Below are 72089 nucleotides of genomic sequence, written 5' to 3' on the forward strand. Positions count from 1 at the left end.
TTGATTTTATCGTATCCACTCACTCGCACGGATCTTGGAGGGAAGTCTGGGCTCAATTACCAGCCTGCACGCCTCGGTCCGACTCAGTGATTACAACCGTTGAGCGGAGGGCGGACAGGCAGACCCAGTTACTTCCGCATCACGAGTGGTTAGCGCTCTAGCTTTCCCAGCTGCGAGGGCTACATAACCCTCTCGTCACTCCGAGCGAGCAGCGGTCGCGCGCAGGGGTGCGCCTAAGACCGCGCCTAACACAAGCCCAAGAGAAGCCCGTCTGCGCCCGTCCACGACTGGACGAGGCTAGGGGCTAGAGGTTATGGCTCCTACATCCGCCCATCCAGTTGATCACGTTACACTTCGGGTAAGCTACTCATCACTGGACCTATTAGGTTTATGGACGCTTCCCCAGTTGGGTTGTTCAGGAGGAGGGGGAGTACCCCCAGTGGGCCCTTTCTCTTGTCGAAAATGTCGTTTCCAGGCTTTATATGGCAAACTACCAGATAACTTGCACGAAGCCCCCGCCTCGAGGGCAGTTCCACAGTCGCCATTGGGAGGTCGGAATCTCTTGTGCAATATTAGATCCTTACCTAAACACTATAGTGAAGTATGGGATCTGATCTCTTCCTTGCAACCACATCTCTGTTTTCTAACCGAAACATGGTTAAAGCCCCATTCGGTCCCAGCCATTACCTTAGGGATCCCAGAGGGCTATAAAATGGTTAGGTTAGATCGTCCAGTCAAAACTGGGGGAGGTATAGCGATCGTATATAGACACGATCTGTCGATCTATATTTTAGAGGAAAATAGCACTCCTGACCTAGAAATTCTGGTTTTTAAAGTCTGTATCTCCATTAAGATCAGCTATAAAGGGGCATTAGTCTATCGCCCCCCTGGCCCCTCTGCTAATTTCTCTATCTCATTGCTGGAGATATTGGCCAGACGCATTAATTCTGAGAATGAATTTATTCTCCTGGGAGATTTTAATGTACATAGTGAATTTAAGGAATGTGGGGAGGCACAGTCCTTACTGACTGATCTTTCTCTACTTGGGGTAACTCAGATGAACACTGGTCCCACACATCAGGTAGGGCATACCTTGGACCTTATTTTTTCAAATAAACCCAATATCATTAAATGTCTCCCCCCCACACAAGTAAATTGGATAGGCCATTTTGTCATGGAATTCCACACATCACATTTAGGTAAAGTCCCCGTTCAGACACAAGTGTTGCCCAGCAGAAGGAGGCAATGGCACAAGGTAACCCCGGAAGCCTTTCAGGAGAGGTTTGTTGAGCCCTCTATTAGCCCTTCAGAGGGAGTGAAAACGGCTTTAGCCAATTTTAATCAAGCTATTCTCAATGCTGTAGATACTATTGCCCCTACAAAAGTGTTCAAACCACGTCCAGCACATAAACAGGAAGTATGGTTTTTGGAACATCTAAGATCTCTCTCTTCCGGCCAGAAAGCTGGAAAAGGTGTGGAGAACTACCCACAATGAAGCTGACAAGAACCAGTACTGGGCGGCCCTTACAACCTATCACAAAGACATCCGACGTGCTTGAAAAATTCATATTGAGTCCCTACTCTCGTCTGCGGGTAACACCCCCAGGGTTCTATATCAAATCCTGCAGTCCTTTGTGAAACCAGTAGTGTGCGAACCCCCCGAACTATCATCGCAGCAACTGTGTGATGAAGTCGCTCAGTTCTTTACTAATAAGACGGACAGGATACATGATCACATCACCAATGCGAATCTATCTTCCGTAGGAAGGACATTTTCGCCCCTGGATGATGAATATGAACCAGGCTCTATGAATTTGAATATATTCCCCCCATCTCTCTGGTAGAGGTTGAATGCTCTGTAGGCCAGATTAAGAGTGGTAGCCCTTCAGATTCTATCCCAGCCAGAATTATGCCGGTGGTAGGTAACACACTGAGCCAGGGATCCAGTGCCTTGTGAATCTCTCATTGATGGAAGGACAGGTTCCTGGGTAATGGAAAAAAGCATTGGTCAGACCTATCAGGAAAAATTCCACCATTCCTTGGACTGACATGTCTAATCTTAGACCCATATCCCTGCTTCCTTTTATGGGTAAGCTTATAGAGACACATGTAAATAGGCACTTATCAAATTATATTGAACCGGCTGGCAGGCTAGATTGCTTCCAATTTGGTTTTAGACCAAAACATAGCACCGAGTCTGCTTTATTGTCGGTGACAGATGACCTTCATATGTACCAGGACAGAGGTTATTCTGTTATCCTGGTACTATTAGACCTGTCGGCAGCGTTCAACACGATATCTCATAATATCTTGATCGAACAACTGACCAAGATCGGCTTTGAGAGCACAACACTGGCCTGGTTAAGGAGTTTTTTTTCTAACCGTACCCAAGCTGTTAGCATGGGCTCATTTCGATCAGCAGAGACTAAGATCACGAAGGGGGTGCCACAGGGCTCTTGTTTGAGCCCTACTCTTTTCAACATCTACGTGGCCCCCCTGGCTAGAATTTTGAGAGAGTTTGGGTTCATCCCGGTTTCTTACGCGGATGATACTCAGCTCCTGTTTCCTTTCAAGGGTCTCTCCGACGAAGTGAGGACGTCCTTTTCCGAGGGCATGAAAGCTGTGGCTAAGTGGATGTCATCTAACTATCTCCATCCTGCTGTCAGTCAACGAGGGTTTACTAGCAAAACTCCAGTTGATGCAAAACACTGCAGCAAGGTCGGTATTAAACGCCCCGCCCAGATCACCATCTAAACCCCTCCAGGACAAACTACATTGGCTTTCAGTTCGAAACAGGGTTAACTTCAAAATTTGTTGCTTAATTCATAAATGCCTAAATGGACTAGGGCCATCCTACTGGACAAATACATTTATCCCATGCAACCCTATCCGGTCTCTGAGGTCAAGTAGCTAGCTTCTACTGAGAGTGCCAGCTGTGAGGAAGGCCAGACAAGGCGGCAAGGCTTTGTCCGTCGTCGGGCCTACTCTGTGGAATAAGCTCCCTCTCACGCTCAGGCAATCTAAGTTTTAGAAAAAACTTAAAACGTTTCTGTTCCAGATCTAATTCATTTATTATTTTACTCATCCATTGATTATGACAAACTGCCTGCTTGCAATGTTGCCTCTGGTTTGTTTTGTCTGTTTTTCTGTGCGCAGAGATACTCCGTACGGAGTCCTCAGTAAGGAATATACAATCGAGAGGCTCCTTGACTGAGTAACAGGATATGGCAACAAAGTGGCTGGGTTCAGTGTCGCCCATCTCTTCAAAGTAATATGAGGTGCTAACAGTGTCAATTCATATCCTGTCAAGCGGGCACTAGTGTTGTGTCTTAGTCTAATTCTAAAGAGCATATACTGCATGGGGTACTGGCACCAACAGTTTGCATGGAGTACTGGCACCAACAGTTTGTGTGACAAAACTATCCCTTCTCTCTGATGTATGGACACAGCTGTCACTGCAACTGAACGGAAGCACCCAGGCAACCGAGGAGCAACAGGATCAAGAACTGCAGAAAAATATGCACAGGGCCGCTGCCTGTCACAGTGTGTCTGTACTAAAACTGACAATGCACACCCATCTTTCTCATGTACATAGAGTGTAAAAGCCTTCATTTAATCTGATGTGCCTAACACTGGTGCAGAGCAAAGAGCTTGTCTTAACTGACGAAAAGCATTGTGGCATTCATCTTTCCATGAAAGGGGGATCGGAGTGTTTTTAGTCAAAAGCGCTAGCAGGGGTTTAACAATGTGTGAAAAACTCAATATCCATTGCCTACAAAACAAAGTCAAACTAATGACTGCATGGACATCTTTCTGTGTGGAAGAAGCTGGGGTGTCTAAAATTGCTTGAATGCGATATGGTGTCAGTGCACGGCCCTCCTTAGACAGAAGGTGACCTAAGTAGGTTATTTTCGGTCTACAATATTGCAATTTCTTTCGTGACACTTTATGATGGTATGTAGCAAGAAAAGAAAGCAAAGACGAAGTACACTCTTCACATAGTTCAGGCGTATCGGCTGCCAACAAGATGTCATTGACATATTGTACGAGAACCACACCTTCAGGCAAAGTAAAGGAATCAAGCTGTCTCTTCAATGCTTGACTGTAAATACTAGGACTCTCAGTATAGCCTTGAGGAACTCTACAAAATCTATACGATCGGTTATTCATAGTGAAACCGAACAAATATCGGCTTTCAGGATTAAAAAAGGGATCGCAAAGAAAGCGTTCTTCAAGTTTATAACAGAGAATGTAGTGGCTGTCAGAGGAACCAAAGTAAGTAGTGTTGTTATGTCAGAAACCACAGGGTACTGTGGTACTACAATCTTGTTTACTTCACTCAAGTCAATGGTAAATCTTAGTGTCAGTATCTTTTTTCAAAATGGGAAGAATCGGACTATTGCAGACATTGTAAGGAACTTCTTCCACGACCCCTACTTTGATCAAATCATGTACAATGCGTAAGAGTGCTTCTTCTTCTTCTCGAGAAATCTTATACTGAGGCAGTCTTGGCAATGAAGCACCCTCCTTGGCACTAATATGCACTGGTGGAATAACCATTTGTCCTACATCAGTGTCTGAAGTAGCCCACACAGTACTAGGGAGTGAAGCTAATGCAATGTCCTCTTTAATAATACAGGATCTCTCAATCACAGGGTAGTTGACATTTAAAATAACCCGTACTCCTTCCGGAGAACATCGTATTGTAGCCCTGAAATATTTGAGCATATCAAGACCCACAATATTATCTGGTGTGTTTGGAGAGAGCAAAAACGAACATGGAGCAGTAAACTTATCAACATGGAATGCAAGTGTTTGTGACAGTGGGCTAAGGGAAGGTGTTCCAACGAAAATATCGATGTAATAGTTAAGCCAGACAGGGGAGCCCTAGGAACCATGTGATTAGACAAGGCGCTACGAGTAGCTCCTGTATCAACCAGAAACTGATCAGTAGAACCCAAAACATGTGCTGTAAGATAGGGACCCCTCTGATCTACTGGAACTTCAACTGATTCCTTACCCCGTCCTAGGCAATCCTATGCATAGGCAGAATCTTGAAAATCAGACTGCACATATTCGGACATTTGATATTGATTCCTCTATTAAAAGTGTTAAACTCATCCTGTCCACGTGTATTTGCATCAAATCTAGCGCAAACATTCTTGCTTCCTCTAGGCCCTGAATATCCTGAGCGATTACTCATTTGTCCCCGACCACGAGGACACTGCTGAGCACGCAGTACTGGACAATCAGAAAGCCAATGTCCAAATTTCTTGCAGTACGCATACTGATCAACAGACAAATTCAAACGAGTATAGGAAGGAAAGGATGAACCATAAGATCCACGTCCACCTCTATCATTACCTCTAGAAGGCGGCCCAGAAGCTTCAGCCAACATAACCTTTGTTTTCAACTCTTTAGAATTTTTATCCTCATTACTTTTAGTTTCAAATTCTTGTCGCTCATTATACTGAGCCATAGTTAGGAGAGAAACCGGAGAAGAGGTAGTCCATAAACTTTCACTCGCCTTTAGGCGACTAGCTATTCCTGGCAAAAGGTTTGCGACATATTTATCGACAAACAGATGCCTACCCGTGTCATCTGTCAATGACTGGCCATTAAAATCGTGGAATGCTTCTTCAAAGCATGTGAAGAATTCAGAAACTGATTCATCTACCTTTTGCTTGCAAGACGCTAATACTGTCCAATATATCTTTTTAGGGGGAATGATCGTCTTTAACTTAACTAATATAGCTGCCGGAAGATTTAAATTTAACTGACACGGTTTCTGTGCAGGTTCTCTATCTTCATCTAACTGCTCTAAATCTTTTCACAATGCTCCAAATGTCGCATGATCATCAACTTTACCTACAGTTCTGCACATATCAGGTGGTAATATTAGTAAAAAAAACAAATCAATATCAGGCAAAGTCATAGTAGAAGAGTTAATGACACCCTCAACTTCCTCATAAAAGGCTGATGGATTCTTTCGCAGATCAGGCAATGCATTTTTAAGGGCCATAATATCTTCTCTATTCCAAGGAGTGTAAACCCAATTATAAATAAAATACCATTTTGCATCTGTAGAAGCCTTATCATCACTTGTACCCGTTCCCTTAGGAGGAACATATAAAGGTGCTGCTTCCCGCATGGATTTCACATTAATTACAACATTCTTAACTGTTTCAGGAGTAAAAGTTTGTGCCATGTTGATTCGGGATGTTGGTGCAGCTGCGTCTGCTGCCTTTTTCTCCTCTCGGAAACGGGCTGCGTCAACACACAGTTTAACCAAGCGTCTGATCGTGTCTGCCACTTGGGAGAAGACAAAAAGCTGCTACATCATCGAGCTCCATTTATACCGAATATTTTCTAAACCGTTCAATAACCTCTGCGGCAAATGTATCTGTAAAATATATTTGCTCCCTTTCCTGCCAATCTTTTATACTATCTAAAAGTTCAGAAGCATTGGTAGTACTACGAACGGCTTTACGCGCAGCAGATCTAATCTGAGACGCATGTTCAGCAGATAACATTGAGCGAGTTTCTGTCCTGATCGGTTGAAGAGTTCTCATCTGACTCATAAGGGGCAGAAGGAAGAGGATACGGAGGTGGACAATGATCTAATAAGAGAGAATCATCTTGGGGTTTATTAAGAATAGGATAAAGAGGTCTACGAACAGCGTATTGGCCATTTACCTGTAAATGACGCTCCCTATCTTCCTTCTCTTTAATTTCTTTCATTTCTCTATATTTTATTTCCAATGCTTTTGCAAGAATGCTCTTACATTGTACGTTTTCAATCAACGCGTGCTCATGCTTCATTCGCTCACGCACTTCTTTCTCCCACACTCGCACACAGTCAAACATATCTTGCCTAGCCTTTCGCTTAAACATTTGTTACTCCACATACTGAATCTTTCACAAATCAAATGACCCATGCATAGGCCAACGCAACTCAGGATCTTTACGAGTGTATTTGTTCCATAACGTGCTGTATATTAAGGAAGAAATACCATACTTAATATACATGTCCCTATTAGGCGACCCCCCCCGGGAGGGCCGGTTGTGCTTTGTCGAGTCTCAAATTGGTACCACTACAAAAGCAACACATCCTACGAAGTATGTTGAAAGCAGGCATGCCAAAAATAGTGCAAAGTATGTAGTATTATAATCAAAGTAGCGCTTAAGGTACTCTTCGCACGTTGCGCCGTTCAAACAAAGTTAAATAGAGAAAAATCTCCTCATTACCTGCCTATATGAATTGCAATACATATATAATTGTCAAACAGATTTCAATATTGGCCAATCGTACAAACAAAGCTGTAGTAAGGGTTACTAAACTACCTTTCCAATCAACTGCATCAAACCAACAGCAAGTGCCGCAGAATGGCTCTTACCAATCAAATGGTGTCCAGGTTCCAACTGCCAATTTCTCAAATCGAGCAAATGGTCACTGCACGGCGAATCAACAGAAGAGATCTCAGTCGAGGACATACCGAAAAGCGTCTGTCTAGAGCTGTTGACGGCTGAATAAAGATCTACTACGCCAGCCCAGTGGAGTGCTTGACTTCTTTTGAAAACGAAGGGAAGTTGCTGCAGACATATATATATATATATATATATATATATATATATATATATATATATATATATATATATATATATATATATATATATATATATATATATATATATATATATATTATATATAATATGTGTATATATGTAATATGTGACATCATCAGCAGTGCATTGCAGGGGTGCGAGTTATAGTTACCTGAACTAACTATAACGGGTGAATTTCTATGGTTTTGAAATGTCCAACTAACTATAACGTCCCTGAAACCTATGTTTTTTTCAGTGAATTATTAAGCTTTTTTAAATTCTAATTTCTAACTACAACGTGCCTGAAACCTATGTTTTTTTCAGGGTATATATATATGTATATATTATATATATTATATATATATATATCCAAGAAAGAATATATATATATTCCCTGAAAAAAACATAGGTTTCAGGCACGTTGTAGTTAGAAATTAGAATTTAAAAAAGCTTAATAATTCACTGAAAAAAACATAGGTTTCAGGGACGTTATAGTTAGTTGGACATTTCACACGTACAAAACCATAGAAATTCACCCGTTATAGTTAGTTCAGGTAACTATAACTCGCACCCCTGCAATGCACTGCTGATGACGTCACATATTACATAATTCATGACATGGTCAGTGACCCCCTACAGGATATCAGTTTTCAATTCATGTTCCAAAAAGTACCTTTATGAGTCATAAAATGTACCATAAAAGAGTTGATTGAGTGTCTAAAATCAGTAATAAAAAATAGTCATTTCACAGTGTTCATGTTAGGGAAGGCAGTGTCCCATATGTTCAACCTTCACTTATTTCCTAGTTATCAAGTTGTTTAGCAGCAAATGGATCAATATCTCATGAGGTATATCAAAGCTGATCTTCTTATGCTGTGTCCCATGTCTGTGTTTTTTTTAATGATTTCTCTTGCAGGGCCCAGCCATCAAGTTTAGGCATTCTTAACTGGTAGTGATGGAGATAAAACCTTTTTCTTCTTTGTCCTTTTTCTTTTTCTTTTTTCTTTTTTACTTTCTTTCCCTCTCTATTCTCCATTTTTCAACCCTCTGTTTCTACCATTACAGATGGATGTGCAATTCTGCTTCTAGATTATGGTCAAAAAGTTTTTCGGTGCCAATTGCTAGGATTAATCTTGATTCTGTCTCCGCGTAGATTGAGGGTTCCATCTCCACCTCTTTCATTTTGTTTAACAATCTTAATCCCAGAGTACTTTAGATGCTGACAATCACTTGAGTGGAAGTCATGAAAGTGCTTAGCCATAGGGTAAGCAAAGTTTTTATTTTTGATGGCTCGTAAATGTTGTAGGACTATCAATTTTAATTTGTTGATGGTACTTCCTACATATCATTTTCTGCATGGACTCTCTTACAGATACCCCACAAATTTCAATTCACATGTCATATGATACTTAATTTTTACAGTTTGGTCATTCTGAAGTCGATATGATGTCACATTTTGACCATGTTCGTACGCTCTGCACTTAGAGCATTTCCAGAACCCTGGAGTATTCAGCGAAGATGATATAGTTGGTCTTTTCAGTTGTTGGTGACTCTGTATTAGAATGTACCCCAGAGATGCAGTTTTCCTATATGTGATCTTAGGTTGGTGAGACAGTATCCTTTGAAGTGTGCCATCTGGCATTAATGTGTCCCAGTTCTTACGGATGATGTTTTTTAGTTCTCTACTTTGATTATTAAAATCAATGATTAGTCGAGTAGTATCGTCTTTTCTACATATTTCTGGATTTTCTCTGTTGGATCGTAAAAGATCAGCTCTCATGGTGACCCTGGATTTTGCAGTTTCAATTACACCAAGGGGATATCCTCGTTCTAAGAAATGGTCACTCATTTCATTAATTTGGGAATTCAGGTCTGATGTTTCGGAGCAGTTTCTCTTTGTTCAGTGAAGTAGTGTGGCTCACTGGTTAGAGGCGGCAGACCCGAGAGCAGAGGACGGCCCGGGACCAGGGTTCGATTCCCGGCACGGCAGGTTTCTGGACCAGGGTCAGCGGACTCGATAATTCTCTCGCCTCGGTGCCCACTCTGATCAGCGATCACACTCGGCAACTCTGGGCATTAGCTTGCCTCATCTTCACTAACGGCCCCACCAGACCGCCGGGGATGCCTGGTCTCACCCTGGAGATACCCATTAAGGGACCATCTCTCAGGGAAGCCAGGAAGGGTTTCGCAGCGGTCGAAGCGCCTTGGGACCCTCCGGGTAAGTAGTGTGCTATATAAATGCCTATACATACATACATACATACGTTCACAACATTTCCCCGTAGGGTATTCTCCAGTCTAAATTTTCGGGGTGTCCACTATTGGCATGCAAGATACTGTTGCATGCAGTGGGTTTCCTATCATCTTTGTTTGCCCAGTTGTCTATTGGCTTCAGTTATGTAGCTCTCATGATTTTGGATAACAATATTTCCACCTTTGTCTGAGGCTTTAATTATTCAATCTTGATTGTCTCTCATTTCTTCTAAAGCTTTATATTCCCCAGATGTTAAATTCCACGATTTCTTTCTATTTCCATTCTTCTTTTTGTTGTAATTACTAGAATTATTTTGTGTTATTTTATTAATTTCCTCGACCATGGTCGCATGAAAAAGGTCAATCTTGTTGCCTGGTGGGAGTTGTGGACAGAAGGTTGATTGTATTTTCAAACCACTGCTGCCCCCCTTGTTTGTATCAACCCCCATTCTTTGACAGAATTCTTTATCAGTTTCTGAGGAATGATGCTATTTCCCTGTTGTCATTTCTACCCAATCTCCTAGGGACGCTAGTGCTCTTAAGGTGGGTATATCATTCTGACTCAGAGGTGAAGTCTCCTGACTTGTAGTCGTTAAATGTCTAGATGTAAATGTTGTTTCTTCAAAATATTTTTTAAGTTACATTTTTCGACAGATTTTGTAAAGGTCTATGTGGCGGTTGTGTGTATTAATATCATTATTGGCACAGAATGTAAGTCGCTTGTTGAGCAGTGATATTTTTGCCTCGCTCAAGATATATATATATATTACCTACTGGCGATCGCCAGTAGGTAGTTATAGTTAGGATTTTTTTCAATGCAAAATCTCAAAATTCTATTGTGAATAACTTTGGCGCCGGTTTGATGAATCTGCCATGTAATTTTCCTCAAATTTGCCTCGCGGCGCTCCAGTCCTTCCCTGAAAGTTTGGGGGGGATTCAGCAAGCGGGGGCCAAGATAAAAGGGGGGTCCAAAAACGTGTTTTCCCCATGTTAATTTCCATAGGGCGGTCGACCTCAGTTTTAGCCCGAACGGCTGAATGGATTTCCACCAAACTTGGCAAAATTGTAGGGACTGGTAGCCCGATGTGCCTTTGCTATGTCTCAAGATGTGTGCTCCAGTGGTTTTTGAGTAATTTAGGTTAAAAAAAAAATATATATATATATATGGCCGCGCCCAGGTACGTGCACCGGGGAGCGCACCGGGCGCGCTACGCGACTTGCGCGCGGAAAGCTGATTGGCTCTTGGGTGTCTGTAAACATTCTAAACAGTCCGGAGCAGCCGCCATCTTGTGTCTCGGTAAGATCAACACACAAGAGGTGGCAAAAACAAAGGGGGAAATGACCATAAGGGGGCAGAGTAGACCCCCCCTGACATCCCTAGGTTTGATGTGGGGGTCATAAAAGGGCCCCGCGGGGAAAAAAAAAATATATATTTTTATTTTCGCAGTGGAAGCGCCCGGTACGCTCACCGGGGAGCATTCCATGGGGAAAAAAGAATGATAGAGTTTTCAAAAAATGTAGCATTTTTTATACATTGGAGGTAGTTCTAAAAAGAACTGGTTTTTTTCTTCTTTTTGTTGTTTTATATTTTTTTTTTTTTTGGAACATTTTGTACTTTCTTTTGGCTTTTATGAACAAGTTTGCATTTTTTTTGTTATTTTTATGGGGAGAAACAAAAAACAGGAAATTGAAAATGGCTCAACTGGAGTGAAAAAAAAGAGGAAAAAATTAAGGTTTTTTGGGGCAATTGTGGTTGTCACCAGCAAGGAGGATGAGCTTTAGGCTCTGCTCACCATAGGAGATGGTCTTACCACAAAAAATACATGTGACCCTAAATTCTCCAAACCGTGGTTGTATGCAAGGGATTGTCTCCCTTGTCTCTGGTCCCGATGGAGTGGGTTGTTTTTGTTTGGAGGTGCTGGGTGTAGATTGGGGAGGGTTGCTGGCCAGTTCTCTCATCTCTGCGGCAGACCCCTCATTCCCATTTCAACTGTCTGCATCCCCTCTGTCCCTTGCACCACTTTTCAGCTTTCAGTCTCTCTGCTTTATTTGCCTTTTCCGTCTTTTCCTCCTTTGCTCTTTTACTAATTTCTCTTTACTCACTCATCTCTTTTTTCGTACTCTGTCACATTCTTTTTGTATCTTACTTACCTTCACTTCATTTCCTCTCATCTCTTCCTCTTTGTCACTGAATTTATCTGCCTTACTCTTAGTAATTTACTTTTCTTCTATTTCTTTTTCACTCTTTTTGTCCTTCTGCATTACTTTATTTCACTTTCTGTATCCTTCACTCTTGCTTTATTTATTTATACACTTTCATGATTTTTAACCTCTTGACCTCTCTTTTATTTTAAAATAAATATTCTACTAATTATTATTTATTTTTTGTTCTCTCTTTCACAGATACAAAGTGTAGAAAAAAATATAATTAAGTTTATATTAATTATATGGTAAGTGTGACTAAAAAAATTTACATAGCTATAGAAATTTGCTATTAAAAAACCTTTGAAATTCACTGAAAAAACCATAGGTTTCACACCAGTTATAGTTAGGAATTAGCATTTAAAAAACCTATGAAATTCACTGAAAAAAACATAGGTTTCAGACCAGTTACAGTTAGGAATTAGCATTTAAAAAACCTATTAAATTCACTGAAAAAAACAGAGGTTTCACACCAGTTATAGTTAGCTGGAAATTTTACTGGCATAAAACCATTGAAATTCCCACGTTATAGTTAGTTGGACTCACTATAACTTGCGCGCCTGCAATGCACTGCTGATGACGTCACATATTACATTACACATGACATGGTCAGTGACATCACTCATGACATCACTGATGACACCATCCTTGTGACAGAGTGACAGACCTCCTTTCAGTGTAATGTAACCCTTGAAACACATATTCAAAAATAGAAACTAACATTTTCAAAAAAATGGAGATATCCATACCTGTTACAACAACCAATTCAGTAATTCCACCATCTATATACACATCCAACCATTCACCAACAGTTCTATATAGTCACTCATACATATACCCACTCATCATATGCAGTGATACACCTATACTTCCTGTTACACACCGACAGTCATCCAAAGGTTACTCACACACACACTCACACATGCAAATAAACTATTGAACATCCATTTATTTGCATATATAGCTATACACACACAACCACCTTATTTCTAAGGAAACTTACACATACTTACTCTCTTAAACAATCACTTATAAAAACACATACTTATTCAAACAGGAAGTCTTACAATCTCTCACTCTCCCATATACTCACTTATATACATCAATACTCACATATACTAGATTAAAACATATGTAGTTACTGATAAAGACACTAGTGAGACAGTCATTCACTCCCTAACACACACTTATACACACTCATCCACCCGTACAGTCCTGCACATATGCTGTCTTCAAAACACATACAAACAGTGAGTCAGCCATTGATGCATCTATGTGCTAAGTAATACCCCCACCAAACCATACAGACACTCAGACTGATACTAAAAAACATCTAATAACCCATATACACACACATGTAACTACTCACCAATCCATGCAGCCACTTATACACAAAGTGAACACTGATACAAACATTTAAATATTTAAACAATACTCGCTAATATATGTATTCACTAAGATACACTTAATAAGCCAGTTAACCAATCCATTTTTTTAAAAAAAACATCCATTAAGACACTTATTTAAACATTTATTCTTGCATCGACCTTTACATATACATATATAAAACATATTTATTTTTCAGAAAGACACACATTCACTGGATGGTGTCATCAGTGATGTCATGAGTGATGTCACTGACCATGTCATGAGTGATGTAATATGTGACATCATCAGCAGTGCATTGCAGGCGCGCAAGTTATAGTGAGTCCAACTAACTATAACGTGGGAATTTCAATGGTTTTATGTCAGTAAAATTTCCAGCTAACTATAACTGGTGTCAAACCCATGGTTTTTTCAGTGAATTTAATAGGTTTTTTAAATGCTAATTCCTAACTATAACTGGTGTTAAACCTACGGTTTTTTCAGTGAATTTCATAGGTTTTTTAAATGCTAATTCCTAACTATAACTGGTGTGAAACCTATGTTTTTTTCAGTGAATATATACATATATATATATATATATATATATATATATATATATATATATATATATATATATATATATATATATATATTACTGCTTCCTGGTGCCGCCAAGTCGCGTCGCGCACTTGAACACGGGTGCCTGTATGCGGGGGGCGCCACCCTGCTACTATCAGAGCTTTCCTCTCCCTCACCTTCGAAGAAGACACGGCACTCGCGGGAGGAGGGTTTAGTTTCTTTATTTTACTCTCAGAGAACTAGACGCGTTTCGGCTACTGCCTTTGTATGCAATTAGATAGCAATGCCCATACAGGGCTCGATAGATACATTGTCATAAAAACCATTACAAGATGCCAACTATGTAACAGTCCTTTGTTTACCTCTAAGACAATCACGTGATGGGTATTTAAAAAACAAAAAAATGGCGTGCCAATGTACCATCGACAAAGGCAGTAGCCGAAAGTGGGGTCCCAAAACGTGTTTTCCATAGGGACCTTTAGCCGGGGCTACAGCCCGAACGGCTGAATGGAATTACACCAAATTTGGCAGAGAGGTAGAGTTTGGTTCGCAGATTGTGCTTTTTGTTAAATAGTGTATATCCGTTCAGTAGTTTCTGAGAAAATTACTAGCAAAATCATAGCTATATCTAGAGACAGAGTTCTACACGCGGACGGAGATCCGTTCAATTACGAGCGCGAGCTGCTTGCTGATTGGCAGTCAACTGTCTGTCAACACTTGAAACCAGGAAGTGTTGGCGGCCATCTTGTGCCTCGGTAGAAAACAGTAAAACAAAGTTGAGAAATAAGGAAAGGGGGCATGGTAGAAACATTCCACCCTATCGGCTTGCTCAGAGGGTCGTACCTGGATTTTAGGGGCATTTTATTTTTTTTAAAATAAAAAATCACGGAGTACGCGTATGGTACTCGTACGCGGTGGAAAAGGGAAAAAAACTAGAAGTTCGTTTTATTCATTAGTTCTTGGGGGGGCAAATTCCGGGGGCAATTTTTAGAGCTATATTTCTATGACAGGATGTAAAACTTTCCGTTTTTTTTTCCTGCATCAGTTGTACTCTCAACACATGCGCAGCATTGTTTGCAAGTGCACTTTTTTTTCTTTTTCTTCAAGTTCGTCAAGAAAACCTCTCCTGATTTTAGGTATTAAATTTGCCTCTTTCTTTTCCCGGGCGTGTGTGTGTCATCCGGTGCTATACTTTTGTAATATGTTAATAAACATATTGTATGTATATTTATTTGAAATGTACTGTTGAGGCACCAAACGTTGATTACATACTCCGTTCAACCGCCATTTAGGTAGTTTTCCTCCATTAATTTTATCAGACCTGTTACTTTCATTTTACCCTGCGCATATTTTCTCTGTGATCAAAGAGATTTCCTGCCACAGACACTAAAGTATTTGTCCTTGGCCTCCGATCTGTTCAGACTTGGTCACACGTATACCTAGAAACTAATCTGAAGGATGTAAGCCACAGCCATTAGAATGCGGGTTTGTCAAGAAAAAAATATTATTAAGATTATGCGATTATTATGCATGGTAAGTGCATACTAGTTGTAAAAGCATGTGTGGTAAAGCGATATATACGTGCTAATGGTTTTGTGGTGACGATCATGCGTGCTTATGCACCGGGTCTGGGCATGGTGAAGTCTAGGGCAGCAGGCGGAGGGCCACGCAGCTCCACTCATACAATTTAGAAGTAATGTAGGATTTTTAAAAGTTTAAAAATATTGATTTCATAATTATCCTAGATTAAGTCTTTTGTTAGTATGCTCATTAAATATATGAATATATGTTTTTAAACAATTAAAAGCATTTGGTAATTAAATGTAATTAATTGGTAAATCATTTTAATTAATTGATTAATTGATAAATATGTTCTGTAGCAGGTTGTGGGTTTATAGGGGAATAGGGTGGGAAGTAATTTAATTATGTGAATTAATTATTAATTAGTAGGAATAATAAATTAATTTTAAATAATTGGTAATTAATTTTAATTAAATCATTAATTGATAAATGTGTTCTGTTGCGGGTTGTGGGTTTATATGGGAATATGGTGGGAAGTAATTTAAATGTAATTAAGTAATAATGTTTTTAAATTAATTGATTTGTTAATTATATAATTGTTAATCAATTATTAATTGGTAATTAATTATTATAAAATGGTATTTTTTAATAACTTTTTTTGGGTAAAGTATATTTCGATAATCATCTTGTCAATAATTATGTATAGGTATTGTAAATGGTTTATATTTATTTAATAGTTCATATTTTTATTATTAAAAAAAAGGTATTTATTTATAAGAAAATCATTTTAACCCCTACGCTATCCAAAACTTTCCCTACTGTTGCACTCTCTGGAGTCGGAATAGTAATTGTTACCCCTACGCTATCCAGCACTTTCCCTACTGTTGCATTCTCTGGAGTTGGAATAGTAATTGTTACCCCTACACTATCCAACACTTTCCCTACTGTTGCACTCTCTGGAGTTGGAATAGTAATTTTTACCCCTAGGCTATCCAACACTTTCCCTACTGTTGCACTCTCTGGAGTTGGAATAGTAAGTGTTACCCCTACACTATCCAACACTTTCTCTACTGTTGCACTCTCTGGAGTTGGAATAGTAATTTTTACCCCTACGCTATCCAACACTTTCCCTACTGTTGCGCTCTCTGGAGTTGGAATAGTAATTGTTACCCCTACGCTATCCAACACTTTCCCTACTGTTGCGCTCTCTGGAGTTGGAATAGTAATTGTTACCCCTACGCTATCCAACACTTTCCCTACTGTTGCACTCTCTAGAGTTGGAATAGTAATTGTTACCACTACGCTATCCAACACTTTCCCAACTGTTGCACTCTCGAGTTGGAATAGTAATTTTTACCCCTACGCTATCCAACACTTTCCCTACTGTTGCACTCTCTGGAGTTGGAATAGTAATTGTTACCCCTACGCTATCCAACACTTTCCCTACTGTTGCACTCCTTGGAGTTGGAATAGTAATTTTTACCCCTACGCTATCCAACACTTTCCCTACTGTTGCACTCTCTGGAGTTGGAATAGTAATTGTTACCCCTACGCTATCCAACACTTTCCCTACTGTTGCACTCTCTGGAGTGGGAATAGTAATTTTTACCCCTACGCTATCCAACACTTTCCCTACTGTTGCACTCTCTTGAGTGGGAACAGTAATTGTTACCACTACACTATCCAACACTTTCCCTACTGTTGCACTCTCTGGAGTGGGAATAGTAATTTTTACCCCTACGCTATCCAACACTTTCCCTACTGTTGCACTCTCTGGAGTGGGAATAGTAATTGTTACCCCTACGCTATCCAACACTTTCCCTACTGTTGCACTCTCCGGAGTGGGAATAGTAATTTTTACCTCTACGCTATCCAACACTTTCCCTACTGTTGCACTCCTTGGAGTTGGAATAGTAATTGTTGCCCCTACGCTATCCAACACTTTCCCTACTGTTGCACTCTCTGGAGTGGGAATAGTAATTTTTACTCATACGCTATCTAAAATGTATTTATTTATTTTTATTAGTTTTATGTTGTTATTAATTTTTATTTATATTATTATTTTATGTATATAAATTTATTTGTAATTTATTATATTTTTATTTATCTATAAGTTATTAAAATAATTAATTATTGGTAATGAAAAATATAATATGTATTATCTCTTTATTATTATTAATTTGTAATACATTATGTATTAATTTTAAATATTATAATATATTTGTAAATATTTTGATACATTTATTACATTTATAAGTATTATTTTGTTAATATTACATTTTTATTTTATTAAAAGAAAACGATATTTTACAAAAAACGATATAGGATCCCGATATTTTTGCCATCGATATTTTTGTTGCGATAATTTTGTATGTCGATATTTGTGTATTCGAGATTTTGTCATAGATTCTAGCAGCAGATCACTCCTTAATTTGTAGACACATACAATTGCATGGCTCTTGTAAACAAGATGCGCCTAATTTGGACTGAGTTTGGAAAGGTAGTCGGACACCTGCTATCATAATAACATTCAGTTTACTGGAAACAGGAGTTATTTACTTTGAAATAATGGAGAGTGTTGTGCAATGTTAGCAGGCATCGCTTAGATGATTATGGTAACTGAGCGTGTGGTTTGATTAAAAAAAAGTTGTGTTAACTCCTCTGCATGGGAAGCTGGATGTTTCCGTATGGCGGTTGATTTCGCCTTCGAAAGCAGAGTCAACCAAATGAGTCGTATAAAAGCGCTATTGTCGCTGTTATACCTGATACAGAAACATTTGTCTTTCATGTAGCAAACACCCGGACAGAAGTGCATGATTTATTAAATACAGACGTGCTCTTGAATTTTGGGGAGTTAATTTAGAGTATCTTTAATGTGTCCTTGACTATGGGATTACCTTACTTTTTTAAAGTTAGAAGCAGTGGCCTTGTGACTCCTGTAGAAAGTATATTTGGTGTCTTGTCGGTATTTTTTCGTTCGATTTTTTCCAGCATCTTTGGTGGATCTCCTTAATGCTCACATTAGTTGCCATCGATAGTGTGCTTGTATTAATTTTTTTACTTAAAAATGGATGCACATCTTGCAGCAGTTGAGAATATGTCCCTGTTGTTGCTGGTCCGCAACCGAATGCTTAGTTATTACGGAGCGCTGCCTTTGGCTACATTGAGTGCAGTTTATGGATTATCGTTTCGATTTCCCTTTTTCACATGCGTTCATCGTGTCTTCTATTACCTGAGCTGCTATTTCGACTGGGCCCTGAATATGTGTCTCTGCAGTTCGGTGACTCCCAATGCGGATTATGATCAGCTGATGAGCCCCTTAGTTGCTCATGAATAGCTCTGTTCTGGCGGCGGGATTATGGCCTTAGCAGCGATACATGGAATAATGAGACGTTGGAATGTTTTTGTAGTGGCGCATGACTTCTTGGCATGCAGTTACATTGAAGATGACCCGAGGTTTCCTCTGATGGTGATAGAGGTTCATTCCCACTATTGAATTGGATGGCTGAAATGTTTTCAGATGAGAACAATGACTTCCTTTGGAGGCTGTTGCTACATACTGTGCTTACACGCTGTTGGATTAAGACTCTTTGATTTTTCTACGTATTCTTTATTATTGTTGCTACTGCTTTCTATCAAAGAGCCAATAGCTTTTTTTGGGAAATGTGAACTTGACTCTGCTTTTTAGGCTTGGACTCTGTGTTTCCAATTTGCCCACGTTTATATCACGTGCTTCGATCAAGGAAGGGTGCCGTGGGGCTGAGCCTTCACTCACACCCTATCAAGTTATGAGTTTATTAGAAGCTTACACGCTATTTTTGCTTTCCTGCTCTTCTTTGAACACAACACGTACTTGTGATATTGTTTAGAGAACGCTGAGTATTTTGGTTTATATGAGAATAATTTGGTATTCTAGATTTGTAAACTGCCTCGCTAGTTTTGTGTATATAGTGAGAGCATGGAACATCAAGGTTATCTTGAATACTGTGTCTTTTATTCAGAATGATCCTCGCAAGTTCGAGCCATAACACATATGCAGCTGTGGCCACCTCTGATACGTGCGCGTTTCATAATGCATTGTGGAGGCAAAGTTACACAGAGTTGGAGAACATTCGTATCTTGACAGTTTGTGGAGCACTGAATGGAAAGGGGCGACCATTCGGTCCCCCCGAACGTATGGCGGAGTACCACGATCCCCCCGGGAAGCCATCTTGGGCGGGAGGCGAGTCTCGGCTGGTATGCCCGAAGCGGCGTAGCCGGGGCGCGCCTTTTTCCCGCCCTGGAGTGGGCTGGCCTAGATACTGACGCGGCCGGCCACGCCCTTGGGGCAGGCAGGGGCGGGTTTACGCCCGCCCTGAAGACGGATAAAAGGAGCAACAAGCCAAGAAAGCATCCTCTTGTTCCTGTGCTCTGAAGCTGCACCTCCTCGCTGCACGTGAGCTCGAGACGGAACGAAGAGCCAATTTTGGGCGTTGTAATCTTTCTTGTTTGTTTTACAGATACTCTGTTGGAGAATGCCCAAGAAAGCGGGAAAGCGAATGACTACCGACCAGATGCTGCGTGTTCTTATGAAAGAGGTGACCGAGCTAAAGAGGCGAATGGCGGATAAAGACGAGGAAGGGGGACCGAAACGTCCTTTGGCAGGAGCAGCTCCGGGAGGGAAAGGCAAGAGGCCCAGAAGTGGAGCAGCTGGGGGAGACATCCCGGTTCCCTGTACCCCACTCGAAGAACCAACTCCGGTGCCGGAAGAGGGGAATCCGATTCCTGTGGTGGTCACTCCCGTGTCCGGGGAGGATATGCCGCCCGAGCTGGCAGCACAATTAGCAGCGTGGTTGGGTACAGGTAGCAAGGGCGCCACGGCTCTCGACGCGCGGGTGTTGATGAAGCAACTGCGTGAAACAAGGGAAGCGGCGAAGGCACCATCGCCGGCTGCGGCAGTAGAGAAGCCACCTGGGACAGGTCCAGTCGCAGATACAGCTTCCGGTTCAGGTAAGCGGCCATTGCCGATTGCGAGGGATGAGTCTGCACCCTCACGAAGGGAAAAGTTGGGTCAACATGTCCCTCTGGCTATTAAAGAGAAGATATGGGCAGAGGAGTATATAAACATCTTCTCGTTGCTTACCGATCATTATGAGATGGAGCATGTTAAGAGCCAGAAGGAGCTCATGCATCCGAGTGTTTGGCGCGCAAAGATGGCCGCCTTTAAGGTAAATGAAAACATTGGCACTTGGGGCAGAGCGTGGGGGATTTTTACATCCATCATGGGTGAACGTAGGCCCGAATTGCTGTCCGAATTGCCGATTTATCAGTCACGGATCATGGGGTATTCTGTATCACACGAGGGCAATCAATGGTTCTGTTACGATAATATTTTCAGAAAAGCGAAAGAACATGATAAAAACTTAACTTGGGATTGTTATGATTCTGTGTCTTGGTCCAAAATGGAAGATACTGGTATGTTGAAGTTGCCATTAGTAGGGAGTAGCGTGGGTGAATCCTCCCGCCAATATGCTGGGACGCCCTTTCGATCAAGTACGAGTAACGACAACCACTCGAGGCCGATCGGCAACGCAGGTAAAAGGGGGATTTGTTGGAACTTTAACAGGGGTAAATGTACGAGGCCCCAGGGGTCATGCAAATTTAGGCACGAATGTGGTGGGTGTGGGCAATCATCCCATCCTGAGTCCATGTGCAGAGCCAAAACGGGTGATAACGGGGGTAGAGGAGGCGCCAAACAGGTCTGATATAGTCCGAGGGGCGCCTTTACCTACTCCGATTGATACCATGGCAATGATTCCCTGGCTCAGCGAATACCCGGATCACGCTTCCGCTGGGGTGTTGCGGAACGGGTTTTCATATGGTTTCCGCATCCCAGTGGGGGAGTTTCAGGGTATAGCGAAATGTAAAAACCAAATATCGGTCTTGCAACATACGACCGTGGTACAGGAAAAGATCGTGAAAGAGGTTACTCGAGGTCGAGTCGCCGGTCCATTTAATGTGCCACCAGTTGCTAACTTTGTTTGTTCCCCTTTAGGGGTGGTCCCCAAGAAGGACCCGGGTGAGTTTCGGCTGATACATAATTTATCAGCCCCACGTGGTCTTTCCGTAAACGATGCGATAGACCCGGAAGTGTGTTCGGTGCGGTACGCATCCTTCGATGAGGCCGTAGCCATATTGAATCGCCTGGGGCCCGGTGCGCTGATGGCAAAATCTGATATCGAGTCAGCGTTCCGGTTGCTCCCGGTACATCCAGACGACCAGCGTCTCCTTGGTTTCATGTTTCAGGGTCACTATTACATGGATAGGTGTATGCCAATGGGGCGCTCTATATCTTGTGCCTATTTTGAAAAGTTCAGTTGTTTCCTGCAATGGGTCTTCACAAAGAAGACGGGGTTTCAACATGTTATGCATTATCTCGATGACTTTTTGTTTCTGGGGGCAGCCGGGGATCCGGAATGTGGACAAGCTTTGACTGAATTTTGTGTCTTGATGAATCAGTTAGGCGTGCCATTGGCACCAGGTAAGACTGTGGGTCCCTCGACTTGCCTCGAGTTTCTGGGGATCGAGCTTGACTCTGAAGAAGGTTGTTTTCGTTTACCAGGAGACAAAGTGTTAAGATTCAGGGCATGCCTGCAAACGTGTATAAGTGAGTCTAAGGTTAAGCTGCATCAATTACAACAATTGGTGGGACAGTTGAATTTTGCCCTAAGAGTAATACCGATGGCCCGCCCCTTTTCCCACTCTATCGCTCAAGCCATGGTCGGCCTGAAGGAGGGTCATCATCGCACGAGGCTCTCGGCAGAGGTTCGCCAGGACATGCGCATTTGGTTGGCATTTCTGGCGGATTTCAATGGTCGAATAGTCTGGAACAAACCGGCGGTGTCCTCTGAGGAGCTGGGGCTGTGGACAGATTCGGCAGGGAGCATTGGTTTTGGTGCCATATTCGGCACTCAGTGGTCGGCACAAAAATGGCCGTCATGGTGGCATGATAGTGGACTGACAAGTAACATTGCTTTCCTGGAACTTTTCCCCATTCTGGTGGCCCTGAGAACTTGGCCCGAAGGGTTCAGAGATCACTCTGTGGTATTCTGGTCTGATAACATGACCGTGGTTGAGTGTATCAATAGCCAGGCAGCACGATGCAAATGGATTCTGAGATTGCTCAAGGAAATTGTATTACTGTGTATGCAATTGAATGTGCTATTTAGGGCAAGACATGTGCCAGGGGTGAAGAACCAGGCGGCTGATGCGCTTTCTCGTTTTCGTATGCAGGCCTTCTGGGGTTTTCGGCCCACAGCGGACCCGGTGGCGGCACCCTTTCCCGAAGCTCTCTGGTCTCTCGGTGCCCCGAACTTCGTAACCTCGTGGGAGAGAGTTTAGCACCCAGGACGAGGAAGGCATATGAAGGGGCGTTCCGTTCCTATTGGGCCTTTTTGGGGGCTGCTAGAGGGGAGCTTTGGAGCCAGGAGGAGTTGGTAGTGAAATTCCTGCTGTCTTTACATCAGGCAGGCAAATCAGTGGCTACGGCCCAGAGGCATCGGGCCGCCATTTCCTTTGTGGCTAGGGCTCATGGGATCCAGGACCCGACAGCGTCTTTCGTTGTGCAAAAAGCGCTACGTGGGTGGCAACGCCTTGAGGGTCGCAGAGTAGATGAAAGGCGCCCGATAGGTTTGGATAGGTTGGCCCTGTTATTATCCATACTCCCTGCAACGTGTTCATCCCAGTATGAAACAGTGTTATTCCGAGCCGCTTTTACGCTGGCATTCCATGGGGCTATGCGGGTAAGCGAACTAGTGGCAAGGAACAAGCAGGATGTGATGGGGGGACTGTGCCGAGAGCACGTTCAGGTTAGAGGGGGGACAATGACTGTCTCGTTTGTCAGGTCCAAGACCGATCAGGGTGCGATGGGTGACTGCATAATCATACAAAGGATTCCCGGGTCCTCCATGTGCCCGGTGAGTTGTGTAGAGGAATATTTAGCACAAAGGGTGGCATCATGGAGGGGGACCTTGTTGAGACACGCTGACGCCACCCCACTGACGAGGTTTCAGTTTCAGCGGGTGCTTGCGATGTCGATTGCCGCTGCGGGCTTGAACCCGGGCGAGTTTGGGACCCATTCCTTTCGGATAGGGGCTGCTACAGAGGCTACAGCCAGGGGTCTGAATGTCGAACAAGTTAAACGTGTGGGGCGTTGGTCCTCCAACTGTTATAAAAGGTATGTGCGGTTGCACATGTTGTGAAGCTGTAATGATGTACTCACGCTTCTTGTTTTTGTTTGGTTTCAGTTGCGCAAGCCTACGAGGCGGGGCGGACTATGCAGTCGACCCAACACCGGGCCAGCGGTCAGACATCACCGGCTGTGAAAAAGGAGGTGTGGGTCGTGGGCCACTCATACGTGAGGCGTGCCGCGGACGTATTCAAAGCAGGTGACATGATTCACGTGGCTGGGGAATACGGGTACAGTGTGTCCTTCTACGGAAGGGGCGGACTCTGTATTGACCAGTTTCAATCATTTTTCGAGGGTTTGCTAGGGCGGACGAGGTCACCGCCGTCTATAGTCATAGTACATCTTGGGGGCAATGATTTGGTCACCACTGGTAGACGACTTCTTCTTGAGGCGATGCTTTCCACTGTAAGTTGGTTAGCGAGGAGAGTTCCAGGGTGCACAATTGCATGGTCCCATATGATCCCACGAAAAGTATGGCGGGGGGCTATTTCTGTTTCTGCTCTGAATCATTCAGTAAGAAAAATTATTAACAAAGTGAGTAGATTGTTCCGTTCCAATACACTGCATTCTATTTCGCATGGTTGTATTACTGGTGACAGTATGTATTTGGGGGATGGTGTTCATTTGTCCCGGGTGGGGAACGAGTTACTCATAGGAGACTTGATAGCTTGGCTAAAGACTTTAAGGCATGACCTTTAGGTAGGAGTGTTGTGGGGGGTCCGGATAGCCGGTCAACTATCCGGCCTGTGGCGGTAAGGTCATGATCGGTGAGCACTAATTGGAAGATCCCTATGAGTGGGCGTCACCCATTACGGATGGGAGCGCTCGAGGGAGGTGGCCATTGGCCCCTCAACGGGGAGGCGGTCCCTTCTAAGGATGGGCCGCCGAAAGGAAAGGAAAGGCGGTCAAGGCCCCTTCCTGGGTAGGAGGGGCTACAGCCCCCTCCTGTGGAATTTCCCGGGGCCAGGACATCTGCGACGGCAGATGTGGTAAGTGTGTGGGGTTTGGGGGGGGGTCTACGCTACCTTCTAGATACCTCACACGAGTCCTCGGACGACCTTTAAGTGGCGTCGAGTTTATTGGGGCCCCCGTCAAGTCAAGGGAAATTGGTAGTTGCACTTGAGGTACACCTCTGTGCGGTCGCCCCTCACAAGTGAGGGGGATATTTCTGGTTTAGGGATCTTGACACCGGTTACGACCTTGCCGTTGGCCCTTAAACGTTAGGATGTACAATTTCAAAATTTCAAGTTAATGTTTTGTAGGATGTTAGTTCGGCTAGGAGAACCTTTGTATTAGAGAATATGTTAAGGTTAGCCAAACATCGCAATGTGGTAATGAAATTGTACATAATATGAAACTGTTATTTTAATGTTTTAATTTTGTTTCATATTTTAATAAATACGGCCGGGATGGTCACTCCCTCCCGTCTTCCAAAAGTTCAGAACTGTTTCCGGTTTCCCATCCTTGGGGATTGTGTTGAGAGGGGGTGGCGGGTATCTCAGCCATATGGAAAGGGGCGACCATTCGGTCCCCCCGAACGTATGGCGGAGTACCACGATCCCCCCGGGAAGCCATCTTGGGCGGGAGGCGAGTCTCGGCTAGTATGCCCGAAGCGGCGTAGCCGGGGCGCGCCTTTTTCCCGCCCTGGAGTGGGCTGGCCTAGACACTGACGCGGCCGGCCACGCCCTTGGGGCAGGCAGGGGCGGGTTTATGCCCGCCCTGAAGACGGATAAAAGGAGCAACAAGCCAAGAAAGCATCCTCTTGTTCCTGTGCTCTGAAGCTGCACCTCCTCGCTGCACGTGAGCTCGAGACGGAACGAAGAGCCAATTTTGACCCACCCACCAGCCCCTGAGGACAGCAAGTGGTTTTGAATAAAGTTTGATGTGGTAACTCTAATTTTTGTTTACAGGTTGGGATTATTATCGTGATAACTTTGAATATGCAATAAAGAATGGTCAATTTGTGGTATGTTTTGTAAATAAAGTAATCCTGCTCTAGTGTTTGATCAGTAAGCATGCTTTTTAATAAAGTGGTTGTTGTTACTGTCTTTTAAGTAATTTAGTCATTTAGTTTAGAATTGTCGTATTTATTTTGGTCGGGCGGTAAGGTCATGATCGGTGAGCACTAATTGGAAGATCCCTATGAGTGGGCGTCACCCATTACGGATGGGAGCGCTCGAGGGAGGTGGCCATTGGCCCCTCAACGGGGAGGCGGTCCCTTCTAAGGATGGGCCGCCGAAAGGAAAGGAAAGGCGGTCAAGGCCCCTTCCTGGGTAGGAGGGGCTACAGCCCCCTCCTGTGGAATTTCCCGGGGCCAGGACATCTGCGACGGCAGATGTGGTAAGTGTGTGGGGTTTGGGGGGGGGTCTACGCTACCTTCTAGATACCTCACACGAGTCCTCGGACGACCTTTAAGTGGCGTCGAGTTTATTGGGGCCCCCGTCAAGTCAAGGGAAATTGGTAGTTGCACTTGAGGTACACCTCTGTGCGGTCGCCCCTCACAAGTGAGGGGGATATTTCTGGTTTAGGGATCTTGACACCGGTTACGACCTTGCCGTTGGCCCTTAAACGTTAGGATGTACAATTTCAAAATTTCAAGTTAATGTTTTGTAGGATGTTAGTTCGGCTAGGAGAACCTTTGTATTAGAGAATATGTTAAGGTTAGCCAAACATCGCAATGTGGTAATGAAATTGTACATAATATGAAACTGTTATTTTAATGTTTTAATTTTGTTTCATATTTTAATAAATACGGCCGGGAGGGTCACTCCCTCCCGTCTTCCAAAAGTTCAGAACTGTTTCCGGTTTCCCATCCTTGGGGATTGTGTTGAGAGGGGGTGGCGGGTATCTCAGCCATATGTGATGCACTACTGCTGACTACCAGAGGTATGGGTCTGCCCATGTATCCTATGAGACTTTCTGTGGTTATAAACTAATCTGTTAGGTAGGGAGGGTGAAATGTAGGTATATTTTAAATTTGTTTACCTTTAAAATTATAGGATGCTTTTTCCGTTTGTATTTGATAGATTAGTAACAATGCTGACAACCTTGTTTCTGATAATATGTTTGGTTGTATTATCTAAGGTACTGTGCATGAGATTATGGCGTTAGAAATAAACATTTCAAAGTTGCACGCGTCTTTATTTACATCTTGTTTTGGACTGGTGTAAGACTATAATGGAAGAGTGCTCTTGTTATCCAGTTTACTTCATGTAATTTAAGTTGCATGTTCTGGGTTGACTAGTTATTGGTGTTTTTTCTCTAGTGCGAAGAACCAATGAGTGACTGATTGCTAGTCTGGTAGGGGGTTTGTGTAGTAAGGTGGGTTTTGGTACACCGTAATTCAATGAGATCTTAAGTCTTTATGCATTGTTCAGTGTATGAGTAGAATTCCTGGAACAGTAGTTACAACAAAAAGGCTCGATAAAGGGTTTACACTTTGAATATGAATATAAAATAGAAGAATAGTTGATAATCAAAGCTAAGGAATGCAGTAATTAGTTGTGTGTATGTTTGGATGATGTGTAGATTGAGTGGAAGATGAAAAACGTGAAAAATAAGAAAGGCTGGAGAGACGCAAACCACCCACTGCATTGTCAGTGAAGTGGATCTTTGAATTTCCAGTTCATTACACAGATAGGGTGTTGGATTATGCAGTGTGAGCAAGAGAAACTAGTACTACATCTAAGGATGTAAGCTAGTGCATAAAGTACACACAGTTCGGCAGATTTACAATCTTGTGGGAAAAATGATGCAAACGTGGCGAAATGGGCTTGTAAACCTGCCCCAGTGTGTGGTAGAAAAGACGGAAGAAAAGATGGAAGTGTGCAAATCAACCACTGCTATTCGCGGGTAGTAGTTGCCAAGAAGGCTGAATAAATGGCCTGCACTTTGAATTTGAATTAAAGAAGATTATTTGATAAACTCAGCGAAGAATGGTAGCAAGCAGGTGTGTGTATTTGTGGTTGTTGTGTTGATTGAGTGGAAGATGACTAAGCTGAAAAATTAGAGAGGTTGCAAAGATGCAAACTTTCCATTTCTTTGTAAAGGAAGTGGGTGTTTAGTTATCCAGTGCATATATATATTCACTGAAAAAACCATAGGTTTCAGCCATGTTATAGTTAGGAATTAGCATTTAAAAAACCTTGCAAATTCACTAAAAAAAACAGGATTGCCACGTTATAGCTAGGGATTAGCATCTAAGAAATCCTTGGAAATTCACTGAAAAAAACATAGGTTTCATACATGTTATAGTTAGCTGGACATTTCACTTATACAAAACCTTTGAAATTCTTCTGTTATAGTTAGTTCAGCTAACTATAACTCGCGTGTCCACAATGCACTGCTGATGACGTCACATATAACATCACTCATGACATGGCCAGTGACATCACTCATGACATCACTCATGACATCTCAAATGATATCACTGATGACATCATCCTTGTGAAAGAGTGGCAGACCTCCTCTCAGCGTAATATAACCTTTGATACACCCATTCAAAAATAGAAACTAACATTTTCAAAAAAATTGAGATACTGATACCACTTACCAACACGCTATTCAGTAATTCCACCATCTACATACACATCCACTCATTCACCAACAGTTCTTTAAAGTCACTTATACATGTACTCACTCATCATATGTACTCATACACTTATACATCCTGTTACACACAGACACTCATCCATACACTTACTCACACATATACTCACACATGCAAATAAACTATCAAACATACATTTATTTGCATATACAGCATATACACACAGCACTACACTTACTTTTACAAAAAACCTACATATACTTACTCTCTTAAACAATCAGTTGCAGAAACACATACTGATTTATACAGGAACTCTTTCAATCTCTCACTCTCACATATAATCACTTATATACATCAATACTCAAATATAGTAGATTAAAACATATGTAGCTACTCATAAAGATACTATTGAGACAGTCAATCTCTCACTAACACACCCATACACACACTCATACACCCATACAGTCCTGCATATATGCTGTCTTGAAAACACATACATTGAGTCACTCATTCATGCATTTATGCGCTAAGTAATACTCCCCACCAAACCATACAGACACTCATACTGATACTTAAAAAGCCAACTAATAACTCATATGGACACTCATGTAGCTACTCACCAACCCATGCAGCCAATTATAGACAATGTGAGACACTGATACAGAGATTTACATATTTAAACATTACTCGCTAATACATGTATTCATTAATACACTTAATAAGTCAGTTATGCAATCATTTTTACAAAAAAAACATCCATTGAGACATTTATTTCTCTATTTCTTCTTCTATCGACCTTGTGATATACATATAGAAAACATATTTAAATTTCAGGAAAAAAACATTCACTGGATGATGTCATCAGTGATGTCATTTGAGATGCCATGAGTGATGTCACTGACCATTTCATGAGTGATGTTATATGTGACGTCATCAGAAGTGCATTGTGGGCACGGGAGTTACAGTTAGCTGAACTAACTAAAATGGGAGAATTTCAAAGGTTTTGTATGAGTGAAATGTCCAGCTAACTATAACATTTATGAAACCTATGTTTTTTTCAGTGAATTTCCAAGGTTTTTTAAATGCTAATTCCTAACTATAACGTGTGTCAAGCCTATGTTTTTTCAGTGAATATATATATATATATATATATATATATATATATATATATATATATATATATATATATATATATATATATATATATATATATATATATATATATATATATATGTATATGTGAAAATAGTAAGAATCCCAGCCTTATTTTCCAACTGATAAGAACACACTAGCACAAACTCCTCTTCAATTGTTGTGCATAGTGTACTGCAACTCACTCCATGCCATAACGTGTTCCAGTCACCTCACGTGACCTTGATCACATAAAGAAACGCCCAGCGGTTAACTGTTTAAATCACCCAGAATATGTCACATGACACTTGCTTCAATGGACATAATAAAAAGACTATGTTTCGATGACAAATACATTCACAATTGCTCTAATGATTGTTTTATCGCTCTTCGACCTGTGTGGTTATGTTAACCTTCATACAAGCCCAGTGTACAAGCTAAAATCATATCAACCTTCTTCATTGATTATGCACAATATCTTATTTCAATATAAAAGACATATTGCATTTGGAGAACTGAATGCATCACATTTATTACTGCAAGATACATATTGTAATGCTTATTCTATTCTACTAATTACATAATGGCCCACCCAAAAATCACATTTGTTAATACCATAAATCTAAAATATTTACGAGGTTATCATACATTTAGCATTGTAAACAACATTGTCCATCATAAAGAGCTGTGCGTAGTAAAAAGTCTGAAACAAGTGGTTTGTGCTTTAAAGTTCGCAGTGCATATATGTCGGAATACATATATATGTAGTTTTATCTTTTGAAACAATACATTAATTATTCTGGTCAGCGTTTAGGAACATAGTGCGTATATTTTTTTAGCCATATTGTATGTCATTCTTGCTCTTGTAACTGCCCCGCTTAGTCAAATATGTCGGTTACATTTGGATACATGATACGACCGGATCACTGAAATATTATCGACGGTCACATTATCGACTTGATAAAATATAGTTGAAAAATTATCGACGACAAAAATATCGACTTTCTATACTTATTACACAAACTACAAAAATATTGAGTCAAAAATATCGAGTACTTACAATATCGAGTACATAAATATCGCATTAATAAATATCGACTACAAATATACCGTGTAACATGAAATTAGCCCTAAGACTACAAAAATATCGACAACTAAAATATAGACTACTAAAATATCGTTTTTTAAAAATTATCGAGTTAAAGTTTGTACCCTTTCAGGTCTAAAATACCATATTAATCATCAATAAAAGTCATTGCTCTATACAAAAGACATTTTACATATAATGCCTGTTACTTTTATTATATTCCTATTTATCTACATTTGCTATACATTCTATTACATGCGTTCTATCATTTTCTAAATATTCTTTGCATTTAACAAACATTTTAATTACTTATTTTCACTTAAAAATCTTTTTCATTTAACAACTAACCTGCTTTAATGCGGCAATCACCACATACCACCATTCTCACATCAACAAACACACCAATTAACAAAAAAAACATTCAAACTAGCCTATACAATGCTTCATTACATCCTACAACCAATCAAATCAAAGCACACAAAATACACATACTATAAAAGGGATACATGCATTCTACCATTTGTTGCTGCTAACTCTATAGAAAGTAGATGCCAACACTCTGAAGATTTTGTTCCTGAAGAAACATCTTTAAAGATCCAACTCACTAGCTAATTATTCAAGTAAGTAACAGTGCATTCGTTAGAAATCTAAATTAGAAGTGTACTATTTTACTTACATCTCCTAACTGTTGCACTTATTTTATTTTTATCTCTTCCTACATTTCTGATAGAAACTACTCCAAATCAATTCCTAATACATGGTCATATTTCTTCACATGGAAAATCAGATAGTAAGTATATATTAATGCTCTGTTATACACCAACTTATGTTTTTAAACACTATTTTTCAAGATTTTTTCTTTATTTTATACATTATATTTACAGAAATACTGAGATTTTCCTATTTCTACACTACAAATGTATCAAACTACACTAATTAAACATGTAAGTATATATGTTTTTGTTATTAAACACACAATATTAAAAATGCAAATTTCTAAACAACATATCTTGCATGTTACATGTTCCCTACAGATCATATAAAACATCCAACATCAACTATACCAAAAGACAAGACTACCCTTGTAAAAAATGTAAGTATACTTGTAATTTGACTAAAACTTCAGACAAAAACGCTAACTATGTTCTTAACACCATGTTATATATTTTTAATTTCCTCTACAGATATTCTGAATACATCATACATCTATTCTACAGATCCTATAAAAACATCCAACACCGACTATACCAAAAGACAAGACTACCCTTGTAAAAAATGTAAGTATACTTGTAATTTGTCTAAAACTTCCGAAAAAACACGCAAACTATGTTCTTAACAACATGTTATATATTTTATATTTCCTCTACAGATATTCAGAATACATCATACAGCTATTCTGCCTACAGCAAAGAAAACGACTTATTTAGAAGTTAGTATACTTTTAAATATTTCCCATTTCCCAACGGTTCCAAATATTAATTATAATAATTTACATTTATTTATTCTATCTTCTCTACAGATCTGAACTTTACAACCTTGATGTACTCCACCAAATACTACAACTGTACTATTTAAACAAGTAAGTATATGTAATGTTTACATCAAATGTTCTACTAAGCAAAATGGACAACTGCTTTTTCGTAGGAAAAATGTTTGTTATGTGTAAACATTAACTTAGCATTTCTATATTTTCATACCAACAGTAAAAAAAGAAATACATACAAGAAAATCCTTCAAAATACAGTTCTGCATTTGTGATTACTACTTTTAGTAACTGTAAGTATACATACATCATTAATGATGTTTGCAACACAAAGTGAAATATATGTGTTTTGATTTTGTTTCTTTCTACTCTTTCCTAGAACAAGTTAAACAAAATGACAGAAGGTGCAGAATTTGTTATGTCACAGAAAAATAAATTACTATTATGTTATATGGGTTATGTGTATAATCAGGAAAGACAAAGTGGTAGAAAAGTTTTTGGGAAGTGTACCAAATATTACGTCAACAAATGTTATGGGAGGGCTACTACTGAGGAAACTAATGTGTTATTTACCAGGGAACACAATCATCCCCCAAATGTCACAGAAATTGAAATAAGAGATGCTTTAGAAAGTATTAAAAGTGCTAGCACACAAAGTGATAAACCAACAACACAAATACTTAAAGAAGAACTGTTAAAAGTCCCAGCCCATGCTTCAGGTCAACTACCCTCTATTGACTCCCAGAAACGCACAATTGCACGCACTAAAAGACTCACTAGCACAACCCAACCCAACCCAACAACTTTTGAGGAAATTATTATTTCACCAGAAATGGCCATCACACACAATAAAGACAAATTTATTCTTTTTGACAATGAAAGCAGTACAAACAGAATCATTATGTTTGCAACTGCAAGTAATTTAAGAATAATACAGCAGTGTCCCCAATGGATGATGGATGGAACATTTAAACCATGCCCAAAACCTTTTTATCAATTATATTCCATCCACGGTTTATACCATAACTCTAACATACCTTTCATTTACTGTTTGCTACCCAACAAACAGCAAAACACTTATACAGAAATATTAAATGTTCTCAAAACTGAAATCAATAATTATTTTCCAGAAAAAATAATTATTGATTTCGAATTAGCTATGATTAATAGCATTTTGAGAACATTTCCCCACACAGCAATCCAGGGTTGCTATTATCATTTTAATCAGAGCATATGGAGGCATCTCCAAAAATCAACTTTAAGTATACTATACTCAACAGATAGCACCTTTGCCTATCAAGTTAAAAAATTGATAGCCCTGGCCTACGTTCCTGTTACCGATGTAGCGGAACACTACAATTTATTAATTGACAGCACATATTACAAGAGGAATGAAGAAAAACTAACGCCATTACTGGACTATTTCGAAGATACTTGGGTGGGAAGGTTGCACAGATCTGGACATCGACGCCAACCCAAATTCCAAATCCCTTGGTGGAATGTCTATCATAGTACTTTAAACCAAGAGGCTAAAACAAACAACAGTGTAGAAGGGTGGCATAATGCTTTCCAAGCTACCACAAGCAGAGGCAAACCCACATTCCATAACCTTCTAGAAGCTTTGAAAAAAGAACAAAGCTATCAAGAACTAAGAATGGAACAATCTGTGTCCCAAATTGATCCAAAACTCACTAAACAAACTAAACAAATGTTCCGACTACTGCAAAGTCAAGTCACACTATACCCTACAACTAGAGGATTAGAATACCTGTCAATTATAGCTAAAAGTCTACTATAAAAATGTCTACAAAATATACTAATGTCTTCTTACAATAATGGTAAAATTACATTTCATAAACATTTGTCATCAATTATAAATAATACATATTTGTTTAACAAACTTATCAAAAATTGTAACATTATTTCTGAACAAATATGCAATATTTATAATTACATCACACATACACATTACATAAAAATCGACATTTCCCACCCAATAAAAATAGTAATTTAAATACTTACAATTTTTGTAGATGAAAAAGACGTAATCAAGCAAAATGTAATCCATACAATCCAATCCAATATAGGACAATTCCAATATGGGAAACCCTCAAAAACTCGAAAATGTATTTAAAAAAAAAAAACGCTCCTGGAAATCCCGAAAACAGTAGTGTGGACACTTTAGTATTGTATTGTAAGCTTTATTTCGATATAAAAACATATCATAAAAGCTGCACTTCACAACAATAAAAAACATAATTGGCACATGCAGTACAATGAGCAACATATTTAACAATATACAGTATAAAAACAGTCAAAAAAGGAGGGAGAAGAAAGCATACTACTGTATCAACAGTTTTTTTGCAGTTCTTAAGCGCCAGGCCCAGCCTAAGAATTTTGCCATACAGCAGGCGAAAAAAGGTCTCGCGTCAGTGCACAATATACGCAGGGCTTCTAAATGAGATCTTGTTCCCAGACTCCTGCATAAGGGTCTCAGCCACAACTTTCTAGGTGCTACATAGGTGTTGCATTCGAACAACAGGTGTGCAACAGATTCAACCCTCATTTCGCAAAAGGGACAAAATGGCACAGTTTGTAAGGGCGGTTTCCAGGTTGAGGTAAATTGACCAAGAGGGAGTACACCTAACCTGAATTTAATGTACAGTGCTCTGTCACCTGAGTTATGAATAGAATCCAAATAGGGTTCCCTAAATGGGAGTTCTTTAATTAACAAAAACTGGGCGACAGATTTACAGTGATTAGTATTGCACGTTCTTTCGTTGTCCACCCACGACCAGTATGCCTTTTTTAGTACTTGTTTTGAGGGAGCTGATTTATTATCCCAAGCATCACCTAGCCCCAGTTTGTAGAGAAGGCACTTAACATCCCTAAGCCAGGTAATCTTATAGCATCCTGGAAGGGACAGAAGATCTTCCAGAGCATCTGCGTAGCTGTGGAGTTCAGGGACATTCCAGATTCTAGACCATAGTAAAAGAGGTCGTAATTTTGCTTGGTCACATATTGAGCGGGAGCCCGCATCTAGCAAAATGGGGATTGTAGGAGTGCTGTGGGGCAGTCTCATAAGATCTTTATGAAAATTATTGTCAAGGGAGACCAGGGTATCAATTTTCTGGGAGCCCCACAGTTCTGCGCCGTATAGTGCTGCGCTTACAACCTTTGCCCTGTAAATATCTAGGACTGCCCCGATGGGTTTCAATAGCAACGCTCGCTGCTGTTTGAGCAGGGCTCCAGCTACCCTCTTGTGAGCAAGAAACACCTTCTGATGGTGTGCCCTCCAGCTCATAGAGTCGGATAATCGTATGCCCAGATAGTCAAATTCCTTGACTCTCTCTAGATGGACAGAGTCTAGAACAGGGGGAACAACTGTTTTTTTGGGGGGGTTAAGGACAAGGAACTTGGTCTTTCCTATATTTATGGCCAGGCCTTTATCATCGCAGAAGGACTTAAAGCTAGATAGCAATTTTTGGATACCCACTGGAGACTTAGAAATTAGAAGGGTGTCATCCGCGAACAGGAGCGTCGGAATTTTCTTCCCCGCCAGGGTCGGTGCATCAGATGGATCTTGTAAGAGATGCTCCACCACTCCGTTAACATAGAGAGAAAACAGAGTGGGGGCAAGCACACAACCCTGGCGGACGCCCCTGTCCACCGGAAATCGAGGTGTTTTTTCGCCCTGTGAACCCCATCTAATTTGGGCAAAATTGCTATCGTGGAATTTTATCAGTAAGGCTAACAGGTAGGGTGGTAAGCCGAACTCATTAAGAACATTCCACAATAAAGCTCGTGGGACCAAATCAAACGCTGTGCGTAGGTCTATAAAGACCAAGTACAAACTGCCCCCCCCCAACACCACAACTTTCCAATAGAGCATAAGGAGGCGAAATGTCTGCTCAATAGTGCCAGTCCCCGTTCTAAAGCCTGCTTGAAGATTGGACAGTATCTGATTTTCCTCTGCCCACTGCAATATCCTGGTCAGAACAACTTTGGCCGCCACCTTTTGAGTTGAGTCCAGCAAGCTGATGGGGCGATAGTTTGCCGGATCGTCTCTGGAGCCTTTCTTGAAAATAGGGACCACTTCCGCTCCCCTCCAAGAATCAGGGAAAGATCCTCCCAGCAGGGCGTCATTTAGGAGGGAAGTGATCAATCTGCTCCACCACGCCGGATAGGTTTTTAGCAAATCGCCCGGAATCCCGTCAGGGCCAGCAGCTTTGTTGGAAACAATGCCCTTGATTGCATTTTCTACCTCCTGCCTAGAAAATGGACCATCACTACTTGTGAGGACAGTTGTAGGGCAAGGTAAAGGAGCCAAGATATGGTGGCAAGCCCCCAGTGGGATGGAATACAACTTGGCGAAATGTTCCAACCATACAGCACCAGGTATATTGCAAGTTATTTGCCGATCAATGGGCTTTTCCCTGGCTCTTAACAGATCCCAAAACTCTTTGGCGTTTTTCCTTTTGCTTGCTTCGGCCAAGTCCCGCCAGAAATTTAGATCGTATGCCTCTTTTGCTTCGGTCACAGCTCTTTTATATATCTTCCTTGCAGCTCTTACATTATCTGGCTCATTATTTTTTACTGCAGAGATAAGAGCCCCCTTCGCTGCCCGGCATTTCGAGGAGTACCACTTGGTTCTGGACGTGGAAGCACCTTTTGGACCCACCTTGGTGCTCGATTGGGAGATAATAAACAAATCACTCAAAGCCTCTATGGTCTCTGTAAACAATGGTAAGGTCTTTTTACCAGTGGGGCTTAGTGTATCGAGCTTGGAATCAGCCTCTAGCAGAATAGACCCAGCTTTTGATAGCCTCTCTTCGTCCGCCGAGACTCTTGCCCTCTTCAAGCGCCTACTACAGTTAGCGGGAGCTATTTCATGTGAGGTTTTCCACTTATGGTCTGGGCTAGCATGGGTCCCATCTTGCCATGGAAAGGTGATCGAAAGAGAGAGTGGGTTATGATCACTGTCACAAGATACAATGACCTCCATGTCTTGGTGGAAAGGCCAAAGATTAAAATTGAGCATGACAAAGTCAATTCTGGAAGTTCGCCCCGTTCTATTGTATGTATGGGCTCCCATAAGGTCCGATTTGGAGCGGCCGTTGGCTGGTCTCAAATTGTGTTCCAGACAAAGGGCATTAATATCTATTGCGCTTTGCGTCCATTTAGGGATCGGATCGATGGTTAAAATAGGGATACCTCTCCTTGAGTCCTCTTCAAAGGTATCCAGAATGTCTTCCCTGGACAATGGCTCAAAGCAACAGTTAAAATCCCCCGCAAGAAGGACATAAGAATCGATGTTACAAGAGGCTAGTTCACTGCTTAGGCCTGTTGATGATAAACGTGAAGCATCAGCATTAGAACCCCTCAGGTAAATGTTGAAGACTTCTAGGGTCCTCCCTCCTTTGCGATGCAGTGATAACCATTGTAGGTCAGGTGATTTAGTAGACCTTTGGGTAACACCTAACCTTAAGGCAATGCTAATCCAAATCAGTAGACCGCCTGAAGGGCGACCTTTAGAGCCAACTTGTTGTACGGCTGGAACAAAGTAGGACGTAAACCCCACTCTGTGCCTTGGTTCTTGGCACCAGGTTTCCTGTAAAAGGCAGATGCTATAGGGTTCTAGAAAGGCAATCCAATCTGGATTCTCAAGATTGCGGGCAAGCCCAGCCACATTCCAACTCAGGATCTTTATTACCGGTGCACCAGGGGTGGGCTGTGAAAAGGGGTGAGTAAGTGGGGAAAGTTTGGGTGCAGCCCCTCTGAAAACATTTACACAGGGGTCAGAATGCTGCGGTGAAAGAGCCTTGGTTGTATCAGTCCGGTTCGCCTCTACTTCGCCCCATCGGATTAATGGTCGGGAAGTTGTACTAGGTGAAACTGAGCAGCCTTCCAAAACAAGTAGGTCAGGAATAACAGGAGGCATCAACCCTTCCTTAGTGTCTAAGCTATTTGTAAATCCTACTAGGCCCGATGGATGATCTGGGGGTGCGTGCTCAGCTAGCCTTCGGGTATGCAGGGAAAAAGATTTTTCAGGGTTATGTTGAGTGTGCTGGCTAGAAAGTCAATCCACCTCCTCCAGGCCGCCATATCTGTTTGAGGTTGGAAAGCCGTTCCAAAGTGGTTGGAATTGATTATAAGTTTTAGGATGGCTCTTCCAAGGTTGGCGCTGAACTAAGGACCAATCATCCGCCGGGGTGTGCTGGACACGTGGTGGATAAAAGAAAGACAGAGGTCTGGGTATAACCGGGGACCCTTCAGAACCAGGCCAGGAGCAGATGAATTGTGCCGTATGTGGGTCCTCAAAGGTCACCACTATACAGTCCCCTGGACTGGATTTCTTTGTTGGGCCCACCCAGCGAGTTCTTCGAACCATCAGGACTCTGCTTCTCCGGCCATTGGGGATAGGTCTATTTATATTTAGCCAATACATTATTTTATTTTTCAACGACCAGTGGTTCTCATGCTGGTCTACACCAATCTGGGGAACACCCGTTAGTACCACCACATAGTCGTTGGCCTCAGGGGGAAGGTCAATGTACCCCCCTCTAAAGTTGTCCTTTGTAGGAGGATCCTGTACGGTACTCAGGGTAGGTTTGGGCTGAGCGCCAGGTTTAGGCTTTCCTGATTGGGGGTTTGGTGCTCGTTCGGGAGCCTTAGGTTTAGTGGCCAGGGGAATTTGGTCCACCGCCACAGACCTTGGCTTGGGGATTGGCCGTAAAGTGGCTGGGGCTGAGAGCGGGACATCCTGCACTTGAATGGTAGGAATTGGTGGTGTTACATCTGGTACAGGGTGGCCCTGGTTTTCAAGAGTTCTTAAACCAAGAGTGGCCAGTGCAATAATGCTTTTTTCCATCTCGAGCAGGTTATTCTCTATTCTCGAGAGTCTAAGGTCGAGAGGGGAAAGAAGTTTCTTTAAGGTTGACCAAACCAGATCTATGAATTCACTTTCATTGTTACCCAACTCTTCAGTCTGCAAGCCCTCGATCTTTTGGTCGATGCTAGGTGGGGTGGCGTCGGAGTCCACAGTACCTTCATCCCTAGGGGGTTGAGACCCTGTGCTTTTTTCTTGATTCGCATTAGGTAACAGTACTCTTGTGGAGGTTAGGTTTTGGGGAAGACCAATTTTCGCTTTTTTGCGAGCATAAGCAGTACCTGTTCGACGCTTCCTTTTAGGTGGTTTACCGATAGTGGAGTTTGAGGATAACTGAGGGTTAGGGGTCGGGTTCTGGGCGCAAAATGGAGCTGGGAAGTTGGCTTCATCTACGTTGGAATATCGCTCTAGCGATGGAGAGGGGATAGAGTTGGTAGAGGTCCGATGGACATCAGCCTGTGTAACTACACATTGAGGGATGGCAGGGCGTTCCGGTGTAACCGAAGTGGCTATATGGCCTAGGGAGGATTTTTTTGAGAGCGCTATCACTTGTGACAGTCTTCTGGCAGCACCTAGTTCTAATGACACCCGGGTTTGTAATTTAGATATTTCATTATCAATAGCTATATTGGTGCGGGTGATAAAATCGTCCATAGGGCCGCTAGTTTGCGGGGCTGCCTTGGAGGCTTTACTCCGAGTGGCCCTGGTACTCATATCTTATGGGACAAGGGAAGTTTGCCAGTAAGGTAAAAGCGATAGAGGGTGGGCCAGTCCAGTCCTCTCCGTCCTCGAACGGCCTCAAACGGTCCCGCCCTTGTCCCGGGCTTCTCCTGGCACCCTCCCGCGCGCTCCCGCGCAGCTGGACACTTGGCTCAAAATGTACTGACTGGAGGTAAGGGGGAGGAGCCGTTGAAAGTCAGGTGGGGCTGGGCGGGGCGGTCAGGGAGAGCGGGCCAGCTGGAAACGGCCTGGGCAACCCGGGACTCCTGGGATACTGAGTCCGGGTTGCTGCTCGCAGCCCTGTCGCACACTCACCGCCCAGCAGCAGAACAAAGCACAGCCTCGGGTTACCCCCTCCAGCAACGTGGGACCCGGGAAGCGGGTTCCATTAGGTGTAGAGCAAAGTCCGTGGCCAGCAGCAAAGAAACGGCAGCAGCAAGGAAACGGCGTCCGTGTGAGTCCCAAGGCAGAAGGGAATCACTGCCGCTTTTGAGTCAGGTGGGGCTGGGCGGGGCGGTCAGGGAGAGCGGGCCAGCTGGAAACGGCCTGGGCAACCCGGGACTCCTGGGATACTGAGTCCGGGTTGCTGCTCGCAGCCCTGTCGCACACTCACCGCCCAGCAGCAGAACAAAGCACAGCCTCGGGTTACCCCCTCCAGCGACGTGGGACCCGGGAAGCGGGTTCCACTAGGTGTAGAGCAAAGTCCGTGGCCAGCAGCAAAGAAACGGCAGCAGCAAGGAAACGGCGTCCGTGTGAGTCCCAAGGCAAAGGGAATCACTGCCGCTTTTGAGTCAGGTGGGGCTGGGCGGGGCGGTCAGGGAGAGCGGGCCAGCTGGAAACGGCCTGGGCAACCCGGGACTCCTGGGATACTGAGTCCGGGTTGCTGCTCGCAGCCCTGTCGCACACTCACCGCCCAGCAGCAGAACAAAGCACAGCCTCGGGTTACCCCCTCCAGCGACGTGGGACCCGGGAAGCGGGTTCCACTAGGTGTAGAGCAAAGTCCGTGGCCAGCAGCAAAGAAACGGCAGCAGCAAGGAAACGGCGTCCGTGTGAGTCCCCTTTAGTATTTAAAGTGATATACACACAACTTTTAAAAAACGTTCACGCATATCAATGTATCAATCCAATTCGAAACCCTCCAAAAAACCGAAAAAACTTGAAAATGTGTAAAAATCGCTCCTGGCAAACAAGAAAAATAGGAGATAAATGTCAAAATATAACCATAATAAGTCAAACATTAGTTTCTCCTGAAAAAAACACGCTTCCTTCCATATAGTTTTCATGCGAGGAACCGGAACCTGTAAAATGACAGACATAACGAAACCCACCCACAAATAGCCCATAACATTTGTAAATACACTCACAATTAACATTAACCATGTAAGAAGACATTTCCGAACACTTAAAATAACACTAGAACTAAAACATACATGACGCATCTCTATCGACGACATTTCACCTAAACGCTACTTAAACAATTCATACATACACAAAAAAACTCTACACAGTTCGAATATACCCTCAAACATTACCACTTACTTATAATTTATATGTAAAAATAACCTTACCTCTCTCCACTCGAAGCAACTCCCAACCGCGAGCTTCTCCAGTCCTGAATGAAGCGCAATAACCTTACGCGGTAAAAAAGTAGTCCCCTTACACCATTTTTGTAAAAGTATCATACACAATACAATGTTATAGTTTAAAAATATAATACATACACATTTTTAATTTTACAAATTAATACACTAGACTCATTATAATTTAACATGTTTAAGAAATACAAATATATTTAATATTAATTAATATATAGTAATTATTATATATTAATAATATTAAAAAATTATGTAAGACTTGGAATAAAAGATGTAAATATGTTGTTATTGTGTACATTTATAGGAATAAGTTTGTGTTTGTTATAAAGTAAACATTATAATTGTTTATGGTAATAATTAATAATAATAAATAATAAAACGTATTTATTGTTATTAATATGAAAATTATAACCATTTAATATATAAACAATGCCCTGAAATAATGTATTTTTTATCTCTGAATGTATGTTTTTCTGAAAATTATAAATAAATGATTATGTTTAGTAATTAATAATCATAATAATAAACATATTTGTTATTATTTTTATTAATTATAACAAAATGTTTTTTAATAATTTCTAACTATTATAAAAGAATATAATAGCATAAATAATCTTTTTGCAATACCAGATATTATTATTAAACATATTGTTCCCCTATACTGTTATGAAGTTTACAACATAATATATTTATATGTTTAATTGAAAAACAACATTGTCTGAAATATGTAACAACAAATGTTTTAATTTGTATTTCAATTTCTTGAGCAAATGTAATAATAGTCATGTTACTTTATAAAAATGTAAAGGTAAAAATTATATATTTAATAATATTAATATTTAATATTAACATTATTAAATATTATTTGAAGAAGTTTACAAAAAACTTGTTTTTTATTTAATTCAATATAAATACTTGTAACTCAAAGTTAATGATGAAAATATTTTATATTTACTGAAATAATGTTGTTAACTAATTTATTTTTATAATTGACAACATGTATATAAATGATAATGTGTTATTCAGCGAATACTACATTTCAAAATAATGTTATGTTATTTTTGTTTGTGATTGTATTGTAGTACACAATAAAAATTTCTAAAATGTTTAATAAAGTTTTTTGAAAACATTTCCTATTACTACTCCAGTCAAGCTAATATCATGGAAGGTGCTGGACAGTGACCAAAAAAATATTTACTATTCCTACTCCAGTCAACCTAATATCAGTGAAGGTGGTGGACAGTGACCAATGATTAATTACTAATCCAACTCCAGTGTAGCTAATATCAGTGAAGGTGCTGGACACTAACCAATTAATAATTACTATTCCAACTCCAGTCTAGCTACTATCAGGGAAGGTGGTAATACATATATTTTGTAGAAAAATTCAAAACTGAATAATATAATGTAATATTTTTATTTGTAATTTCATTTAATAGCTTTAATGTATTATTTTGTTTTTTGTAACCTGTACCCCAAAAACCCAAAACTGACCCTGAACACTAAAAATACCCCTTCACCCAAAAACTCAAAACTGACCCTGAACCCTAAAAATACCCCTTAACCCAAAAATGGAAAACTGACCCTGAACCCCAAAGCATACCCCTTTACCCAAGAACTGAAAACTGACCCAGAACCCTACAAATACCCCTTTATCCACAAACTGAAAACTGACCCTGAACCCTATAAATACCCCTTTACCCACAAACTGAAAACTGACCATGATCCCAAAAAATACACCTTTACCCAAGAACTGAAAACTGACCCTGAACCCTTTAAAAACCCCTTAACCCACAAACTGAAAACTGACCCTGAACCCTTTAAAAACCCCTTTACCCACGAACTCAAAACTGACCCTGAACCCCAAAAAAACACCTTTACCCAAGCACAAAAACACTGACCCTGAACCCTTAAAAAACCTCTTTGCCAACAAACTGAAAACTGACCCTGAACCCAAAAAACATTCCCCTTTAACCAAGATTTTTAAACTGACCCTGAACCCTAAAAAGACTCCTTTACACAACAATCAATAATATTAATTAATTACCAATGAATTAATAATTAGCAATAACAAAAAAGTAAATATCTTAGCACATTAGCTGTAATTAATAGATTTTAATAATTGATATTATGTATTTCCAATTAAGTAATTAACATTAACACACAATTATATATAATAATTAAATTACTCTAATTAATGTAATTAACTAATTAAAATTAATTAATTACCAATTAATTAATTAAAAAAATATGTAAAACAAATAATTAAATAATTAACTAATTAACATTATTTAATTACCAATTAAGTAATAATTTACTAAATTTAATTAACATATATTTATTAATTAATTATTATTAAATTACTTCCCACCCTATTCCCCTATAAACCCACTACCCGCTCCTAAACATTAACTACTATTTATATTAATATTAAGACAATTTTTTTTTTTAACATTTTTTCAACATATTCTCGATATTTTTTCCTTTGACTATTTATCGATATTTTGATTGGCCGATATTTTTGAGTCAATATTTTTGTAAACGATATTTTTTTATCATTTTTTCAGTCGATATTTTGTCCAACGATATTTTTGAAGTCGATATTTTAATGATGTCGATAATTTTTACTCGATATTTTGTCCATTCGATATTATGTAGTCGATATTATGTCTAGTTACCGATACGACCCAGGTCTCAACAGCTATTTATGAATGCTGGCCTAGTAACCATTGTTATGTGTTTTTTAAGTTTCAGGACCTATTATACATAATTACATACATATATAAATATTAATACATATATATGTATATATACATATTATTTATATATATAGATGTAAATGCATTCAAAATGCGATAAAGAAATCATGTGCAAAATAACAGTGAGTAAATACTCCTATATATATCTAAAATGTTTGTGTTCTGTAGAAAATTATGCAAATCCTCATTATTGTTGAGACCTAGCTTTAAAGTCTAATTCAACAATCATGCGTGATTCAAGTTGGCGGAGCATTTTTTCTCTATTGCCTCCACGTCTAAGTGTTGATATGGCATCAATCACAAAATATTTGAGGCATTCCAGATCATTATGATGTTCAGATTTGAAATATCTTTCCACTCGGTGTGTGGCATCTGACTTTACTATTGCTTGATGGTGCTGGAGAATTCTTACATGCACCTTCGTGCTCCCCACATAGCGTAAGCCGCAGGTGAACTCCAAAACGTAAATTGCAAACTCTGTCCTACAGTTGTAATTACCTTCAGTTGCCACAGGGATTGGATTGAATGGTGTAGAATAGTGTCTTGTGTTGATGCCAAATTTGCAAGCCCTGCATGATGAACATTTAAAAAAAACATTCTTGGGTTTTAGACATGTTATATGTTGGCTAATCTCCGGGCTGCTTTGGACCAAACTAGTTCTCATTGAGGGTGCTCGCCTAAATGTAAGTGTTGCTTTTAACAGCAATCTATGTGCCAACGACCCATCTGTCAGTACAGTTGGCCAATTGTTGTTAATTATCACCCTAAGCTGTCTTTCTTGATGATTGTAAATAGTTATAAGTCTGACAGTAGTGTCACCTGTCTCAAAAGGTGGGTTGAGTACCTGATTAATATCACTTCTATTTTTCTTTTGTACTAGCAGGGTCTCTCTAGGTTTCTAATTAGCTTTCTTCAGTGCTAGTTTTGATGTTTTCCCCGCATAGCCCCCAAAATAGTGGAGCGGTGCACTCCCAAGATACTATAAGACTCAATAATGAAGCTTGATCAGTTCCTTCGTAGAAAAAGTCTTTATTTAAGTCAATCCTATTGCATAAACATGCACGTCAGCCAACGTGTTTCGTTCTTGGAAAGAACTTCGTCAGAGCATGAAGTCTGTACAGTGAGATGATATCAGTTGGTATGTTCCAGGAAGTCAGGGTGGCGTCACACAGTGAGTTTACCAGGATGCTACAACAGCCGCCATGATAAGGGCCCACAGTAGAAAGCTCAGAAAGTCGTAGCTGCGTTAGCGGCAAAAAGCGAAGTTTGTCGAAGTCTTAGTTATTCACTGTAAGGGATGCTGTTTATGAGATTTTTCAGATGAAAGCTCCAAGCATGTAAGATTGAGTTAACTGCTGTTTATTTTCGATGCAGTGTGGTCTCCAATTTCTTATTGGAGACACATACCTTAACATCCAGGAATTCTACAGACTGATCACTAACATGTGATGTGAATTTTAATTTCACCTCATTCCTATTGATCTCATTGATGAAAATTACACAGTGGAGGTCCCCTACTGTGTAGTTATCAATCAGTCAGAGTTTCTTTAGGAAAGCATTTTTTGTTTTGCTAATAATATAGATAAATTAGGGTGCACAAAATAGAGATATCTTGGGGACTCCAGGGGGGCTGCAAAACAATAAAGTGATCAGAAGGCTTTTTACCCCTATGGCCATTTTACACCCATGGGAGCGAAGCAATCGCATGGAAGCTCGTGCTGTGATTGGCAACATGAACAAATATGTTGCAGTTGCTATTACATGATGATGTGTCCTTCAAGTTTTAAAGAATAATGTATTAGGGAGAAGGGTAGAGTTACCCTGGCCTCCTGGGCCTTGTGGAATGGTCCCAGGGGGAGCTGGAGTCAAATTGTAAAACAAAAATTGGGGGGCACTCTAATCAAGTATGAACTACTTCAAAATTAGTCAGCATAGGATAGAACTCCACCAACTGAACAATCAATTCCACATTGTGATCCGTGATCCTCTCCCTCAGATGTAGTCTCAGTATTAGGACCTGCATAGAGCTCGGACCTGCATACAGCTCTTCTCTGTTATTTGAATTAGGGCCTGGAAAGTTACAAAAATGACACATCTGTTATCTGTCGAAAACTTTCTTCTTCAAATACTGTATGCTGAATAGAATGCACCTATAGTTATGATCTGGTCAACAGCCCCAAAACAAATCTTCTCTGGTGGCCTAGGGAATACTCCTGCTCATAGATTGGCATGTGGCTGTGATTCACAAACAGCAATGCTTTTGGGGGAGGTATCTCTGGAAGAGTGGGACTCTACCTATTTGAGTGAGGCCTACCAATGCTTTGGCAGGCCTTCGGAGAGGAGAAATCTCACTGGACACGCATATAGGTTATCCAGTGAGCTAGTAATGTCAGCCGGCGTGATGTGGAAGCAATTTCACTTCGGCACCCATGAATATTTAAACTGAGGGACACTGGCTGTTTCCCCTTGGTCCCCACTGTGGGTAAACCATTCACATCCATTGCACAGTGGTGGTAGTGCAATGAACGTAAACAGTTCATCCACCACATTAAAAGTCTAAAGTTAAAAACAAAGATTGATATGGTCCATTTACCAAGATGAGACCCTTTTTTATATCTGGCTGGAAGAAGGTATTGTTGTATTTTACTAGCAACAATAAAGGGTTTAATGTATAAAAATGTCTTATTTTAAAAATAAAAATGATTCACATGAAATATCAGGTAAAAGTGGATAACGGGAAAAGATTAATAATAGATATACGATCAATTCTCATAAATAAAATAAGAACATCTACACCCAGAGATATACAAACTTGTGTGGATTCGCTCATTTTTGGAAAGCACAAGCATTTGTCAGGTTACACCTGAAAACCTATAACAATGCTCCTGGAAACTGTTTATGAATTCTATTTTGACGTATTTTTATTTGGTCTTGCCATAATTTGCTTAGCAAGTAGATTTACACTTGCTTGTTAACGTTCTCTCCTCTCCCTGGGAAAAAATGTTCCTCACAGGGAAACCCACCATTTTTTTAAGTGAATTTTTTCTCTTTCCTACCCACTTGAATGAGATTTACACCTGTCCATGTCAAGGGGAACATTTCTAGCCATTTTTCAGAGGGATAAGAGGCTGGAGAGAAGTACACGTGTACCGCTGTGGATGTGAATTAACTCACAAGTCATCCTAGTTCTGGAGCATGCATTCCCTGTTGCCAGAGTGGATTTACTCACATGAAAATCTTCAAGTGAGGAAATCCTTTTTAAGACCATATGTGGTAATGGTTTACGTTGGCACGAAGGAGCAACAGAAAAAAATACATATTAAAGTGAATTCATTAATAGTGAAGTGTCGGTATAATTAGTTGATCGCTATGCACCTTTTATAAGTTCCATGGTTTTACCTCACTGCAGCTCAATGTGGATTATAAAGGATATTTTATACACACAGCCATATTTTTGCATTGTTGAGTTGTAATTGCATGAGATCAGACTTCCTAAAATACTTGACTGTTTAAACAAACCACTCCATATTGCATTTCTATAATTGGTCTGGGAGAACTAATCCCTTCAACCAGACATTACAATATCTTTCCTTGGTGATCGCTGTACATTTCTAAATGTCAACTAATGCAGGGAGGTCTTGTAACATGTTTGATCTTTTGGGCGGCAGCTGAAATATGGTTTGAGCGCCAGGAAGGAGAGGAGAGGGAATATGATTTCACTACTGTAGCCTGTAATTGATTACAGACCAGAATTGATGTTTTCCTGTAATAGGACAATTTGAATGTGACATCACAACCCATATGTAAAAAGAATGCACAGCATGGAAATATATTTATATACGTGCGCAATACCATTTATGATGATCGAATGGATGGGATTCTTGTGTAACAATAGAGTACTGTGTAAATGTAACAGTCAGTAAGGGGTTTAGAAAGAAATTAAACAAATACGTATATAAAAAAGATGTGTAACGGCCCAGGCTGCTGACAATGGATTTGGGGTTCGAGTCTCAGTGGTGGCTAAACTTCCTGCAATTATGGGCAAACCACTTTGGGGCATATTTATGCAGGTTTTGCGTCACCCTTGCACCACACAAGGGGGTCCTGGGGCGACACAAAACCCAAGTCTCTGTGCAAGCTCAACTTTCTGAGATTATGGGCAAATCACTTTGGGGCATATTTATGCAGGTTTTGCGACACCCTTGCACCACGCCATGAATGGCTTGAGAAATCCAGAGTAAAGCAACACAGAACAAATTGCTGCATTGAGTTATTCTCCCCTGGGAAGGCGTTCCACTTGTGGAACATGGTTGTTCCCACGCATCCACCAATGGTTCTGAAGCATTTCCATATTTACCAATACTGGTAGACCTGGGAATGCATCAGAATGCTACACCTTCCCAGGTGAGGCACAGCGAGGAGAAATATTTGTATTTCTCCTTGTCGCTTCCTTTTTCTATGTGTGCTGCATTCTCACACTTAGAAAGAGGAAAATGCCCCAGGGACTTTTTTTGTGCAAGAAGGTGCCTCTTTCTGCATAAAAACAATCCTGCTTATAGTGCAGGGACCCTGCAGTGGAGCTAGGCAGCACATTGAACAACTGTCCTGGAAAATGACGGAATGTGCCATATATTTTTGAGTATGGCACACTGCTGCCTGGGCTGTGTGATGTCTTAGTAAATATGCCCCTTAATCTCGCCTTGTCTACTAAAAAAAGTCTACCTGTGTAACATAACAGGGGCCTCATTTATGAGAAATGACACATCGCTGCGAGAAAGCAGCGATGCGTCACGTCTCAGTGCGCACTCCTTGCGACATTCCTGATGCGTCACATTTAATGTATGACGCATCATGTTGCAAGGAGTTACAGATACGTCAGTATTTCTGACGTATCTGTAAGCGCAAAAGTGACGAATTGCTGGAGTGTGTCACAAAAGTGACGCAACTCCAGCAATGCATCCTTTCACATGGGGCAAGCCCCATGTGAAAGGGCCTGTGCCAGTCTTACGCCTGCTGTGAGGCAGGCGTAAGATTTTGCCGCAAGGGCGTCCTAAAAGTGACGCAGTGAAATTTCATAGATTTCACTGCGTCACTTCTATGACCCTTCCTTGCGTCAATAAATCCCCCTTGCATACATTATACCTGGCGCAGGTATAATGTGGCGCAGGGGTTTACAAAGTGACGCATCTACCTAGATGTGTCACTTTGTAAATATGGCGCAACAAGGCGCATTTTTTACGCCACTGGTGCTTCACAAAAAGTGACGCACCGGCGGCTTAAAAGTGACGCACAGCCTCATAAATGAGGCCCCAGGTGCTTATGTAAAGCACTCCAAAACCTGCGGTTTGAGTTTGCGCAATAGAAAAACGGCAAAAAGCCCACAAAAAACATTTCATACGAATGCATTTGCAGAGTTGTTTCAAATGCTGCCCTGATAATGGATATTTAGTACAAAATGAAAGGTGTCAAAAGAGATCAAATGGTTTGAATCAAATTCTAATTTTATTCTTCCCACAGATCTTTAATAATATTGCTCAGTGATTTTGATGCTTGCTGATGAAAAAATCTGTGTTTAACCCGCAGATCACAGGCTCATATTCAGAAGGAGGAGAGGCAGCCTTCTATTTTTCAGGGTCTAATGAAATGGGTATCACTAAAATAAATCTTTGTTACTTATTGTGCTGTAAACCTGCAAAGATCCTTCAGCAGCCCTATCGAAAAAATACCCTTTTATAAAAAATAAAATACAGCATATATCATGAATGTGCTAACATATTTACACTTGAATGTTGAATGTTCCCGAGGTAATATTTTTGAGTATTAATCCTGCTATGGTTTCCCAACACAGATGAATAAGATATAATTGAAATGTATAACCTATACTACATTTGCTCCTGCTTTAGCTTGAATTATGTATACGTGCATAAAGTAGAGGACAGGACACTATTAATCAACTGCTTTACATGCAGAGCCCTGGACACATAAACAGTTCCAAAATGTACAAAACATAACATGGAAAAAAATCTCATGATTTCCGCTGTTTCTAATTATTACATTCAAAGGTAAATTAAAGCGAAGAAAAATTACAATAGTCTGATTTCTAATTCTGTTGTGATTTCTAATGCTTATTTTATATTATACAGTCCACTTTACTAACTTCAGTCTCAATCAAATAATCTGGACTGCACTGCTGGGATAAAACACTTGTAAAGCTCATAATTCCAACAGCGTGTTTTGATTATTTTATTCAAACTGGGATCAAACAGTACAATATTCGCAAGGGAAGCTGGTGTGTGGCTTAAGCCTGTAGACTGTAATCCACTTCTAGCCTTTGGCTTTACTTTGGGAACAAGCCATCTTCCCTAAATTGAAATAATAAACACTGCCTGGCATTTCTTGGATGGATCCGCTTTAGAGGTATGCACAACATAAACAGAAAATGGCCACAAGTACAATGTTTGCAATTACGTATGATTCATGCTTCAGTATGTAACAAATCCAACCTTGGGATATTAAAGCTGTAACGTAGTCATAAAGACATAACAAATAATTTCCCTTGTTTTTCGTTTTAATGAAAGCGCCCACAGCCAGAGTACAGAGGGGATTCTGGGAGAGGATGCAGTGTTCATCAAGGAACGAGAGCAAGCATTGAAGATATTGCAAGGGTATACCGACAACAGAAGCGTTGCCTTGTTACTGTGTGTTAATTTTTAATTTTGGAAAAGGTGATGGACAGAGTTCCTGAATGATGCAGAATACTCCTACCCAGTCAAGAGATCAGGGCTTGATCCATCACCGTTTTTTAGCTCACTGCACCATCCCAGCTTCAGAACATGGCTATATGTAAATTAGTCTGTTCCTGTCCCAGTGCATGATGGGAACAGGGCAAACCAAACTACCAAGCCAATTCTTATACTGGGAAGGAGACAAGCTACCGGGGACCAGTTTCTGGCATTTCAGCCTCATCGGCCCAGCTTGCTTGAATCCTGATGGTGCAATGAGCCAGGGACTCACGTCTGAGTATACCCTCCCACACATAGTGTGGATAAAATCAATTTTGGAAAAGGTGATGGACAGAGTTTCTGAATGATGCAGAATACTCCTACCCAGTCAAGAGATCAGGGCTTGATCCATCACCGTTTTTTAGCTCACTGCACCATCCCAGCTTCAGAACCTGTCTATATGCAAATTAGTCTGTTCCTGTCCCAGTGCATGATGGGAACAGGGCAAACTAAACTACAAAGCCAATTCTTATACTGGGAAGGAGACAAGCTACCTGGGACCGGTTTCTGGCATTTCAGCCTCGTCGGCACGGCTTGCTTGAATCCTGATGGTGCAATGAGCTAGGGACTCACGTCTGAGTATACCCTCCCACACATAGTGTGGATAAAATCAAATTTGGAAAAGGTGATGGACGGAGTTTCTGAATGATGCAGAATACTCCTACCCAGTCAAGAGATCAGGGCTTGATCCATCACCGTTTTTTAGCTCACTGCACCATCCCAGCTTCAGAACCTGGCTATATGCAAATTAGTCTGTTCCTGTCCCAGTGCATGATGGGAACAGGGCAAACCAAACTACCAAGCCAATTCTTATACTGGGAAGGAGATAAGCTATGTGTGTGTCATAAATGTTTTTTTTTCACTAGAAAATAGATTGACGTCAGGAACACTATCTTTAAAATTATGTTTTTGCGTTCACCTTCACATGGAAGCAGGTGTAAGTCAGGGTGCATAAAGACGGTCCCAGTACCTCAATAACAGTTTGAAATGGAGGTAGTGATGGCAAGAGTAAACAAAAGTACCACTGGAAAGCTGAGAGCGAGGGGCAGCAGTGGAATGGATAGGTCGAGTCAGGCATAGTTCACCCTTACACAAAAAAATAACATGGTAAAGAAATAAATACAAAATACTGAAATTAAACAAAACCGTTTACTAGTTTGCAGCATGAATGTGTCTCAGCAGTAGTAGTTTCAAATGGAACCAGAATTACAACACAATGTTACATTTTATTATGATGGTGTGGATGTGACTATAGGTGTAACGTGTGTGTGTGTCGCGAACCACTCATCACTTGCTTCCCAGTGTTGTTCTTAGTAATAGCTCTTTCTTTTTGGGGAAACCTTCACATTGTATGTGGAGACATGTGTGTGTTAGTGTAGTGTGTGTATATGTTTTATGTGTGAGTGTGTTTGCGTGTGTGTGTGTGTGCGTGTGTAAGATTGACACCTATGTGACAGTACATGGTAACATGTGATGTGCTCAGTTAGGAATGATAGTGCGGGGTAGATTCCTTTGAGGGGTGCAGTTGGAGAACAGACTATGATTTGGGCTGGACTGGGTGGGTTGTGCCTTATCGTTTCCCACATGTAGAGAAGTTTGACATATGTCCTACAGTCTTTGCTAATCATGGTGCAGGAGCATCTGCTGATCATTGTAGAGGCTGACACTAAGGAAAAGGGGAGGAAGAATTAAAAAACAAATGACCACCAGTTACTGTGGTACACAGTAACCCAGGCAATGCCTTGTCTGTGACTGGAAATCGAACATACATGTAGAAAGTGAACATACTAGTAGTAAAGTGCAGCACATTTTGACAAAACATGAATGTGGATTGACTGTAGGAGTCACTGCCACTTTTAGACAATGAATAGGTTACAATGGTGTCACGGCATATAAAAAAACATAAAAAACTTTGCAAGCACATCACAAAAGAAATAATGTCTTGAATGTAAGGGAGACATTCCAGTGAGGCTATGGGATTTAGTGCATGAAGTGAAATGAAACATTTTGTGAATCAGATGTTAAGCAATACTGTACTAATAGCACAGCCTCATGTGCAAAGTCCTTTTGCAATTGCAAACCCTGCCATTAGCAAAATCAAAGGTTTTTCGACTGCAAAAACTTATCTTAGTAAACATAAGTCCTTTCACTCCATGAGAAAAGTTATTTCTGACTCATAAAAGGGCTGTTGTGACCCAGTCCGAATCACAACTAGGAGGGGGCATGAAAGGGCCAACCCCCTTCCTATTTAAAAGTCGAAGAGGATTGAACCACTGGTTTGTGACAGGAATTGCATTGATCAAATAATGACACCTCAAAGGGGGGGGTAACTAATTTGCGAAGAGGTGATATTTAAAACCCATTCCCTATATGAATCTTCAAAAAGGTTTCAGTGAGAGTTCGCAGTGGTCTGCAGGACCACGGCCAACTCTCACTGAAACTTTTAAAAAAAGAAAACGTTTATATTTTAAACATAGTCCTTTTCCCTTTAAGGATAACAGCTGTATTATTGTTAATACAAAGGTTTCTTTTATTTATGCACAATTATAGACATAGGGTCTGCTGAACCTTGCAGGCAACCATGTCTGTGCTAATCACAGGGTTCGGCAGCTTGTTCCACAACCCCCAGCTATTCCCTATTGTTTGAACGCTAGAGGTGTAGGTGTGCCACACACCGGGTAAGGAGTAGAGCATAGTACTCTAATATGAGCAGAAAGTTAGAGATGTAGAAGTACTACACACCAGGTGTGCAGTATAGAATGGCCACAACTATGCAGGTGCATGTCCTATGATTGATCAATATATGTTGTAATATGTATTTGTAAAGCACACTATCACCCAAGAGGGTATCTTGGAGCTGAGCAGGTGTATGTGCCTAGCCCTTCCTATGGTAGGTTGTTTAATTGAAAAGCCAGGTCTTCAGAGTTGTGCAGAACTCAAGAAGAGAGGAAGAGGCTCTACAGTGGATTGGGTAAATATGTTCGTCCTAGAAGCTCCAAGGGTTATGCCTGATAGAAAAGCTAAAATGTTTTTGTTTATCTGCCAGACTATTTATCACCAGAAGAAGTGCATCTCAATCAATTTTGAAAATCTTTGAAAGTGTTATGTATTTTGTAGGGTCCAAATATTTAGTGGTTACAGCAACAATTTCTTCACTCAACACACTTTAAAAAAAATAGAGTTCGAGGTTCAAAGGAGTCTTTTAGCATTTAGGCGACTGTCCAAAAGGGTCTAGCTATGAAGTGCAAATCTGAAAATGTATTTCACAATTGATTCGAGATCAGCTGGTGGCCAGACAATACTCTGTGAAATTCAAGAGCGCTTGTAAAAACCCATATTTGACAAAGCTGTAAATACTGGAATAAACACAGAGAATCTACAGGAGGCTGCAAAACGATTGGAGGCTCTATTGCTGAATCTACCTGTGTCTACAGTTATATCCACTCCTTCCAAACAAAGCACTGTACAAGTGGTTAAATTGAAGAAAATCTTGGGACAATCACCTAAAATGTTCTTTATAGGTGTACAGACTCTACTTGAGTGCCTAGTGCCAGGAATCGTCCAGCCATTAGCCTAGAATGTAAGGCATATGTCAAAATTGTGAATTGTTTCACAGTCTTTCATGGCAGGAAAATTAGCAGTGGGTGATTTTTTGGAATGATAGTGATGTATGTGAGAAGGCATCAGATACATTTGCAGAGCTAGTTTTTAATATGAAATGTGATCAAGATAAGCCACAAGATGTGAATATACAAATTGTGGATTCTGATGTCAAGGTTAGTATTGATAATGTAAATATTGTGTTACTTGTGGATTCAGGAGCTTAGATTATAATTGTCTCACTCACCAAGGTCAAAGGGGTTTGAATTGATAAACTACTGCTTTCTCCCAATTTCACAGCCAACCATATTTAAAGGTAGTACAGTTGCTCCTATTGGTTACTTTGAGGCTGAGATCATAATTATAGATTTAAAATTGAAAGGAAATGGGCATTTAGCAAATTAAGTCATACAAGTGTGATGGCACCATGCAGAATTTGAAATATTCATTGGGCCAGAGCAAAATAACGACATCTTTCATTGAAGGCAAGGGTGACAAGATTTCAGTATCATTTGTTGATAATAAGTGTAACAATATTTTAGAAAAATAATAGGACCCTGTTTAAGGACAAGTTAGGCAAATTTAAGGGTTCCACAAATAGTATCAAGGTCCAACAGAATTGTGTCCCAGTGACACATAAATTGTGCAACGTGCCATGCAATGTTAGAAGTGACCAGTGCACTGTTTTAACAGATATGTCCCAGCAACGAATTTTAGAACCAATTGATGTAAGATCATGGCTTTCATTACTCACACAGCAATGGGCAAAGCAAAATTAGTGTGGTCTTTGTGTAGACCTCAGAAAATAGGTGTAAACATTTCCTTTACCAAGGACTGATCATTTAATAACAGACCTGGCACAAACTAAGTGGTTCACTAAATTGGATTTAAGGGCAGCATACCATAAGGTTGAGCTGAATTTTGAACACAACATCTAGTTGTGTTCACCACACTTAACAGTACTTATTAATTTCACAGAATGTCTTTTGGTCTGGCTTCTGAAGCTGCCACATCCCAGAGATTAATATTGAATTTGTTTAAATGTAACTCATCAATTGTTGCCTGAAAAATTGAATCAGAGCACAATCAGGCTATTGAAGACGTATTGGTTGTATTAGACAATAATGACTTCATGTTGAGAATAGATGAATGTGTATTAATGAAAAAAGAAATTCATTATCTGGGTGTGTGTTGTTGGGTGAAGGTATGGAACCAAAACCAGGTCTGGAAGAGAGTATTACCAAGTCTGCTTTGCCAATGGATAGAAACAGGAACTTTCCACACTGTGCTTGTGTGAATTTTATGAGAAATATCTCACATGCTGATGTCACTGAATGTTTCAGATCATTACTGAAAAAAGAGGTTACATTCTAACTGCTTAAGCAATGTGAATCTTGTAACTATCAAATAAAAAAATATATTTCTACAGCTCCTGATCTCAATAATTTTGTTGAGGGATGCATGAGCTCGGTTATGGTGCAAGTTCTTATGGCTTGGGTGCGGTTCTGACTCAGATGGATGTTGAAATGACGTGATTGTGGGATCTCTTTTCAGAACAATCTGAAGAACAAAGATACTCTGTGAAGGAAAAGGAATGATTCCCTATTTTTGGATGTTGTGACATGTAAAGTATATTTGTGTGATAAGCCCTCTGTTCCTAAAATGGTCCACTGTCACTGGTTGATATACTGACAAAAAACACAATCAAGAAATCAACTTCCTTCTTTGCTAGATTGTCAACCAAATCGATGGAACCTAGTTTGAAGGTAAATTCAGTACCTCATGAAAATAATACCTGTGCATACCTCAGGAAGCAAATGAAGCCCATGGATCAAGTTGGGAAGATGAAATTGAAGACTGTACAGATGGCAGTGGGGATAATTTAGTGGCTTCTGATAACAGAGGGTGTGGTGAAGTAGAGTCAATTAGGATGTCTATTTGATGGCAGCCAAAAGAGAACAACATTTAACATAGACATACAGCCACACTGGAAAGTAAACACAATTGGAAATATGCACATTGGTCATATAGGAATAAAAATCACTAAAATGAAAATTAGAAGTGAATTTGGTATTGATAGTGAGGTTGAGAGAACAGTGATAGTGTGAGATTGAGATGGAAAATAATTTATGATAAGTGCTTGGCCTAGAAAGGGAGTGGCAGATAGTAGGTTTGGATTTTTTAGGGTCATTCCAGATGTTGTCGATGCAGATGTGATATGTTATAGTGTTAGTTATTTATCTGTCCAGGTGGGTTGAAGTCAAATGTGTGCTGAACTCAGTAATAGAAATATTTTCAGCTTCTATAAGGATGTTTTTGCAAACTCAGCCCAAAGTGAACTCTCATGTCAAGTGGTACACAAGAAATGCGAATATTCGGCTTGTAACATTCTTTATTCTTTATTCATTCTTTATTTCGGCCATATGGCCATAAAAGATATACAACAACAGTAAAACATGTACAACCATGATAAAATCCACAACAATAACAAAACAGCACATGCTATACACTATAAAATCATTCCTGAAAGTTAAAACTACCGGAGTACATTTTAAAAGATTTGGGATTAACTCGGGCCTGTGATTTCAGAATGCGAGTGCGGGTATGCCAGACATTGGTGAGGAATTTTGCCAGTACAAACACGGTTAAACTCGAAACATCGGTTTTTAGAATTCTATACATTGGCAGGTACTCCCTACAACCAAAGTTCCTAATAAGTGGCAAAAGCCAGTACTTCCTAGCTTTCATATAGGTTGGGCAAAACAGGGCCACGTGTAGATCACTCTCCTCCGCATAGGAGCATGTCAGACACTGCTTAGAAAGGGACGGGGTTGTCCAGGAGCTGGTAAAAGATCTGAAGGGCAATGTTCCATATCTCCATTGGAGAAACAGCTTCCTGGCCAACACGGGGGACATGGCGTCCAAGACCCTTTCCAGCCTATATGAGTCCTTGCTCAGCATGAATTGTAACATTCACAATGAGAAAGCTCAGCTGGCCCAAATGAAACACATGCCAGCTGAACCATTTCACTGACTATATATGCAAATAAATCTCACCCTGTAAGCAAAATGTTTGAAAGTGGGTTGTTAACTTGACAAGGGGAATCCCTTATCAGCTTACTAAAACTAACACATTTTAGGCTTCAAATTTGTCTCTGTGAAACTCTTCTCAACCCATAATAGCTATGGCACAGGCAGCAGGCAGATCCCCACAAAAATAAGTGCTCAGATCAAGCAGAACCGCCACATTTAAAGCAAAAAACAGTAACATTCTAAAAGAGATTTAGAAAAATAAAGAAAAATGTAATAAGCAAAGGAACTCCAAAATTATTAAAATCACAAAACTGAAGACTTGAGTTTTAAACTTTTTTAAGGCATAAAGCAAATCACCATTAAAAAACATCAGTTTGTGGTTGACTGGGACCATGGCAAATTGACCACGATCATGTTGAGCTCAGGGTCATCCTGGCCACAGTATTTACATTGAGGTGCCATCACTTTTTTGGAGCTCAAAGTCTTCCAGTGGGGCAAGTTTCATCTCTGAAGTCAGTGAGGGTCCCTTGAAGCCTCTTATGTCATCATCGAGCTCTAGCTGAAGATGTACATTTTGGCTTAAAATAGGACTGAGTGAGCAATACTGAATTTTGTACCTGCCTATGCTTCCCTTCATTGCCTCTGGGATACATTTGCTTCATCTCCCTGGTCTAAGGTTGTAACGTTTGACTTGCAGCTTGATTTAGAGTTTTGAGCAGAGCTTACTTAGTCCCAAATGTGGCGGATACCTTGTCCTTCTTATTACAAGTGCATTATATCTTAATGCACTTGTATTAACACTGATGGGTTATGCTTAACATTTGTGACGGAGTACCCATCTGCCAAAACTCTAAAACAGGCCCTTTGTTTTATTCTTGCCTCTCAAAATCCTCCAGGGGGCAAAGCAGGAAGCTGTAGCTGGGCAGTGCTCCACAAGACAAGGTACCTTTACTGCGATGTCCAACTGAACCTATTTTCTGTACAGCAAAAAGCTATGAGGAGGATGAACATGGTTTTCTTGCCAGTCTAGGGTGCAACATCTCTAGACAAGCCTCAGCACCTTGTCCCAGTCCTCGAGAGAAGTGAAAAATTACAAAGTCCCCCATTAATTATGTTTTAAGGGCAGTTAGGAAGCACTATAGGTTTGTCGAAGGGTTACTCTTTATGGATGCCTGGGGAATTTATAATGTTAGCAAATCAAAACGGAGAGAGAGGACTAGATAAGCCAGTCCGAATCCCCAAATTAATATGTAATTATCAAAAAAGGACTAGCTGGGTTGTGTTTACAAAGGGAGACTCAGTACGTATGATGGCAAACCATTTGGTTTGGTTGTTAAGCCCTCACCCACCGACCTAGTCGGTGGCATGCTTCATCATCGGGCCCACCACAGTGACGCCGAATGCGTCCCGGGTGTGCTTCGACTCCAGATTACTGAGGAGCTGGTATACTTCTCTGAGTGTGCTGTGAGGGGGTGTATAACAAAGTGATTTAAAAGCTATGCTGTAGGTCCCAGTGCCCGAGGGTATATAGAACTTTAATAGCTGGGCCCACGCTAGCGTATAAAAAGGCAAGCGGACGCGGTGGAGCGAATTATGAACTCCCGCGTCCTATGTGGTCGACATGTTTCAGCCAGGCCTTTTCTTGTTATAAAACTGGCTTTCCTCAGGACCAATGAGAGTGTGGGTGAAAAAATTAATATTAAGTGAAGTGATTTTTAAAATGTGTCGCACACGCTAAGGTGCTATACGTGTGTGGAGGGGGATTCCCTCCGCTTTACTGTACACAAAACATAGAGGACGAAGACAGACGTACATGGTAAAGTCGGGTAAGTATTTTATACCAAAAACACAACGCACTGCCGGCAATTTTAAAGGTGTGTGAACGACCTCTACCGGCGGGATTTAAACGTGGCCATGAAATTGTATGGCGGCAGTGAGATATAAGGCGTTTCTAAGCGGGGTGAAAGTGGTGGACTAAACAGCGGAAGATAGTCGATGAGTGAGAATCAAGCATAGGTAATTCTGTTTCCTCACACATGCTATTTGCTGTTAAAGCCTCAAAGGTCACCAGGCAGGGAAGAGCGGACCCTAAAAGTTTTTAGGGAGGCAGAGATTAGAACCTGTTGGGAGAGAAGGTAGCTTACCTATTCCGACGTGAAGGTTGCATCTCAGTACTTACGAGATTACCGGCCTCCGTGCTCCATTAACCTGTAGTACAGCTGCGGTGTCCCGAGTGAGTGGAGATCAGGAGCTTTCTGATATTTATACTCGTTCAGGAAGGGCGGTACCTGCAGAGGGGTGGAGCAAGGGGCGTAGCTGCGCATGTAGAATGATCAGTGTCAAGTGCTCATGGGCTACGCATGCGTAGAAGTGTATAATTGTTTACATTTGGAAAGAGTAGCACAGAGGGACTACAGAAAGGGACAGGGCCACGAGTCCAGACGGGAACAGGGCTCAGCAGTTCAATGAATTCCATGGTATGGAATCATTAAGTCCAGTCAAGTGGGTGGAAAGGCGGTAAATCCACCGTTGTTCTTTTGTGTGAAGAGTTCTCTCATCGCAGTTATCGAATTTCTCGATGACTGTCCACGTAAAATCATTAGGAGTGTGGTTGTGTGACAGGAAATGTTCTGTTAATTTACTGATATTCTTGCCACACCTCATGGTGCTCCTGTGTTCGGTCATTCTTGTCCTTACTTTTCTGGTCGTCATCCCGACGTATCTTAGGCCACAGTGACATGTTATTAAGTACACCAAGTTAGCAGAATTGCAATTGGTGAACTGCCGTTGCGTCCAAACTTTGCCATCTTCAAGATTGAGTGTTTTGGATGGAGTGGTCAAATGGCAGACACTGCAATTGTTGCAAGGTTGATGTCCAGTTAGTTTGGGCAGCCCCCACGCATTAAGGATAGTGTTGCCTGAGGGACGTTGGTTTTTTCTGGGTCTTGTCGAGACCAACTGGTCTCTTAAGTTTTTAGCTCTCTTAAAGGCAAAGCGAGGGAGGTCCCACTTTCTGGTACCAGAATTGATTATTTTCCAGTTCTTCTTGATAATACTGGACACCTGATTAGAGGCCGTGTTATACGTTGTAACACAGGTCATCACAGGAGGTTCCGTTGGTTTCGGTATGGTTTCCAGGAGTGCATCCCTGTTCAGGTTGCGTGCCCTTTTGCAGGTCTTAGAGATGATTCTTGTTGGATAACCACGGTCTTCCAGTTTATGGACTAAGGCTCCGGACTGTGATTTGTAGTCTTGGATGTTACTACAGTTGCGCCTTATTCTTAAGAACTGGCCAAACGGGAGGTTTTCTCTGAGAGGCCTAGGGTGGAAACTGTCAAAGCGCAGTAAGGAGTTACGTGAGGTGGGTTTATAGTAGGTGGTGGTAGTTAAGCCATTGTTCTGTGCTTTAATGTTAAGGTCCAGGAAAGCCAATTCAGTGGGGCTGCTCGTGCATGTGAAGCGCAGATACGCATCCCGATCGTTAATCCACGTCATGAAATGCTTAAGGGTGTCTTCATTGCCCTCCCAGATAATGAAGATGTCGTCAATGTAACGACGCCAGGTGATTATGTTGGCCGAGTATGGGTTAATGGGAGACTCGATGTGGCTGCGTTCGAAGTGGTGAACATACAGTCCGGCCACGCTCGGGGCAAAAACACTCCCCATCGAGGTTCCATTGGTCTGGAGGTAGAATTTTCCTTCATACTCGAAGTAGTTATCCTTAAGAGCCAGTGCCGCACACTCAACTCTTGAGTGTGCGGCACTGGCTCTTAAGGATAACTACTTAAGAGCCAGTGCCGCACACTCAACTCTTGCCCAGCTATTAAAGTTCTATATACCCTCGGGCACTGGGACCTACAGCATAGCTTTTAAATCACTTTCTTATACACCCCCTCACAGCACACTCAGAGAAGTATACCAGCTCCTCAGTAATCTGGAGTCGAAGCACACCCGGGACGCATTCGGCGTCACTGTGGTGGGCCCGATGATGAAGCATGCCACCGACTAGGTCGGTGGGTGAGGGCTTAACAACCAAACCAAATGGTTTGCCATCATACGTACTGAGTCTCCCTTTGTAAACACAACCCAGCTAGTCCTTTTTTGATAATTACATACGAATTTATAATGTTGCCACCCAAATCCAGATCAAGTATAGGGATGTTCCTTGCATGCAGCAAGGTGCTAGAAGAGAGTCACCCAACCATTGAGGCCCTAGTGACTTGGGTGATATTGATTGACTGAATGTAACTTCTACAGAGACCACCTGGTATTCAGACCTATGGCTAGTCATGGATATTGCAGTGAAGAGAATATGGGAAAGTTGAGTCTTGGGGCAAAGTCCGTGGAGCATGTTCAAGAGCAGCTAACAACTCCCGTCACTGCGGTAAATGATAAGAGTTTGGAGCATGTATTGACACTAAACACTTAGGGGGCAAATAGTTTGGCAGCTAACTGAAAGTCAGATAATTTCAGAAGAGCTTGCTAATAAATTGGAAAAGAGCGCACTCCATGCTCTTGAACAGATAGCCCTGAGCAGAGGGAATTCGATTGGGCCTAATGTACAGCAGACCACGATTCATGCCATAATATTTTGACACACAAACCTGCCTAAGGCACACAAATTGGCAGACCCACCAGGAATGTCTCCTGCTTCTGTTGTTAACTTTGGTGGCCCAGACCATGCGATTAGCAGAGATGTGTCTGAAGTCACCTCTGCTAGTACATCCCTGCCTCGATTATCATATGATCAGGGTATCCTACCATTCCAGCAAATATTGGCATACAAAAATAATTCTCATTGATCTTATCGAACCTTGTAGGGATCAGACCATAACTCATGGATACCAACTGGCTGCTATTTGTAGGGGGGGTGAAAGGATGTCTGCTTCTTCCAAGAAACTTGTCCGTTGAAAGAATATTTATAAATGGTTACACTACTTGTAGTGTGGAAGCGACGCCTCCAAATAAAACTGGGTGAGCAGTGGGAGGATTAATGATTCTGGTGAAACATACCACCACCTGTGCCCACTCACAGCTAGAGATTGATTTCCTAGATTTAATGGGAGTTCAGTTTAAGTTCCCTTCTGGGTTAACCATGGTACTGCTCAATGTGTATGCCAGGGCAGTTTCGGTAAGAGAAAATTCTCCTATTTTTGCCTTGCTGGAACATAAGATTGAGCTCTATCAACAGCGAGCAAAAGTTGTGGTTGCAGGGGATTTTAATGTCTCTTTTGAGCCTTCAACTTCGCTTAATGCATTGTTTGAAGAGGAGGATGAGATATGGAATATACCAGGCTTGCGTAGTAAACCCCAGCTCTCTTTTTCTAGTGCAGCAATGCAGGTAGCATCGATGAACAATCAATCAACCAATCAATCAGGAGTTTTATAAGCGCGACTACTCACCCATCAAGGGTCTCAAGGTGCTGGGGGGTCGCAGTTTCCAGTCCATCAAGGAGGAGGTCTGTTGAAGAGCCAGGTTTTGAGGTTTCTTGCGAAGATGGGGAGCGATGTTGTCTGTCTGAGGTGGAACGGAAGGTCGTTGTTGATGATGGTTGGGCACAGTCTTAGGGCTTGCAATGGATGGACCCAATCTGATCCTCATGGATCACCTACATTTAAAAGAGGCTTTTATTCAAGTGTTATAGATTACATATTACTTGATGTAAGGATTTGGCCGTTGCTGAGTGATATGGTAATCGTGCCCCAATTTGACAGTGACCATAATCCATTATATTAACTTTAAGCGGAGACTCTCTTAACTGAGAGCTGGTTGGGTGTCTTTACTGTAATGTATCACAAAACACTTTCTCTTGGATGAATTCACTCATTCAAAATATCTCACACTCTACTGTCCATATACTTCCCATATATCCTCAGAATGCTCTTAAGATAGGACCCATCAATCAATTATAAATATCTATTTAATAACACATTTAATAAAAACAATTACAATTGTGTAGAGAACAGTTCATATATAAACTCTTTTATAATTAAAAAAATCCTAAAATGAATCTCAAATTCATTAGAATATAACTCAAAGGCATAAAACGAGAGACAATAAATGTGACAAACATATTTCATCACAGATGTTTTAATTTATCTAAATCAATGTCACAGAAGCCTGTAAACTCTGTTATACACAGACGTCAAAGTTCCTCAAATTTAACAATATACAACAAGAGAAGCGTTGACGCATTTCAGTGGAAGACGTATTGTACAACCACCTTCTTCAGGCCAACAAAACATCTTAAAGTCCCTCTCAAGGATAAAACCATATAATATGTGCCTTATAGTATTGATCCTCCAGTAGAAGTAAAGGATATAGATTGCATCCCATTAAGGTTTACGCAATGCTAGTTCAATAATGGCCAGGGCTGAATTGCCCCCCACCATAATACTTGGGCGATATGTTCCAATTTGTCTCCAAATTTTAAGGAGAAAGTAATATGGTAGGTTCAGAAAGATACAAGAGACCTCCACCCTAAGATTATAGTCTTATCTCCAAGATATAGAAGTGGGGACTAAAAAGTGGGTCCGTCATTTTACAACATTATATTCAGAAGAAGCCATTCCATCTTTGCTACAACTCCAAAATCTGAATTGGGGTCTTAGTGATAATACAAATATCACTAATGATGCGGATCTAGCATTCAGTTTGGCTGACACATCCTCTGCCATTAGTTGCCTAATAGCTGCTAAGGCCCCAGGCCCGACCACATCCCAGGTGATTTATACAAATCTGAACCCTCCTTTTGGGAATTTTATGTCAATCTCCTATCCAATCCAATTGCGCTGGGGGTAGGATCCCAGACTCTTGCAGGGGTACAGAGATTTTTCCATTTTTGATAAAAGGAGACACCTCTAGTCTCTCCAACTATAGGCCAATCAGCACAAAAATATTTGCTAGACAACAGCTTGACAAGTTGCAAGAATGGATGGACACTAATCAAATCCTGTCACCCTTCCAAGCAGGATTCCATGCCAAAACTAGCACGTCAGACCACATTTTTAGGTTCACATTACTGTATTGGAAGTATGCTCTGATTTGTAATCAGAAACTCTATGTGGCTTTCATAGATCTGCGGTTGCCCTTCGACTTAGTTCCTCGAAGTCTTCTGTGGAAGGTGTTAATTGAAATGGGGGACACGGCCAACCAGATTAATTTAATTGCAAGGCTGCAAGAAAACAATTATTCCCAGGTACGATGGGGCAACTAAGGGAAATTGAAAGAACAGATTCCAATTTGTCGTGGGGTACCCCAAGGTTGCGTTTTGGCTCCTCCTCTGTTTACATTCTATATAAATTATGTTGTTAAGGAAAAGCAGGGCTGTAACACTGACTCTCCTGTATTGAATCGTAACAAGATTCCTATGTTATTTTTTGCTCATGATTCCTTACTCATATCAAAAACCTCCACCGGCCTTCGGAATTTAATTAACATGTTTCTGCACTTCTCTGTTTCTAGATGCCTGGAAATAAATGCATCAAAAACTAAATACATCATTTTTGGGATAGGACCCATTAGAAATAGTACTGTGAGAGTGGCTGACGAACCTCTTGAAAGAGTTAAGTTGCTTTGATTATCTGGGTGTCAAACTGTCCGACAAGCTAAGTTGGGGAACCTAGCTTGGAAAAAGCACCTTTCTTCTGACACACAGATCTAAATCAATACCAAGATTGTATAAACAGACACAGTCCAGAGCCATATCCCCAGCTTTGGAGGTATATCAAGCCAACACACTGGGTGCTGCCCTTTTTGGTGCTGAGGTCCGGGGGAATGCAGATACTCAGAAGTTAACAGTGGAGAAGAACACTGAGGTTGCTGTACTTAAAACCAGTTATTGGGCTTTCCTGCAAGACCAACAACTAACAACGGCTTCTTCAGGTCATCCTTGAACTCAAGCCTAGCCCAAAGTTTGAAGTTTTTCTTTATAGAATTTCTCCCCCCAATGGCCAAAAGTCTGTTTGTGAGATTTTGGTTGGGTAGCCTGCCGCTAAAAACCTCCACAAGTAAGAGGGCAAGGGAGCAAAATTCATACAAATGTCCTGCCTGTGGGGAAGTTCCTGAGACGGAGGTACACATTTGGTTTTTCTGCCCACAATACCGCCCTGTCTGTTAAAAACCTGAATGTTAATTCCTATAAAATTGCAATCAGAATTTTTTTTAAACGGGCACCTCTGAAACAATAGTTTTTTCTGAAAGTCGTTTTTTAGTCAATGTTTGGCACAAACCCTGTAAGGTTGTACTCTATTGTGAGGAAGAGTACATTACTCCCTTTTTAGAATTGAATTCTGATGGCTGGGTTTGTGCGACTCTCTTCAATTACATTATAATACTATATGCCTACTAAGCTAGGAAAGGATACATTAGTCTTCTGCTAGATTTGCACAGATGTTATATTAGAAGACTGCCATTATACATTTGATGTTACAGCTGATTTTTTCTTTTTATTAGATCTCTTAAACCTGTGCAAAAATGTTAATGACCTCTTTTACCCACTTACCTTTTAAAGTGCTCAAATTGTATTTTAAACTTATAATTATAAATATGTTCTTCTATTTGTACGCTTATATGGTTTTTGCAAACCGAATAAAGCTTATTTGGTGATGACAAAGTCCCACCTTTCTCCAGCTGCCGGAAAGGTTTTTTCTAATAACTCTTGCACCTCCCAGATTGTTTGGATAGGATTCTAGGCAACAGGTTTCCCTCCAAACAGTGCTCCAGAAAGGTCCTTCCCTCTGTCATTGGCTATACCGTCTTGGATTCAGGAGTCCATTTGCTTTTTGTTTCAAAAGAGCAGACAAATAGGACATCAGCTACCTGACCCTTTCAGAGCAGTTCCACTCACTGGGTGTCAGCGGAAGCCCAGAGTCCTTCAGTCTTTTCTTCCAGCAAGGTCTTTGTTCTTCAGGTGTTGTCTTCCAAGGCCCTGGAGTGGTCTGAAGAAGCTCTATTGAGGTTCTGATGAGGTACTAATCTTACGCTAAGCACGATCCACTGATTTGAGCATTTTTCCAACCTAATCCTATCTATGTTTTCACAATGTGCCCACCTCCTTTTGATATACTGTAAGAAGTCCCAGAAGGCTTATGTCCAAAATGGCTATCCCCTTATTATATCAGGGGTGCTGACTCTCCCTTTGCCCACTGACATTTAGATGAAGTATTCTCTGCTGTTTAGGGTCACAAGATGATTCTCCTTCCTGTTGTGGCTGAAGCCTGAAAGTCCACAAGGGCTTTGGAAATGAAAGAGATTAGATTCTTCCAGTCTCATTTGGCATATCAAAGTCAAACGAGTATGAATGCAATCTTTTGTTCTACCAAAAGTACCTGTATCCTTTTGACACAACTTATCCTTGATAAGTGGCCAGGTGTTAACAACACTTCTGGCTTCCTGGACCCAGAGGCCAAGCCATTAAATTTTGAGAGCAGGGACGTCAACTCTCAGCTATGAATGTACAAAGAGCCTTTGGAATACGGCTGAGCTACAAACTGGATCAAAACCAGATTTGTCTCCACAGCCCTAAGTCCACTTTTATAAAGTTAGTTTTCCTTTGAAGCTATCCAATTCAACATTCACCTTTAAATTCAACATTTAAGTGTAGAATAGCTTTGAAAGAGTTTATAGCATTTTCACAGGCAAAGTTGTGAGATAAAGATTTTAATCACACGTAGTCCTGTTTATGGAAAACTTAGCCTAACCTGCACAGTGAAAGCAGCTTTTGGGTATTTATTCACTGTGATAGTGCACTTGTCCTTCTTTGTGGTATGCCACTTTTTATATATGAAGCATGCAGCCCTGTGGGCTTACAAGGCACACTTTAGCAGTCACTTTTTAACATATAATATAGGTGTTCTTCAATGGAAAGGTGATTTCCTTTTCCATGTGTCACTACAGTGCTTTAAAACTGAGGCCAAGCCAGAGCACAATGGTGCTCTTGCAGCAATATATTCATGGGTAATGTATATACACACAGCAATACCCACATGACATATACCTTTCATGCCACTTATGCATTTTGTGCTCCAACTTACAACAGCAGATCAGAAACTTAAATACATCAAATTCACAGTACCATTTTCAAGGCAGAGGCCATGCACTCTGACAATAATTGGTGAGAAGGGTGAAGGACAGAGCTGGGTAACTGAATAAACATTTGTATTATGATTACAAAATGGAACAGTGAACCCAGAATAAAAAAAGGAAAGTCTGTATTCTTCTCGTAATCCAATTTGATTTCCAATGGGAAAGAAGATAATATCCAGAAAACAGCTAGCCTGTGTTTTGCCCATCCCAGTGTGCAGTCTTGGGGCTTACTCAATGGATTGACGAATATACAAACATATTGGCTAGGTACGTGCCAAGATCCATCAAAAAGAGAACAGTGTGGTTACTGTACAATCTGGCCAAAGGAAACCTTCTACAGTCTGCAAGAATCCAAAAGCCTCTAAGTCGGTCAAATAAAGTTACTAGCAGATCAGCAGGACTTTTTTTTAATAAGCTTTATTGGCCTTTTCAACAAAGAGAACATAGGTATATGCAACAATTTGACAAGCAGAAGGCTTACAATTTGCAGGTTACATCTTTCCATTTGACAATACCAATTGTGAAACCCATCCTTATCCATAAACTTCCAACCTGTTGCTTCATGCTGCCAACATAACTCAACATCTCCCCCCCTCCCACCCCTAGTCGGCATCCTGTTTGTCCACTAAATTCCTTTTCATCCAATTGAGGCCTGAGTGTAATGAGTCACCTATTCCATTAACCTTCGGTTGTGGCTTCCCCAGAATCTGTGAGATGTCTGTCTCCGTCTGTGAGGTCTCTTCTCTAGGGGGTTGTAATTCGGTTACATCATCACCGAACATGCCTGGAGGTCATCCTCAAGTTTCTCGTCTCTCCTAACTTGTGCCATTCTGACTCTCTCTGCTATTGCCCATTCATTCATGTCTTTCAGCCATCTATCTATCATTGGGGGTGACAGCTTTTGCCATTCAATGGCAATGTAAATGTAAATTGATACTTGTATAGCGCACTACTCACCCGCAAGGGTCTCAAGGCACTTGTACGAATACCGCTGTGGAACCCATCCTGGCTTTCCCTGTGAGGCATCCACTCCTGGACACCCCCATGGTGGAGGCCAGGCATCCTTAGCATTGTGGGGGCCGTTGTGGAGATTAAGCAAGCTATTGCCCAGAGTTGCAGAGTGGGACTCCATGATTGGAATAGGCACCGAGGCGAGAATTATCAGGTCCGTGGAATTTTTTTTGAGCCCAAGACCTGCTGAGGCGGGGAATTGAACCCTGGTCCCGGGCCAGACCTCTGCATCAGGGTCTGCCGCTCTAACCATTGAGCCACACTTTGCACCTCTTTGCGAGTATTAAGCCCAAAATCACAAATTTCCTGTTCAATTTTCTGTTTTTTGGCATTGGTAGAAGACCCAGTATTACTGTCCGCACTTCCTTGGGGACCTTCCACCCCATGGCTTTTCTTATTTTTTGTAGCACTTCCACCCAAAACACCTCCACTGGCGGGCATGTCCGTACCATATGTATGAAGTCGGCCCCCGAGGCTTGGCATCTGGGACATGCATTGGAGCACTCTGGATACATTTTACAGAGTGTTTTTGGAGTAAGATATACCTGATGGACATAATTATATTGTAATAGTTTAAAATGGGCGTTGGAGCACCCTGCTTTACCCCTTCATGAATCTTACCCCACTCTTTCTCTGTCACGTGTGCACCTGTGAATTCTTCCCATCGCGCCTGGATTGGGAGTGGTTTTGTGGTAGGTCCTCAAGAATCGCTTTGTAGAGATGAGTTATCATATGCCTTCCTTGCACCATAGACACCATCTGCAGTAGGGTTCTTGTTACTGGCAGTTCCTCTGGGAATGTTGGCAATATCTCCCTGCCACCTGTGAGATTTTTGCATATTGTAAGTACTGACCAGCTCATAATGCAAACGCAGTCTCCACAATTTCCCGTGTGATAAACCACCCATTAGGATATTGATCCCCCATAGACAAACAACCACCCCCTTTCCATTTGTGGATTAACATTGATTCTGCAATTTTAGCAAACTCTGGGATTGCCCATAGGGGGCTTCTGGTGCAAACGGTGCGTGCCTCACCACTTTTCTAACCATATTTACCCAGACTTCTGCTACCTGCCAAATAAGGTATGGCGCATCTCCAGGAACTCCTCTACCCCTTCATTAACAGTTCTGGAAGAGAGCCCCCCTCGTACGACCCGTCCAACAGACCTCCTGGTCATCCAACCAGTGGATTGAATGTTGCAGGTGTGCATCCATATAGTAATATGCCATACATGGGACTTCCACTCCTCCCATATTCTATTGGCGCTGCAGCGTTGACAAGCTAAAACTCTTGTGTTTGGGACCCCACAAGAGATCTGTTCTCAGTATGTCTAATTCACTAAAAAATACTAGGCGGGATTGCATACAATGAGTTTTGGAGTACATATAAACAACTCAGTACTATAATCATTTTTGTAATTGCGACGATTCCCATCAATGACAGGGGCAAATCCCTCAAGAAATGCACCAAGCCACGAATCCCTTCTACCACTCTGCATATATTAAGTTCCAAAAAGTGCTCCACCGGTTGTGCCAATCTGATCCCTAGACATCTAGGGGGGTCCTGTCGTCCAGGGCAGGCCCCCCACTGGTAACATGTACATCTTCCTGCATGCCAAACTCCTCATTGGCAGCAGTTTTGATTTCTGTGGGTTCACTCAGAGGTGGGATTCCCTCCCAAACTCCTCCAATGCATTCAACAAGACTGGGATTGAGTCAGTCAGTTGACTACAATCCATCAGAGTATCGTTGGCATACATGGAGACCACATGTCTAGTATTCCCTACCTTACTACCCCATTCAGCTAACCAATTCCTGAGCGTTCCTGCCAGCTGCTCTATAACCATCGCAAATATTAAAGGAGAGAGGGGACAACTCTGCCTCGTGCCTCTCTCTAGTTGGAACGCCTTAGAGATTCTACCTCCGGTCTTTATCCTCACACTGGGCTGAGTATAAAGCAGCTGTACCCAATTTCTGAACCCCAAGGTCGTTCCAATTTTTTCCAGTACCACCCATATAAAGACCCATGCCACTGAATCGAACGCTTGTTCGATATCCAGAAGAACCAGGGCATGCTCCCCCTGTAGTAAAGTAGGGTCATGCCATACATGAGCTAGTCGTTAAGCATAGTGTTTCGTCTTATGATAAATCCCGCTTGATCCAGATGGATCATGTGCGACATGTGGGGAAAGAGTCTGCTCGCCAAAACCCCGCCTAGCATCTTCACATCTAAGTTAAGAAGCGAGATTGGTCTATATGAATTGGTTTGTTGTGGATCTCTGTCCTGCTTTGGGATCATGATCACTAAAGCTTCTCGCATAGAGTCCCGCAGCCTCTTTTTTTGCAATGCCTCATTGTACACCTCCACTAGGCGGTCTAATATTATTGGTGCAAACTTTTTATAACATTCTGCCAGGAAGCTATCATTCCCTAGCGATTTCCCTGATTTTAGCTGTTTAATCTCACTCAGAATCTCTTCTCTCGTGATCGCCCCCCCCCAGATATTCTTACCTCTCTTCTGCCAGTTGGGGTAATTCCACCAACGCCAAAATGTCTTCTATTGTGGCAGTCACAGGCTCACCCCCGCCCCCATAGATTTTAGCCCGATATTCCGCAAATAGGTCTGTTATACAAATTTGTGTATACACTGCTTCCCAGTTCCAACCATAAGCGACACTATCGGTTCCTGAGACATTTCGATGTATAATAAACTCTCTAACATGGCTCCCTCATGGTAGAGTCACTGCCGGTAATCCGTATAGTTTTGCTTTTACAGCCACTTCCATGCCTTCAGCAATGCCTCCATGGTCTCGCACCATTCCCCCCATCTCTGCGGGATTCTGCAGCTTGGCCAGTTTGCGTTCTTGCTCCTCTACATCTCCTATTACTTGCTGCCTTACCCAGTATGTGGTGTGCATACATACCCCCCTGAGGACCACCTTCATGGCATCCCATTCATATGCTCTGTTCGAGGCCCACCTCCAGTTTTCTTTGAAATATTTATCCAGCGCCATCTCCACTGCTCTCTCAAATGGGGGATCCAGCACAGCCTCTGTTCTTAGGCGCCAAGTAGGAATAGCCTGTCTTGGTCTGTGGCCTTCCAGGCATAGTAAAAGCGGTGAGTGGTCTGAGAGATATCGTGCTTGATATGAGACCCCCTTTAATTCTTTGGCTAGTAATAGTGAGACGAAGCAGTAATCTAAAGGGCTGTGTGTGTTTGTGGCTGGTGTATGGCATGAGAATATTTTGTTGTGGGGTTGCGTTCTCTCCATGTGTCCGTGAGCTGCATGTCCCTCAACATGTTTGACAGTGAGCCAGTCATGTGTGGTTTTGTATGTAGACGTGGCGGTTCTCGGTCGAGGGTACCATCAATGACACTGTTTACATCCCCATTCATAATGATCTCCTCACATATGTACAGTGTGGTAGCCACCCCAACAGACGGAAAGAAAGTTAGGCAATCTATATTCGGGGCGTACACAGTAATGATCCACAGGTCCCTCCCTTCTAATGTGTCTTGTAGAATCACATACCATCCTTCCGGGTCCACTTCCTGATTCATACACTTGTATGGTACTCCGGGTGCCACTCAGATCAAAACGCCCCTGGC

The sequence above is a fragment of the Lissotriton vulgaris genome, chromosome 1_1 (assembly GCF_964263255.1).
Source record: "Lissotriton vulgaris chromosome 1_1, aLisVul1.2, whole genome shotgun sequence".
Lineage (NCBI taxonomy): Eukaryota > Metazoa > Chordata > Amphibia > Caudata > Salamandridae > Lissotriton > Lissotriton vulgaris.